General features: G+C 43.1%; 1 long non-coding RNA gene across 1 annotated transcript; it reads right to left on the bottom strand.

The window, feature by feature from the left end:
- Nucleotides 1-34737: 34737 nt before the first annotated feature.
- Nucleotides 34738-47271, bottom strand: LOC142452834 (uncharacterized). The gene is made up of 3 exons (XR_012785346.1): nucleotides 47225-47271; nucleotides 45988-46068; nucleotides 34738-34941 (listed from the first exon to the last, which is right to left on the bottom strand). It is a non-coding gene; the product is annotated as an uncharacterized LOC142452834 (long non-coding RNA).
- Between the last annotated feature and the right edge of the window lie 24818 nt (nucleotides 47272-72089).

Raw genomic sequence — 72089 nt, 5'->3', positions numbered from 1 at the left:
TTCACCTGACCTCATTCCATGTGATTTCTTTTTGTTTCTACGAATGCAGAGGGACATGAAATCCCAGATTTGACAAACGTATTATGTGTAATGGAAAGTACTTTGAATGTGATGAGATGGTTTTGTAAAACAATTTAAATACCTAGCTTCGAAGAAAAAACTTCCATTTTTTGGGTGGGTGGGTGGGGAATCCCTTGTGTACACACACACACACACACACACACACACACAGTACATGCTTTGGTCACTATGAAGAATTTCTAAAAGAGAGATGACTAATATAGATTGATTTGTGGGGTATACCATCTAATTGAGAAGCCATATCCTCAGGTAAGTAAAGATATATTGCTATAAAAATTACAGAAATTTATATGAAGCCAAAGTATCAAAATGTGATGCTATTGTTTGCTTCCCCTATATTGCATCTAAGTCAGTACATATCTGAAGGTGGTGTTTATACCTCTCTAACCTTTCCCTCAAAGAATTCTGCACCCTTCAATTTCTACCACACTGAAATGGCAGTTTTGGTATCCTTAAGGTACTCAAATTGTGTTCTTTTGAACTTGGGGAATGGATGATCTAGTTTGTGTCAATAAGACATGCCTGGATGAAGGAAGGGTGGAGCCCAACCGATCAATCAGGTGGAAGCCGGATACCTCCTTGGGGGTATGGCCTTTTGCATATGAGACAGATCCTAAGCACAGCAGAGCTATCTTCTGCCTCTTTTCCTTCTGCTGGATCTGGAGGCTCCTCCTCTCATTTGTCAATCTCGTGTGTCCCCTACTGATCCCAAGAGCCGTCAAGAGACTGCCAGCCTTGCATTTATTCAGCCAACCTCAGATTCTTGTACCTCAGCATCTACCCACCTGTGACCCTCTTGCTTCTTCATCCTGCTTCCTGTCTGTCAGTTTCCACAGTTAGATAAGTCAGTTTACATCTGACCTTCAAACTTGAACCAGACTCTGTACTTACTAACTTCTACAATTGTGTAAGTCATTTCTTGATATAAATATACATTGATGTATTTATAAAGGTATATTTATAAATACACACACACATACAAACTTATAAAGGTATATTTATAAATACACACACACATACAAACACTGATTACACTGCGCTTACCTACTTACTGATTACAGAGACATGTTTAAACCCTTACATTATGAACTGGAACCTTAGTGGCAAATACATTTTTACTTACCTTCATATATAAAAATAATAACCAGTAACTAGTAAGCATAGCAAATCAACCCTGAATGTGAGGGGTATAACATCTAATTGAGAAGCTATTGGTAACTATATGTATTTTGGAGAAGAGCTGTGCTCCATGGGGTTTATATATAAAATGCAAAGCATAAATTAACAAAAGGAGAGGAAGAAAAGCACTAATCACGAAGGAATATTTTAAAGCTCTCATCTCAGGAGTGGTGCAAGGTAGTCTGCAGTGGTCTGAAAATTTGATTTATGATGCAAATTATCAATAAGTTACCTTCCTTTGGAGGTCTGAGGGGCCAGCCCCAAGCCCAACTACTAAGGGGATAACTGCCCCACCCCTCAGACGAATTTATTTCAAAAGATGGCATTGAATCTGCAGCTCCGGGAGAGGGACATATCTGATCGGAGCATACGGATACTGATGAAGGGGGAGGAGGAGAGAGTGGAGCACATCCTGGCCCACCAGGCCTTGAGGACAATATTCCCAAATAGAGCAGCCAGTCCACAGAGAGGACCACATGACCAGTCCCACTATGAGACATGACGCCCCTCACTGACTCATAGCCCTACAGGGGACAGTACTGGAGACACAGTGTGGGAATTGCACCCGATCTGATCCCACCACACCGAGGCAAAACACTAAGGGGATGCAACAGAACAGCAAGGGAATGGAGTGGTGAGGTCCCCAGTGAATGCTGAAGGTGGACTTTGAGGTCAGGGCTTGGTGCCCCAACAGACTGGACTGGAAAACACTCCTAAAGGGCAACAAGCAATCCTTGAACTAACTACAAGCTTTTCTTTCTTGTTGTGTTTTTTTTGTCATTGGTTTGTTGTTTTGTTGTATATTGTTACTTGGTTTTTCTCTGTCATGTTTTTGTGCATGTTAGTTATTATCTCTGCAGGTCTGTCTAAATAAAATAGGTTGGATGAACAATCTGGAGGAGAAAACAATGGGACCAATAGTTCTGGGGGGACATGGGAGAGGGGGTGGCGGGGGGAAAAGAAAGTGTTGTTAGCAAACCCAGGGACAAGGGAACAACAAGCGATCCAAATTGGTGGTGAGGAGGTTGTGGGAGGCCTGGTAGGGCGTGATCAAGGGTAATGTAACCAAGAGGAATTGCTGAAACCCTGGTGGGGACTGAGCATGATAGAGGGACAGGAGGAAAGTCAAAGGAAATAGAGGAAAGTACTAGGAGGCAAAGGGCATTTATAGAGGTCTAAATAAAGACATGTATATATGCAAATGTATTTATATATGAGGATGGGGAAATAGATCTATGTGCATATATTTATAGGTTTAGTATTAAGGTAGCAGAAGGACATTGGGCCTCCACTCAAGTACTCCCTCAATGCAAAAATACTTTCTTCTATTAAATTGGCAATATATGATGCTCACCTTTCTGACACAACCATTGAAGACAAAGTGGGTGAATAAGCAAATGTGGTGAAGAAAGCTGATGGTGCCTGGCTATCAAAAGATATAGTGTCTGGGGTCTTAAGGGCTTGAAGGTAAACAAGCAGCCATCTAGTTCAGAAGCAACAAAGCCCACATGGAAGAAGCACACCAGCCGGTTCCATCAGGAGTTGTTGAAGGGTTCAGGTATCAGGCATCATCAGAACAAAAAAATCTAACCGTAGTGAATGAAGAGGGGAGTGTAGAGTGAGACCGAAAGCTCATTTGTAGGCCACTGGAGATCCCCTTGCAGAGGGGTCTCGGGGAGGAGACGAGTCAGTCAGGGTATGATGTAGCAATGACGAAAAACCCAACTTTCCACTGGTTCCTAAATGCTTCCTCCCCCACTCCCCCACACTATCATGGTCCGAATTCTACCTTGCAAGTCTGGCTAGACCAGAGGATGTACACTGGTACAGGTAGGAACCAGAAATACAGGGAATCCAAGGAGGATGATCCCTTCCGGACCAGTGGTGTGAGTGGCGATACTGAGTGGGTAGAAGGAAGGTGGGTTGGAAAGGGGGAACCGATTACAAGGATCTACATGTGACCTCCTCCCTGGGGAGGGACAATAGAAAAGTGGGTGAAGGGAGACATCAGACAGGGCAAGATATGACAAAACAATAATTTATAAATGATCAAGGGTTCATGAGGGAGCAGGGATCGGGGAGGGAGGGAAAAAATAAGGACCTGATGCCAGGGGCTTAAGTGGAGAGCAAATGTTTTGAGAATGATGAGGGCAATGAATATACAAATGTGCTTTACACAATTGATGTATGTATGGATTGTCATAAGAGTTGTCTGAACCCCTAATAAAATGATTGAAAAAAAAGAAAACTTAAAAATAAAATTACCTTCCTTTGGTCTGAAGGAACTTCCAGTCTAGTGAGAAAGATAGACAAGTACATAAATTCATTACAAGAAACAGGGCAAGAGCTGTCAGAGATAGAAATGAAATGTTGTGAAAACGGAGAGAGGAGCAAGACTAACTCTGTTCAGGAACATTAAGGAAGGCTTCACATATCCGCTGACATTTTGGGTTGACCTCCTTTCAAGAGGTGAAATTTCCTTCTCCCCTGAGTATAGGCTGGCTTTGCTCTTTCTCTCTGGTTGTTGTAGTCGCCGTTAGGTGTTGTTGAATCATCAAGTCAGTTCTGACTCATAGCAACGCTGTGTACAACAGAACAAAGCACTGTGCAGCCCTGCCTCATCCTCACCACCGTGGCTGTGTTTGAGCCCATTGAGGCAGACAGTGTGCTAATCCATCTCACTGGTCTGGTCCTTCAGTGATGCCAATCAAACATGGCAGAAGCAATGGTGTGCTACTTCCCGGAGTAGGATATCAGCGGCATTGTGGTTCCCTCCTTATGATCCCACCGGGGTCATTGACTCTAGGGAAAGCCAGATGCCGTACCATGAGGACACTGGATGCTCTATGGAGGGGCTCACATCAGGAGAAACTGAGCCTTCCTGTCAACAATCATGGAGGAAATGGGTCTGCCAGACAACAACCATGTGAATAAAGCGTCTTGGAAGTGGCTCCTTCTGACTAATCAAGCCTCTGCATGGCTGCAGCTGTAGCCAGTATAGGGACAGGCAGAGCATGAGAAGCGCCAAACCAGAACCACAGCATTAAATCACTCCTGAACTCCTGCTCCTCAGCAGCTGTGGAATCCTAAATGTCTCTTCTCGGTTTAAGCCACGCTATTCGGGGTGAATTTGTTCATGCAGTAATAACAATGCAGACAGATGAATATCAGTTGCCCAAACCCAAATGTGGGAGTTATCCAATGAGAAGTGAAAGAAGCGAGAGGTAGGGAGTGGCTGGCATGTAGGACATGTGGTTGTGACTCTTAAGTTTGCAGTGTATTAGTAATTTCCCTAACTAATCTTAGAAATAGGAACTCTGGTGGTGTAGTGAATTACAAGTTGGGTTGCTAACATCAAGGTTGGCAGTTCAAAACCAGCAGATGCTCTGGAGGAGAAAGACGAGGCTTTTAGCTCTGGTAAAGGTCAACAGACTCAGAAACCCAAAGGGACAGTTGAACTCAACGGCAGTGAGTTTTGTTTTTTCTTTTTCTTCCTATGTAGTAAAACCTTTGCATTAGGTAATTTCATTCTAGAATTTTTTTTGCCTGTGTTATTTCCACTTAAGGAAGAACAAGTGAAATGAGATTCTATCACAAATGTTAAAATATAATCTGTCGAATCTGTGTTACTTCATATTTTAGATTATTTAGATAATCTCATCTTCCATATCTTAGTACTACTTACACAAACAGCAAATCTGTATAGTCTATCAGAAGCAACAGAACAACCCACCCTGCTCCCATTGAAAGGATACCCTCCCTTGTCTGCATTCTATTCCCATAAAACTGTTCTTTAATGAGAAAGTACACGGAAACACAGGGCCATAAATACTAGTAAGTAAAAATATTCTCATATATATTTTTACCGATTCAAGCGCTGTAGCAAACAGCATAGCATTATGGTCTGGGAAATGGATAGCCAATGATTACGGAATAAATGGCATGAAACTATGGCCTTGGGAAACATGGGATTTAGCAAGAGCGTTTACATCAGTTAAGATTTATAGTACCCATGTATTGGCACATCAAAGACTAAACACACAAGAGGCTCACTACAGCGACTTAGCAGATAAGGTAGCCGGGGTAAACATAACTACTAGAGGGAAGAAATACAAATATTAAAAAAAACCAAATCAAATATTTAGATAAACAAAACTCCACTCTCATCACGACAGGACCAAGCCATTATGATCCTACCAATAAAGTAGGAGAGCACAGTGACAACACACCGTCCCCACCAGAGGGTAAGATGGGCACCTTAACTAAATCCCAGATTATTGACCTACGTGCCAACCTACGACATCCAGGGACACGTGCAGTGTATTCAGGGTTCAACAAATGACTCATAAAGGTCATCTGGCACCAGGCGAGACAGGCAATTTCTAGCTTCGAACTATGCAGCATACATATTTTAAACATAAGAACATAGGAAAAATTCAAGATGCCATGCTATTGAATGAAACATCACAGATAAATTATATAGGACCATATCACAGATAGTAAGCATGTACTGGAATAGAAAAAAATACCACACTCATGATGGCCTTAGCCACTAAAAACCCCACATTCGTGTTAGATAACTGGATCATGAGTTTTGGTCCTGAAATGATGATACAATCATATCACAGGTCACATTTTAAAAACTCTATGGTTAGACTATGGCTAATGATGGCGTCCAATGGACATTCCATGTCACAGCAGCCAGACTGATAGGAAGAGTTAACGGCCTAGAAAAAGCTGGGATTAATGCAAATGAGACGAATCACGGTGCTCCCGGGGAAGGAATTCCAATGAATGTTGTTGGAAGTACATAAAAAACTAAATAATAGACCTAGACCCAATCTGCCTTCGCTAAAGGACATGACTTTTGCCAAGCTTTGGGGCTTACAAAAGATCTCAGCAAAAATATTGAGCACTTGAAAAGCCAGGTCTGGGTAAAAACCAGAAAAGACAACAAGGAAACACCACAGGAAATATTAGCACAAAATGACAATGAAACTGTGTGGACTACAGGTGAGGGAGGCATATTGGAATTACATAATGTAGGACAAGTAACACTTAGAATGTAGTATACCCAGACTTTTTTTTCTTTAAATCATTTTATTGGGGGGCTCATACGGCTTTTATCACAATCCGTATATACATCCATTGTGTCGAGCACATTTGTACATATGTTGCCATCATCATTTTCAAAACATTTTTCTTTCTACTTGAACCATTGATATCAGCTCATTTTCTCCGCCCCCACCCTTCCTCCCTCATGAATCCTTGATAATTTATAATTTTCCCCCCATGTCTTACACTGACACTTGTCTCCCTTCACCCATTTGTCTGCTGTCTGTCTCCCTGGGAGGGGTTATACCCAGACTTTAAGGCTAGCACTAAGGCATAATTTTCTCTTCTCTTTCTTGTAGGCCATTAACATACCTCAACCTAATCCTAACATCAAATACACTACTTTTAACTATCTGGACCTTCTCAGCTTTTCTTTGGCTCAGTGTGACCCTATGGGGGCTCACTATAATAATGTGTTTGCTAAAATGCTTTTTGCACTTCCAGAAAGTACTCTCTGTGCTCCTCTTGGTCGTGCTGCTGAGCTCACACTTGACGGGGTGTCACACGAACCGGAACACCACCGACTGACAGCACCAACTTAGCCCACTTGATGTCCAAGTGCTTCATTAGCCTTACCATGTGTCACAGAGACACCACGCTAGACCCATCTGGGGGCATCTTCCCACCTCTGGATGAAGAAACCCTACAACTGGCAAGATCCTGGGTTGACTTCTGAGCAGACCCTTCGATATTACGTTCGTCCATGCAGAGTTACCCTCCAAGGGTGCCCATGCCAGTCACCATTCACCGAGGCGCCTGGAGAAAAGAGCCTCCTGTGTGAGCTTCTCATGGTGGTCCGCTCCATATAACACCTGCTGCTTCTTTTCGTTGGAATCATTACCTGGACCACCTGCAGCATGGCCTTGAAAACGAGGAAGCAAACTCCAACTCACAAACAGCAGAACTCCCGTACTTGAGGCCCTGATCCAGAACCAGACGAGGACCTGGAAGAATTATTTGATTCCTTGGAACCCGTCCTCACCTCCTCCAGCTCAAACAAAGACAATACATTGGCCAATATCCCTCCTCCTCCTAAGCGCCACGGTCATGACAGTCAACATACAGACATGTCACACAGGTGGGCTCTCCAGCTTGTGAAGCACAGAAAGAGTAGAGGCACCGAGATAAGAGCTGATGCAAGGGTTTATGGGGGAGGTAGGGGTGGAGGGTGGGAGACAGGGAGGGTGAGTGGGTTGGGGGAGCAAACAATGTATGTGGGAGGAGGGAGGGAGCACTAGAGCTGATTGTGATTACACATTTTAAAAGGGATTTAATGGAGAGAAAATGTTTTAAAATTTATTGTGGTATGATTGTGCTACTCTTCTTGATATGATTGAACTACTGATTTGAGTGATCTGTGGATTAAGTGCCAATAAAACTGTTTTTTAAAAAAAGGAAAGAAAAGTCTGGAGAGCTGTTTCTAAAAACTCAGCCGTTGGAAACCTCATGGATCATAGTCCTACTCTGACACACGGGGTGACCAGACATTAGAATCCACTCTTTCCCAGAGGAAAAAAACCAAAGCAAAACTCACAGTAACACCTTCATGCTTGTGACCTATAAGGCCAGAACTGCCTTGATACGACCAAAGTGTTGACAGTTACTAGACAGCTTCTCCGAAGGCTGCTCATTTAAGCTAACTGAGATAAAAACGTGGCAAGCTTGGCACCCAGATACCCTCAAACAATGGTGGTGGTTCTGAGGGTCATAAAGCTAATGTTGATGTCAGTTGGGTCACCTGTGATAAAATTCTGACAAATCTCTCCAGCGGGAGAGCAAATAAGTCCTGAAAGAGGAGTCAGAGAATCCCCATTTCACTTGGTGGCATTTATGTGGCTTGGACATATTTACAGGAACATGTCTTGTTTCTGTATCCCTCCAAATTTAATAGGAAAAGCTTGACTTCAAAAGCTGTTTGGAAGAGACATCTGTGCACCTTGTTCATTGTAACAGTGTTCACAATAGACAAAAGATGGAAACAATTCAAATGTCAATTAACCGTTGAATGAATAAGTAAAATATGGATGAAATGTCACTTAGCACTGAAGAGAAATGAAGTCCTCATACATGCTTCAAGACAGAGGAGTCTTTACAATATGCTGAGTGCAGTTTCATTAATGTGAAGTGTCCAGGAAGGAGCCCCCAAGAGCTCTGGTGGTCTAGTGGTTATGTGTTGGGTTGCCAACCACAAGGTCAGCTGTTCAAATCCTCCAGCAGATCAGATAAACCACAGGGGGTGGTTCTACTCTGCTGTCCAGGGCTGCTACGAATCAGAACAGACTTGGTGGCAATGAGAAAGGAGCCCTGGAGGTGAGGCCAGTTACCACTGGACTGCTAATGACAAAGGGCACCTTTGGGCCCAGCAGCCACTCAGGGAGAAAGGGGGGGGGCTGTCTGCTTTTGAAGGATTAATAGCCTCGGAAGGAGCCCCCCTTGCAAAGGTCACTATGAGAGGAATGCCCTGGGTGGCAGTGGGTTTGCTTTTGGTTACAAGAGCAATTATGGAAGAATCACAGCTGCCAGAAGTGGGAGGAAGGGAGAAAGGGGAAACAATTGTTTAGGGAGAACTTGGAAGCTTGGCCACGGATATTGGTGATGGTGGCACCACATGGCTGATATAGCTGGCGTCACTGAATTTTACACATAAAACATGTTGAATTGGAAAAATGTGCTATTTATATTTTCACAATAAAACATGAAAAAATATGTTTGAAAGGGGGTTATCCTAAGAACAAAAGGGGAGTGGGCTAAGTGGCCGTGGGGGAGAGGAGGGTATACCCCATTCTAGGAGAGGATCAAAGACAGGGTATTTATATCAGATGGCACATGACAGCACGAATTACTCTTTTCTTTGTTAAACAGAGTTCTTGAAACATGTTAGTGCTTTGTCTTATGAGTACTTGAAAGGGTGGAGGACAGGGAATAAAAACTGCAAATTGCTGGTTAGTTATCCAATAGTCAAGTTTTGACAAATCTGGAATTCGTGTTTCTGTCACACTTAATTTGAAATCTGGGAAATCTCAAATCTTAGTTGCAACAAGTTAAATGATACATGAATTTCAAGAAACAAATACAGAAAGATCGAGGGTTTAAAAAGAAAATCATTTCAGTCAGTACGTTCTCTCTCCTCTGAGCTACTCATTTCTAAGTCAACGGAGAATGTTTAGCCACGTGCCTTTGGTTAAAGCTCTGCCCCCACAGAGAAGCACAGAGTGGAGTTGGTTTCGCTGAGGCAAGAATGTCCAATGGTTCGGTTACTAGAAAATTGATATTTAATAACACACATTTCCAACAGGCTCCCATTTTATTTCAAGTTGAGACAAAACTGAACCTTGCTGAGGGAGGAAACAGTCTTAAATCTTTTTATTTTTTTTAAGCTTTCATCTCATTCACAGCGATTATTACTGGCACATTAACTTAGCTTGAACATATTACATGTAATTGTTTGGGAGGCACGAGCACCCTGAAATCCCTCTGCTAAGAAGCACTGCCTAATTCCACTAGCTTCCCTTCACCCGACCTGGAGCTAAGACTTACCAGACTCTGGACTGGACGCTGAGAGGAGATGCATTGTGTGCCAAGGGAAGGCAGCTGGGCTGTGCACCCAGGTGCTCAGCGCTAGCCCAGCTAAGGATGTGTCTCTATAAACTTAGTACAATGGCTCCGGTCACTAACGACCCAACACTAGGCCAGACTTCACAGGCCACGATTGTCTTTACGTTGACACCAGACCCAAGCAAGGGGCTACCCAGGCCATACTACCCTTCTCCAAATTCAGAGTTCTCACTGCTTCATTAGATGTGAGAGTTGCTAGAACGACTGATAAAACGAAACGAAGTTCTGGACTGATGACTGTTTTATTGGAGCCTGAATTCTGAGTACCCCATTTGCAGAAGGCGATGGATGACAGTGAAAATCGCAAATCCATTCGTAGAGTCTCCAGGGGATGCAACCTCCATTGAGTTCCTTCTGAGGGTTAACCAAGGACACAGACAGCGTTGCCCTGGGGCCGAGTGAGTGCATCACAAAGTAGATTACCTCCACTCCTTCCCCAGGCAGCCCAGGGAAGGACAGTCTCCCGTAGGGGCTTGCCCGAGTGTGTCCGTAGGGACATCGGTACTGGGGGTTGAATGGGCATGAGTTTTGCCACATCAGTCGTACCCTGACTGCATTGGTCTGGGATCAATCTTGTGCACTTTCCTGTCTAACATAATGTGTGTCTCCCAGTCATGGTTCTGCTCCTTCTTGTGTAGCCTCACATGCAACTCTGACAAGTGATTGGCCACCAATCAAGAATGTGTGACAATGTCCTTTGTTTCGTTCTCATTTAACTAGCTTCCTGACTGTAAGTCCTCGTCTTTGCCAGATCTTTGTCCCATTTAAGATATGATCAATGTTCTTGTTAAACTGTATTTGAGATTGAGAGCTCTAGGGCCCTAAAAGGCTGTAATTGACCACTCCCACTCAGATCACCTGTGTAAGGTGGAGCGGACTACCTTGGAGGGTTTCCTAGGCTGTAATCTGTCCAGAAGTTGGGCACTGGGGCTTTCTCCCTGGAAGCAAGGTTTGGGAGGGTTCCAAATGTGAAGCTATCATTCTCTGGGCCAGTAGTCATGTCATCTCCTAGGTCCATCTGGCAGGTAGCTAGATGGGGGATAAAGGGGCTTGTCTCCTAAATGCTGCCTGGTGAAAATGGTCAGGCAGGACCGCCATAAAGGGATTGCAGGGCAGTCAGGCACCCACCAGACACCAATGGGAAAGCAGCTAGGCAGCGGCAATGTGACATCACACAAGTACACTTGAACACAGCCAATACCCTCAACCAGGCCCCCTCCAGTAATACAGGAGAGGAATAAAGGCAGAGTCTGAGGGTCCCCTCACTCTCTTGGTCTCAGGGGATTTCCTGCTCTTGGTTTCTCACTCCTGGCTTCTCATTTCTGTTCCAGTCTTCTTTTCACATGGTTTTTCCACGCTCTCCTGAAGTGGCCATCTTTAGTCACAAGCTCCTGCATGGTCCCCACGAGGCCTTGTACTCTTTCCCAAAATAGTTTATACAAGTTGGCTAATGGCTGAGTTTGCCCGATGGACACCCTGCTCCCTGTTCTAACCCCCTAATGGTTTCATTACATAGGCGTGATGACTCCAGAGCTGGTCATGAGCGTTTACTCAGTGTCCTGCCCGACACTTTCCCCACAGATTGGGCTGATATCACGTAGCCCAAAGCTCCAAAGTTCTAATCACAAGACCGGTCTTTCTGACATAGCCAGCTCCCCCTACCCCCTTCTCCCCAAACACACACACTTCCTATCTTGCGTTATCTACTCCTATAAACCATCAGGTGTGGTCCTGTGGGTCCACCAGGAAGAACAACAGACACCAGTCATTCAGGAAATTCCAAGGGGTTAGCAGTTACCTCCCAGTAACTAGGAACAAACGCTAGCCAAATTCTTTATTACATAGGTCTAGAGGTTCGCTCCCAAGAACCTAGGACAAAGGCCAGATAGATTTTTTTATTTTTATTACACATCTGGGGTGAGGCCAATGCAGCACTCTGGGCCTCAATTTCTGCTTCTAGATCTTGAACGGGTAGAGTAAGATGGCTCATAGCATGTAGTTAGTATTTGATGAATCTTGTAGATCTGACGAGGAAAGGTGAAAATATCTTTTTCTTGCTTTTCCTTAAAACATCAACAAGTTTTGCTAAATATGGATCAGAAATTGGAAGTAACTTTCTTTCTTCCATGAGGTTGTTTTATATATTGTTGACTGGGAAAATCCCTTCAGATAGTTGTGTTTCTGCTTTCTTCAACAGTCAGAATTTGTATATATTTCTATCACCAGCTCCATTTTCAACATCACAGTAACTATCAGTTATGGTTCTCTCTGTGCTCAGTATGTTAAGGACTTGGCACCTACCTCTGGACTTGGCTACTATTGCTCCATCCAACCGCTGCTGAAAGAAAGACTCAGCAGGTTAGATAAAATTCCTAAAGTTGCGTAACCAGGAGATGTTATAGAGGGCTGAACTTGAGATTCCCTTTCTTGTAGACAAAACAGTATCCCATCATATCCTCATGCTCCCCTTCAACAACAAAAAATAGACTTCAAAAATTGTATGGAAAATTTAAACAGACAAAAACGGTCCTTATAATTTATTTTCAACAATTAAAGTAACATTTAAGATAAGAACAATTATGATATATTTTATTCTAACCTCATCCTAAGAGCCACAGTCCTACCACACACTTCTTATCATTAATTAGCCAAGAGGCCCAAGTGTTGGGCAAGGACTTTTTTTGGGGGGGGGGGTGGAACATAGGGTGTGGGGGAAGGTGAGCAAAGTCACGTGAGCTCTTGACGACTCTACACCGTACTCTCTCTTCCCTACAGAATGAAGAATGCCTCTGTTTGTTAGTTAAGACCCTTTGGGTCCCCCCCAACTACCGTGATCCTAATTCTACCTTGCAAGTCTGGATAGAGCAGAGGATGTACACTGGTGCAGATAGGAGCTGGAGGCACAGGGAATCCAGGGCGGATGATACCTCCAGGACCAGGCGTGTGAGAGGCGACACTGGGAGGATAGAGGGTAAGTGGGTTGGAAAGACAGAACCGATTACAAGGATCTACATGTGACCTCCTCCCTGGGGGACGGACAACAGAAAAGGGGGTGAAGGGAGATGCCGGATAGGGCAAGATATGACAAAATAATAATTTATAAATTATCAAGGGCTCATGAGGGAGCGGGGAGTGGGGAGGGAGGGGAAACAATGAGGACTTACATGTAAGCAAAGGGCTTACATGGAGAGCAAATGCTTTGAAATTGATGAGGGCAGAGAATGTACAGATGTGCTTTACACAATTGATGTATGTATGGATTGTGATCAGAGTTGTATGAGTCCCTAGTAAAATGTTTTTTTTTTTAAAAAAGACCCTTTATGGCTAGGACTGTGTATGTTTATGTGTGTGACTAATATGAGCTGGCCTAATAAGCAAGGGAAGCATGAGTTTACTTATTAATCTGTAGTGAACAATTTCACACTTTTTTAACCATATCAGAGATTCTGCTTCTAGATAATACTTCTTTCTATCTCTCCCTCCCTCCCTCTCTCTTTCAACCCCACAGCATTTTCCTACAAGAATCAAAGTCTCTTTTCAAATAGGAGTGGAGTACCCCAGGAGCCAGATAAAGTTGGGCTTACTTGTGTTTAGCAACTCAGCGTGGTGTAAGAGGGCAAGTTCTGAGACCATTTTGGTTGAGAGTGACTTTTAGGGGAGTGATCTCATTGCCTCATTACTTCATCTTCCGGGTTATGAAGTGGGGCTGATAGTAGGCTCCATCCACATCGAAGGGCTGGAGTGAGAGTTACTAATACACTTAAAGTTCTCAGGATAGAGCTTGGTGTAAACGTTAGTTGACAATTGGTTTAAAACAAAACACAAAGACTTCTCCTTCCAAGTGGATTTTCCTGAGTTTAATGTTTGCTTGGCCACACTGTTCGGTAACTAGGTTAGGGACAGGGGGTTGTCCCTCCCATGCCTTCAAAGGCCCCCATAGAGGAGGTTGGGAAAAAACCAGGCAACCATTAGACACCTATAAAGACCCCAAATTGAGCATGCTCATATTCAAGCTCCCACGCAAAGGGGGAGGTGCACCGGATGGGCCAAACTGGGCCCAGGCTCATGACATCACCCAGGTGGGCCTAACTCAGTCAATGGAGTCAAACAATACCATTAACAATGCCTTCCCCCAGCCACGGGGTGAGCGAGAATAAAGGCAGGGTGTGCGCTACCATTTCCCTGAAAGTAAGACATCCCCCAAAATAAGACCTATTTACAGTTTTGCCTCTCACTGAAATATAAGGCATCCCTGGATAATAAGAGCTCCTCAAAAATAAGCCCCCCTGAAGCTACCGTAATTCTGGACTCTGGACTGTAGCAGTGGGCGCCACTGTTGGACGCAGCACAGCCAGAGTAGACAGGAAGTGTAAGGTCTCTTTTAATAAAGCAATAAACAATAAATGTGTACCGTATTCTTCTTCATGGAAAAACAAGACATCCTCTGAAAATAAGACCGGACGCATCTTTGGGAGCAAAAATTCATATAAGACACTGTCTTATTTTCAGGGAAACGGTGTTGGACACTCTCTTACCCTGCTCCTGGTCAGAGGCAGGTTGAGGGCGGGTCTCCCTTCCATGTGGGGGCACACAGGTGCCTGTCCTGGGCCTACTCTAGGCCCATAGCCCCTGGGTCCACATGCACTCAGCCTCCGGGGTTCTTGGGCTTCTGGCCTCCCAGGACCTCCCTCAAGACCTGCAGGTGTGGGTGCTCTTTTCCACATGGTTGTTCAGACCCAGTGCAAACTCCTTTGAGAAGAGAAAGCCTGAAGCTTGTCCTGCCCTTCGTAAAAATCCACTTGGATTACAAAACGGGCTTCGTTGTGAATTCTTACATCGTGCAAAGCGAAGAACTGAGGTGCTACCGACTCCAGAAACCTAAGGACACTTCCTCCAGCTCTCTGGAGAGACCACATGCCCTCTGAATATTTTATGACTTTTTATTGCATGGACCTGTTTGATGGATGGTCCACATAGCTATTAGAACTCTAGTGTTCAAGTTGTGAAAAAGTGAAACTCGTTGAGGAAAAGCCTTAAGCTTTAAAATATGTCTAATATGTCAAGAGTCATAATTTAATGGAAGAGTGTATTGTGGCTCCTGCTTAATTACTCTGTGAAGTAAGACCCTTAAGATTAACTGTCAGCATTCCAAGGGAGTTATTGGAAACAATGATGACTCAAGGATACAAATCCTTAAAACTTTCCTAGCCCCCAATTCAACCATATACAAAAAGCTTTAATTGAGCATTTACTGTGTTAGTTTGTATAAAATAAATTATAATCCCTTTTGAAGTGCTCAGAGCATATATATTTGAACCATTTTCAAGAAAATTAGGCATCATAATGTTTTATACTTGAATATTTCCATATATATGCATACATTTTCAGAATATAAAGATACTCTCTTACATATTCAAATGGCATTATCATACCTAATATAATAATAATTTCCAGTACTCATTCCACATTTGTATTTTCTTGATTGTCCCCAAATCATTTTTAAGTGTTGTTTTTTTAAAACACAAGGCAAATATATATATTTTAAAAGGTGTAAGTTTTTAGACCTTTTTTTACATCTGTCAAATCTAATTTCTACTTGATGTATTTATTTATAACAGTTTTATTGGCATGCAATTCACACATCATATAATTCCATAGTTTTACAATCATCACTTCAATCAACTTTAGAACATTTTCTTCATTCTTTTACGCATCATTCCCTGCCAGGCCTCCAAGGAAGCATCAATCCAGATACTGTCTTTAGGGATTTACCTATCCTGGATTTTGTATACAGAAAAACATTACAAAAACAAAACAAAACAAAAAGCTAACAACAATATCTAAGTAAAACAGATAAAAAAAACCTCCATCAAAACCAATTTAAAATGAATCAAAATGGAGATCAAATGACATCGAGTCCTTCTAGTGTGCTTATGAAAGATGCTGAGCACCTTGAAAGAATAGAGTTCAGAACAGAGTTTAGTCCAAGTACTTTGTAGCACACAGACTAGATCACCAAGGGCTACATAGAAACCAGATCAACAAAACCCACATGGAAGAAGCACACCAGCCTATGTGATCATGAGTTGTTGATGGGATCAGGTGTCAGGCATCTAAGAACCAGAACAAAATCATACCCAATGTGAATGTTGGTGGGGGTGGGGGTGGCATGGAGTGGAGACCCAATGACCATCTATAGACAATTAGACGTCCCCTCACAGAGGGGTCACAGGGAAGAGATGAGCCAATCAGGGTGCAGTGTAGCAGTGATGAAACACACAACTTTCCTCTAGTTCTTTAATGCTTCCTTCCCCCCACGATCATGTCCCTTCAGTTTTACCTTGCAAATCAGATTAGACCAGAACATGCACACTGCCACAGATAAGAGCCCGCAACACAGGGAATCCAGGATAGATAAACCCCTCAGGGCCAAAAAGGAGAGTAGAGATACCAGGAGAACTAGGGGAGAGTGGGGGTAGAAAGGAGGAATCGATCACAAGGATCAATCTAGATTAGAACCCCCTCCCAGGGGGATGAAGAACAGAAAAGTGGGTGCGGGGTGATGGAGGCTGATGTAAGATATAAAAATAATCATCTCTAACTTATCAAGGGTTCATGAGGGAGGGCGTGTGCGGGAGGGCGGGGGAAGAAATGAAGAGTTGATATCAAAGGCTCAAGTGGGAAGAGAATGTTTTGAAAATGATGGCGGCATATGTGCAAATGTGCTTGACACACGGGATGAATGTATGGATTGTGATAAGAGATGTAGAGTCCCCAATAAAAGTATTTTTTAAAAAAGAAAAGAAAAAGAAAGAAACTAGATTGAAAGTATCCAATTAGGAACTTAGTATCAGGCATCGTCTCCTCTTGGGTTCTAGATAAGAATTATTAAGTGTTCTTTTCCCCTGATGGGAGGCTGCTCCTTCCCATTTCCTACCAGCAGAATTGTAATTGCCTTCTCTAAGACATGTATGCCCCTTGCCTTCATCTTGACTTGAATTTCCAGCAAGGTTTCCTCATCACTCTCTTGATAAGGCGTGTCTATTCATTTGGGGTGATGCTAGCACAATGTTGAATGGCAACCGAATGATCTTTTCCCTTGCTCCTCATCTGGAGAAATTTACCCCATCTCAGATGGGGTCATGGATGTGGAAGTGGTTTTTAAGATATACATGTAATGGGAGTGATATATGGTTCATGGTCACTAAGAAGTCTCTCTACATTGTTATTTGGAGGTCAGATCAGGTCATATTCCCTGAGAGCAGAAGCCTGCCTTCTTGTGTTTTTATCCTTGTAGGAGTGGGCTCATAAAATACTTGTTCTTCATGGGGCCTTTACTCAAGTACTCCCTCAGGGCAAGAACACTTTGTTCTAATAAACTGGCATTGCATGATGCTCACCTCCCCGACATGATTGCTGAAAACAAAGCAGGTGCATTAGCAAATGTGGTGAAGAAAGCTGATGGTGGCTGCCTATCAAAAGATATAGCACCTGGGGTCTTAAAGACTTGATGATAAACAAGCGGCCATCTAGCTCAGAAGCAAAAAAGCCCACATGGAAGAAGCGCACCGATCATGAGGTGTCGATAAATCAGTTATCAGGCATCAAAGATCCAGAACAAAAATTTATATCACTATGAATAAGGGCAAGTGTGGAGTTGAGACCCAAAACCCATCTGTAGGCAACTGGATATCCCTTTACAGAAAGGTCACAGTCAGGGTGCAGTATAGCACCGATGAAACATACAACTTTCCTCTAGTTCTTTAAGGCTTCCCACCCACTACCCCCCACTATCATGATCCCAATTCTATCTTACAAATCTGGCTAGACCAGAGATTGTACACTGGTACAGATAGGAACTGGAAACACAGGGAATCCAGGACAGATAAACCTTAGAATCAATAATGAGAGTAGCGATAGCAGGAGGGTAAGGGAAAGGTGGGGGGAGAAAGGGGGAACCAATCACAATGATCGACATATAACCTCCTTCCCTGGGGGATGAACAACAGAAAAGTGGGTGAAGTGAGACATCGGTTAGTATAAGACATGAAAAAATAATAATAATTTATGAATTAGCAAGGGTTCCTGAGGGAAGGAGGACTCAGGAGGGAGGGGAAATTTTAGAAGCTGATACCAAGGGTTCAGGTAGAAAGAAAATGTTTTGAAAATGATGATGACAACAAATGTACAAATGTGCTTGACACAATGGGTGGATGTATGGATTGTGACTGGAGTTGTAGGAGCCCCCAATAAAATGATTTTAAAAAATACTTGTCCTTCTGTGATTGACTAACCTCATTCAGCGTAATGGTTTCCGGATCCCTCCATGTCATGAGGTGTTTCGTGATTGCACCGCTGTTTTTTAGGGATGCATAGAATTCTCTCGTGTGTATGTACTAGAGTTTCTTTATCCCTTCTTCTACTGATTGGCATTAGGGCTGTTTCTACCTTCTTGCTTTTGTGAACTGTGCTGCAATGAACATAGAAGAACATATGTCCCTTTCTATCCCGTCTCTTATTTCTTTGGGATATATGCTCAGCACAGTTATTGCTGGGTCGTATGGTATTTCTGTTGTCCGTTATTTTAGATAACGCTATATCACTTGGCACAGTGGTTGTACTTGTTTACAAACCCACTAGCAGTGTATGAGAATTCAAATCTCTGTGCTCCCTCACCAGCATTGTTCTTCTCTGAGTTTTTTTTTTAATGGGTTTATCATTGTGGATCTAATTTCTACTTTAAACTATTTTCTCACTCTCCTGGGTTTCTTTGAAGCCTAATATATCAGCCAGTCACTTATAACTATAAGTAAATGTGCAAGTGAAATAAAAAACGACTAGCTCTTTTACAGTATTAATCTACTAAGAAGAGTTAGGGGAAAAAATAGCCGTTAGACAACAGTGGCATTCTGACCTTTTCTCTTTGGCCTGAGTCTAGGAGATTGGTCTGCTTTTTTCAACTAGAGATGTCTGAGAAAGTTAAATTGATCTTAAAACAAAAATGCTAACAGATGATACCCAACTTTCCCCCTTGACACTCGAGTACTTTGATCAGGTATTAGAAACCTTAAAAAGTGAAACAGGGACATTTCGTACTACTTTTCAAAATCATCTGCTCATAACTCTCCTCTGTTTTGAATTCAATTGGCACCTTGCCAAGCCTTGCCAGCAAGATGCCCCAGACTGAGGACATTCTCAGCTGAAGGGGAGCTGCCAGAAGATGCTCAGATGCCTGAAGCACTGAGAAATGGTCGTTTCTCCAGAAGAACTGACTCAAAAGCCAGAGGGAAGAGATTTAATGATCATATATGAAAAGTATTTAGGAACAAATAATACACATTTTAAATGTTTGAAATGAACTCCACTGTACAGAAAAGTTACAAGTACAATAAAAACAGGAGGAGACAAAAACCCAAACCAGCTGTCATCCAGTCAATTCCGACTCATGGAGGCTCCGTGTCTGTCAGAGCGGAATTGTGCATCACAGGCTTCTCAATGGCTGAAATTTTGGGAAAATATTTCCAGTACTTCTTTTGAGCTACCGCCAGGTGGGATGAAACCATCAACCTTCCTGTTAGTAGTTGCGCCCATAACTATTTATGCCTCTTAGGGATTCCACTAGTACAATATAAAGAACTTTTTCTCAGAAACATTTGAGAGTAATTTACCAACCTAATATCCTACTGTTTTCTAACACTTTATTATCCGACATAATTATAACACCATCATGAAATTGTCAATGGGACATTGATGCATTAATACCGTTCAGCACTCAGGCCTCATTTAAATTTTGACAAGTGTTCTAATAATTCCTTTATAGCAGAAAGATTCTATTCAGAATCAATGTTGCTTTTAGTGGTCATGTCTCTTTAATCATCTCCAATCTGAAAGAGTTCCTCAGTTTTCTTTCAACTTTTATGACCTTAACACATTTGAAGCATATGGTCAGTTGTTTTGTAGAATGTCCCTCAGTTTAGTCTTTTCTGATGTTTCCTCCTGATGAGATTAAGATTATGAATTATGGCAAGAATGAGTCAAGAATTAATGCTGTGTTCTCATGCACCCTATCAGATATTTGTTATTAAAAAAATCATTTTTGGGGGGCCCATACAATTATTTTAAAAATATTTTATTGGGAGCCCTTAAATATACTATAACATTCCATCAATCACATAAAACAGTATTGTACAATTGCTACCACAGTTGGTTTCAAAACATTTTCTTTCTTTTTTACATAGATGGCATATAATATTTTAAAAATACCATTAAACAATGTATTATTTAAGGTTAAGTATAATATGAGGGGATTTTTTTAAAAGTGTAGAAAAAAACGAATTAAAATATAATGGCATCTTCCCACTTTCCCCAAATTTATTTTCTTAAATCATTTTATTAGGGACTCATACACCACCCATCTCGATCCATACATACATCATTTGTGTAAAGCACATTTGTACATTCGTTGCCCTCATCATTCTCAAAACTTTTGTTCTCCACCCAAGCGCCTGGAATCAGGTCCTCATTTTTTGCCCTTCCTCCCCACTCCCCCCTCCCTCATGAACCCCAGATAACTTATAGATTGTTATTTTGCCATATCTGGCTCTGTCCCACGTCTCTCTTTCCCCACTTTTTTGTTGTATGTCCCCCAGGGAGGAGGTCAAATGCAGGTTCTTGAAATAGGTTCCCCCTTTCCAACCCACCCTCCCTATCCCCTCCCAGTATCGCCACTCACACCACTGGTCCTGAGGGAATCATCTGCCCTGGCCTCCCTGTGTTTCCAGTTCTCATCTATACAAGTGTACCTCCTCTGGTCTAGTCAGACTTGCAAGGTAGGATTCAGATCATGACAGTGGAGGGTGAGTGGGCGGAGAAGCATTTAGGAACTAGAGGAAAGTTGTATTTTTGATAGTTGCTACGTCGCACCCTGACTGTCTCGTCTCCTCCCCATGTCCCTTCTGTAAGGGGATGTCCAGTGGCTGACAAATGGGTTTTGGGTTTCCACACCACACTCCCCCACTCATTCACTATGGTAAAATTTTTGTTCTGATGATGCCTGATACCTGATCCCTTGACACTTTGTGATCGCACAGGCTGGTGTGCTTCTTCCATGTGGGCTTTGTTGCTTCTGAGCTAGATGGCCACTTGTTTACCTTCAAGCCTTTAAGACCCCAGACACTATATCTTTTGATAGCTAGGCACCATCAGCTTTCTTCACCACATTTGCTTATGCACCCATTTGTCTTCAGCGATCATATCAGGGAAGTGAGCACAAAATGATACGAGTTTTTTGTTCTTTGATGCCTGATAACTGATCACTTCAGCACCTCTTGGCCACACAGGCTGGTGTGCTTCTTCCATGTGGGCTTTATTGTTTCTGTGCTGCTTGTTTACCTTCAAGCCTTCAAGCCTTTAAGACCCCAGACGCTATCTCTTTTAATAGCTGGGCACCATCAGCTTTCTTCACCACATTTAGTTGTGCACCCATTTTGTTTTCATCAGTATGGTAAGATTTTTTTTTTCTGATGGAGATCACCAGTTTTACATTCAAAATTCAAACACATTTTATGTTTACTCATTGATTTCAATCCCCTCAATATATCATTACCTCTGGCACTTTCTCAACCACTTACCTGTCAGTTTGTTCTTCCATGATGGCTTGTGTGTTGCTGTGAACTGGAAGCTAAGTAACTGGCATTTCAAATACCATCAGGGCCACTCAAAGTGAAGTGGTTTTAGCAGAGCTTCCAGACTAAGAACAGACTTCAAAGAAGGAATAGGTTGTACACTTCTGAAGAATTGGCCACTGAAAACCTATGGATAGCATTGAAACCTTGTGAGAGACTGAAAACCTCATTACTAGAAGCAGAACATTGTCAGAGTCAGTTCCAGAAAATGAGCCCCTTCAGACCAGAAGACACTCAACATGTGACTCAGGAAGTCTGCCATAAAGACATGGATGGAATACAACCTTTGAGCCTTTCATCTGTTGGTGGAGCATGACTCAAAATGTGGGGAAAAAACCGTTGCAAAAATCTACTAGTAATTGGGATTTGGAATGTACAAAGTATAAATTTAGGAAAATTGGAAGTCATTAAAAAATAAATAGATTACCTTAAGGAGTGGAAATGGACTGGTATTGGCAATTATGAATCAGTGAATCATATGGTTTACTATGCTGAGAATGGCAGATTCAAGAGGCATGGCATTGCATTCGTTGTCAAAAAGGACCTTTCAAGATCTAGCTTGGAGTATTCTGCTGCCTGCTCTGTGCTAAGTCATCACCTATATACATATAAGGAAATCCAGTCAATACCAATGACATCCAACTGTGTACACCAGAAACTAAAACAAGTGATGTAGAAATTAAAGAATTCTAATAATGTCTTCAGTCTGAAATTGATTAAGCATGACATTAAGGTGCATTTATAATTATTGGAGGTTGGAATTCAAATGTTGGAAACAAAGAGAAAGGAAGAGTAGTTGGAAAACATGGTCTTGGTGATAGAAATGAAGTTGGAGATCACATTGTGGTGGTTACATCACCTTTTGTTAACTTGGGAAGGGGTGGAGTTTAGCCCATCAGTCACGTTGAAGCTTGATGACCTCATTTGGAGGTGTACCAGAGGTAATAGCTGCCTGGAGACCAGATAGCCATATTCTCTGCTTTGTCTTCTTGATGACAAGACCCATGGAGCTATGATAGAGCCCTGGAGCTGGAGGAGCCATGTGGAAACCCATGCCAGTGCTGAGATGCTTCCGCCACCACTAGACCCATGAGATTTTCCACCCACTGGCCTGTGACCATCCTGCAGTCAGCATCATTGCATGACTGCACAAGTCTAAAGAGGAATTTATGGACTAATATCAATATATGGGGTAATATTGGATTTATGGACTTGATCTGGCCTGGGCTGGGATGTTTTCTAAATGTGCAATTGCTCTTTGATATAAAGTTCCCTCTTACACACACATGAGTGTCTATGAATTTGTTTCTCTAGTCAACCTGGACTAACACACAGGAGATGGAATTTGGCTAGACCCAAGGCGTCTTCATTACTTCCCTGGAGACCTCTAATTCCAACTCAACAATTATGGAGTTCTTCTAGTTCTCTTTTCAAGAGTTGTGACCCTCTTCTCCCACAGTGACGGACCCCTGGAGACACAGTGGGTTCAGTGGTGGTTGCAACCAAAAGGTCAGCGGTTCAAACCCACCAACCCCTCCTCAGGAGAAAATGGTGCTTGCCTGCTCTTGTAAAGATTTAGTCTTGAAAACGCCAAGGAACAATTCTACATTGATGAGTCAGAATAGACCTGAAGGCAGTGGGTTTGGGATTTCCCCAACAGTGAGAAGCTGGCTCCCATTATCCTTAGTACTTCCTTGTTGGATCCAGCTCCTTCATCTAACCGGTCTCCCATCTCACTTCTGTCCTCTTGCTCATTTGGACTCCGCCACTCTGCCAGACTGTCCCTTCTCATCCTGCTCTGGGCCACCAGGGCCTTTCCCTGAGGCACAGATGCTATCTTGTCCTGCCCCACCTAGTAACTTCAGAGAGGGAAGAGGAAGAAGGCCCCAACTGACAGATCTGTAATAGGAGAATCGGTTCCAACACCTTGATCCAAGCAAAAGTGAGCCGTGTGAATGCTGGGACGGAGGGCTCGGTGGGGGTAGGGGGTGAGGGGAAGGTGGACGTGCTCAAGAGAGGACTTGAGCTTTGAAGAAATCCGTGAATTCCTGCTTATTGGAATTGGCCCCTGCTCTTGGGCTTGCTTGTGTGTGCGAGGCATCAACTCATATTTTTCTGGGCTGAGAATGCTGCCACCAGCCTGGAGCCTCATGAAACCACTTTTTATTAAAAAACCATCCTTTGACTCGGGATCTTTTTTCCTGCTGATTAAGACCATGGACTTGGCTAAATGAACAAGGCGGCTGATTGTTGCTCTGTCTCTTGAAGCGGGAGAGCCTTTTGATCAAGTCGAGTGGGAGTTTATGTTTGAGGTACTTTAAAAAATGAAATTTGGAGATAAGCTTATGAACTGAATTTGAACTTTGTTCCAAGCTCATTGAACGGAAATGTTTCAGACCCTTTTAATCTGGAAAAAGTCCATCACCCTTGCCCTTTTAGGACCTTGCTTTTCTTTACGATAGAACGCCTTTTCAAATTGCTTGTCATTTATCTACCTACTGAGAAGGGCAGTTCAAAAATAACCCCTGAAGTGCCAAGATGTTTGAATTGGTTTTCTTTCTGAGAACACGGGAGCCTTAGCTCAGCGCCTCTCCCTCTAGAGCCAGCGAGGAGGAGGAGCAGTTTTCCTGGTGGCAGGCTGGGCACCAGCTCAACTTCACAGCAGAGGAGGGAGGCCCTGCTGACCTCAAGGATGACTTGGACGAAAAGCAGAAGTGGGTGGAGCTTAATCCCAGTTCCTTCATTGGTTCTGAGTGACTCTAGGTGAGTCATTTAATTTCCACATGCGTGGTTTGCCTCATCCACCACACCAGCTAATGATAGTCCTCATCCACTTATCTCATAGGGATGCTTTCAAAGCTGATTAATGCACAAGGCAGTCAAACACCATGATGGGCTCAGAAAAGTGAGCCCGTGAGCCTGGAGACCTTGGCAAATTAAAGGTGACTTTATTTCTCAGGAATGAGCTGTGCTCATGGTGCTGGCCATTTGGGGCCATTTCCCTGGTTTTCTTTCTTGTTAATACAGCTTCAGTTACTACTCATTATATGCACAGTACTATGTTTAGTTCAACTTGGATGAAGTCAACCATTTCAAGGTCTTTTCTGTTTGCTCAGCACTCTCTAAATTAGAATTAAACACCTAAGGGAAGAAAAAAAATTATAGGTCACAAAAAGTGCAATATTTGTCAGCAAATTCAAGTTTCTACTTCTACTCTGGTCAGTTGCCATTGAAGGGTTCCGACGTATGGCGAGCCCCTGTGTGCAGAGTGGAACTGGTTCATCAGAAAAGGTCAAGATGCTTGTTTGAGAAGCAAATTGCCAGGCCTTTCTTCCAAGACACCTTGGGGAGGCAGGTATGAACCACCAACCTTTCAGTTAGTAGTGGAGCATTTAATTGTTTATACCACCGAGGACATCCTTCCAATGTTCATTCTGATGATTTATTTGTGTAAGCAGAGGCTTCTCTTTTTATTTATTATTTCTTTTTTGGTGGATTCTCTTACAAAAAAATATTTTTGGTGCCTTCTCTTTTTATCTGAGGGAAGCTGAGTTTCAGCTTGCTACAAATTTCTGAAAGCTGCAGTTCAGCTTTCCAAAGAAAGGGTTCCCGTTAGACAGCTTCTTATCAAATGGGCAGTCTTCCTGAAGACAGGGTGTTCCACTTAAAGAATTTCCATGTAGTTGTTCTCTGCTCAGAGGACATTAACCTGAATTAAGCCGGCTCCTTTGCAGTACAAAGCCCATGCCATTAACGTGGAGGAAAGTTAAGTCAGATTGCATGTGAACTGCAGGCCAAACTAAATGCGATCACTTCATACTCCTGTGAAATCCTCATGTTTGCAAACACGGAAAGAATGCCCCCCACATAGCATCTGTGTCCCCTGCCACACTCGGGTCACTGCTTTCAGTGCCGCAGAAGGAAAGCTTCATACTTTTCTATCAGCTGGGGCTGACATGTGAGTTCACAGTGCTAAAGGGGAACACACACACACACACGATACTATAACAGTGTGGGACATTGTCGTTTGACAACTTTGCTTCCAGTTGTCAACTTTGGCTCCGTTTGGGCTTCTGGTTGTCTGCCAGAGGAAACCTTTTGGACCTTTTTCGATAGACAGAGGAAGTTGGATGCAATTTCTATTATTATTTCAATCTTGGCTGCCTCTAGGTCACAGAAGGGAATGTTTGTCCCTTGCCCTGCAGTGCGTCATTTCTGAATGTGAAGCACTCAGCCTGATCCAGGGCCATTGCTTCTGGTGGGCGAGACCCTCCCATAGTAAGGTCTTCTCAGGGCCTTTGTGGGAGGGTGGTTCTGGAGGAGGGGCAAGAGCTACCTGATTTTTCTGTTCCCAAACTGAGTTGGAACAAGACCTAAGATACAACAAACCCTTAAGTAAGAAACCATTCTCTCACCACCCACCCACTACCACCACCACCACACACACACAAAAAAGAAAGAAACCGTTCTCTGATCCAGATCAAATTTTATAGCATTGCAACATTTAGGATTAGGATGTAAGCATTGCAAACGTGCTTTAGAAAATCTGAGAAAATGATATTTGCTGTCTAGACAACTGATAGTGAACTGGGTATGTGCTGGGCTGCAGTCTGTATGGTTGGCAGTTCGAAACCACCTGCAGCTCCACAGTAGAAAGACTGGACTAGTCTTGGAAACCCACAGTGGGGCCACAAGGAGTCAGCACTGACTCGATGGCAGTGAGGCAACTGTAGCTTAATTTTGCTCCCCAGACTCTATTTTCCTTCTTGGTTAACTAGGAAGAATGAGCACTTTAAAGCACCTCCTGGGGGTTTAAAAAGAAGCCAGGAAGGTTCAAGGTTTAAAAGCAATCTTTGAAAAAAAGAAATCTGCATCTGTTGTAACCTCAGGCACTGAGAAAACACCAGAGATTTATCAGCTGGCCTTTTGATGTCCCTGACCCCTGGCCCCCTGAGCAAGGGAAAAGACTCATCTGTTGATCTGGACTTTGAGCCACGGAGGGACGCCTCCCTGAGCCAGATGCCAGAGGCCCGGGCTGGGCCGAGTCTGTTTTCCTCAGGAATCCTGAGCTTTAGGAAAATAGAGTTTTATCCAAGGTGAAGCTTAGCTTTTAAAATGGATTTTTCTTTCTTTCCTGCCCAAATCCCATCTTGGGAACTAATAAAAATGAAAGAATAATAACAAGAGAAGAAATGTCTTCATCCACATTGGTTATTAGAAAACTTGAGCCAAGAAAGAGCCAGGATTCGAGAGCTTGAGCTCTGCCCTTGGTGCCGATTCACATGTTGAGCGACCTGAGACCACGTTCTTCATTGTTCCACAACTCAGTTTCTTTCTCTGGAGAGCTCTGGATGGAGGAGGTATTAAGGAGGTGATATTGCCAAAAGCTTGAGAACATGGATTCAGGAGACAGTCTGCTTGGTTTGAACTCGAACGCCATCACGTCCCTGTGACTTGGTCCAAGTTGCTTAACATCCCTCCCTGAGCCGCAGCTTCCTCATCTATAAAGTGAGGCTAACTATTTCCGCTTCCAGTTGCTGTCCTGGGGACCCCATGTGGACAGAGTAGAATGAATTGCTACTTCATAGGGCTTTCAAAGCTATGTGGGACCCGCTGGAAGCAGATGGCCAGGTCTTTCTGCTCAGGCCCTCCTGGGTGTATTCAAATTGCTGAGCTTTCTATTTGTAGTCCGACTCTTCACCCTTTGCCCCTCCTCGGATAATAACAGCACCCACTTTATGAGTACGCGGTGAGGATGAGATAGGTACAGTGCCCGCCAGATACGTAGCCCCACTTGCCGCCATGCTGTTTTTGTTCTCTGGGGTTAGTACTGGTATTATTGCTATCACCAGAGAACCTAAGGTCCAAAGTAGTAGATAAATGAGCACAAAGAATGATCCTTTGTCTTATCCCCTCCGCCCCAAGAAGCAGCGCGCACACAAACTTCAGCCATTTGATATCAGAGTCAAGATGAGCAACCCAGGGGTTCACAAACTGCTGCAAACGTTAATCACTGGCAGTAGTTCACAGCCATCCATGTGATGTCAGCAAACATTTGAAGAGGCAAGGTCAGGGAGCAGAGTGGGAAGTCCCTGGCCCCTGGCGCCACGCCCGGGGCTGGGCCAAGGCATTAGCAGGATGCCCGGCAACATCCTCCTAACAATTATTTTAGGTGGCATTTGCGTTTTATAAACATGAATTAGTGACTTGGATCAGGCACAGGCTGCATCCCTGCCAGGGCTGGGCTAATCAGGCTGCAACTAAACAAATGCTTAGAGATGATGCATTCTGACACACCCTGACGTATCCACTTAGAAGGGGAACTCCAAAGCAATGGAGATATGGTAGGAAGGCAGGGGGAACCCAGTGCTTTACTTTGGACTTTCTTGGGTTGGCCCTTCTCCACCTCCTCAGGCATATTTTTGCTTTTCCTGAATATCACCCCTTCACTCTCTTCTGTTCAATCTCCTCCTGGTATCACGGCTGTGCTGCACTGAGAAGTTCACTCATGTTGCCCCTTGCCGGAAGGGCCTCTTTCTCCTCCTGCTATCTATATTTTACCCACCATTGAGGTACAAGCTTTCCTGTCCATACATCTCTGCCCTGACCACGTCATGCTTGTGATGTCTCTTATGTCACCAGACACAGTCTTTCATTTCTTTGCTGCAGCCATGCCATGTTGCTTCCACAGGAAATTGACATTATTGAGTTCTTTCGAGATGTCTCTGGAAGCACATTTATTGAATGCCTACACTGTGGCAGTAGTCAAATGTTCTAATGTTGATAGTCCCATTTTATAGATGAAGGGCTAAGATTTAAGATCATCCAGTTGATTGATCAAGGTCCCATAGCTAGTAAGTGACAGGAATGGGAATTAAGTCTATTCTGTTCTCACCTTTCTATAGAGACCATCAGGTGTGGACTATGAGACAGCCACGTGGCGTAGGTGGAAAAGCTTCTTAGAATATCTGAGAGAGGAGCTCGAGAGGAAAGTTAGGCTTGGTTACTGGCCTCAGTGGATGGGCAGGTCTGGGGCAGGGAGAGGGTTCCACACTGAGGGCACGGAAGACTGAGATGCCAAAGAAAGTGCTCCTGGGAGACCTGATGGGAGGGGAACTCACAAGTGGGCAAGAGAAAGAGCTCTCTCCCCTCCTCTCTTAGGGGGTAACTTGTGCAACTTGCTGGTGCCAGGGGACAGGTTCTCCAAGAGCAAAGCTTTGCCCTTTGGAGGAGAGAAGGTCAAACCAGGACTGCTCATACAGTCCCTGCACCCGAGCGCTGAGAGTGGGGCCAGATCTGGGAGGAACTGCTGAGTGTCACAGCTAAGTGACCACTGGATTGGACAGAGACAAGAATATGTACAGGGACAGAACTTGGGCCCAAGGCCTTTTTGCTACACCAAGCTGGGGATAAGGGCAAATTGGACATCACTTAAAAAAAATCATTTTATTAGGGGCTCATACAACTCTTATCACAATCCATACATACATCATTGTGTAAAGCACATTTGTATAATCATTGCCTTCATCATTCTCAAAATATTTGCTCTCTACTTAAGCCCCTGGAATCAGCTCCTCACTTTTCCCCTCCCTTCCTGCTCCCCACTCCCTTATAAACCCTTGATAATTTATAAATTATTATTTTGTCATATCTTGCACTATCTGACATCTCCCTCCACCCACTTTTCTGTTGTCAGTCCCCAGGGAGGAGGTTCTATGTAGATCCTTGTAATCGGTTCCCTCTTTCCAACCCACCCTCCCTCCACCCTCCCGATATCACCACTCACACCACTGGTCCTGAAGGAATCATCTGCCCTGCATTTCCTGTGTTTCCAGTTCCTGTCTGTACCAGTGTACATGCTCTGATCTAGCCAGATTTGTAAGATAGAATTGGGACTATGATAGTGAGGGAGTGTTGCGGGGAGGAACTAGAGGAAAGTTTTATGTTTCATCATTGCTACATTGCACCCTGACTGGCTCATCTCCTCCCCGTGACCCTTCCTTAAGGGAATGTCCAATTGCCTACAGATTGGACATCACTTTAAGAGGTACACATAGACCAGTGTGGCTTATAGGCACGGGATTTGAAAAGAGAAGACAATGAAAAGGCCTTAGGTGACATAGTAAAGGAGGACCCTGCTGACCATTAACACTTTTGTGGAGGAGGAGGGAGAACAGGATTGTTGGTAACAAAATTAGGGGCATCAGCAGAGAGCTGATTAATGTTGAACAGTGGAGAGGTGGGTAAAATGCCTACTCCCCAAAAGCTCTCAGAATGGAGTGAAAAAGTGTCCAGGAGCATTCTCTCTCTGATTCCTTGGATGGCTCACCTGTACTTCTGAGGGCTGGAAGCTGAAGATGCATTGGTGGTTGTGGCTCCCTTTCTTCTCCAAACATTCACTTGAACTTGGTGCTAGGTACTGCTCTGGGCATGGAAACAGTGGGGCTCGAAACATCAAGGTCCCTGCATGCATGGAGATTTATAAGAGGAGGGAAATAGACATGGAACAAATAGAGAGTAAATTAAAGTTTAATGCAAAGTTGTAAAAGTGAGTACTATGCGATAGACGATAAACCAAATGAAACAAAGAAACAAACAAGAACAACCCACCATTGCCATCAAATCAATTCTGACTCATAGAAATCCTATAGGACCCAGTAGAAGCGTCCCATAGTGCTTCGAAGACTGGAAGCTTTATGGAATCAGACTGCTTCATCTTCTCCCACAGAGTGGCTACTGGGATGGATATTCTGTCTTTCAATTAGTAGCCAAGTTCTGAGACTGCTAGACTCCTGGGATGGATGAAAGAAGGGTCTAAATGACACAGGCAGGAATGAGGGAACCCTCTTCAAGGAATGGACATTTAAACTGAGATGTGAAGGAGGCGCTGGGGTTCGCCAGGGAAAGTGGGGGGTGAGGGAGGAAGAGAGCTCCAGGCTTGAGAATAATGTGTACAAAACCTTAAACCAAGAAGGAAAGGGTGACTTCCAGAGAACACAGAAACTCAGTGCATTGCAGTAATTCAATGAGCACCGGAGCTGGGGCTGCGGATGTAGTCCTGGATTGGTTGGACTTTATATTCTAGGTCAGGGATTTATCATATATTTCACAATTATCTTTTAAACCGGGAAATGATATCCAGGGATTGCATCTTTTGGCTGCTGTGTGGAGCGGGGCTGGAAGAGCTGAACTTGAGAAAGCTAATGCGTGGTCTCCTGGAGAAGCCCAGACAAGGTATGACCATAGGCACCAAGAGTGGTGCCGGTGACCGGAGGGACGGCAGCAGATTCCAGTTGCAGACCATGTTCAAGGTAGACTCTCCAGAACTTCTCGTTATACTGTGGTGGTGGTTGTTCATTGTCATCAGGTTTTTTAAGACTCCAGGGGCTCTGTGGGTGCAGAGTAGACTTGTGCTTCATAGGGTTTCCAAAGCGGTGGCTTTCTGGAGGCAGATCATCCATCACTCTATCATCTGGGTCTGAACCACCAACCTCTGGGGAATGTGTAACCCTTTGCTACCATTCAGGTGACCCCCAGCAGGTGATCCTGTGAGCCTTGAAAGTGGAACAGCCGCTCTGCAGAGTTAAGTGCAACGTAGAGAACCTATACCTGGGAAACGTGTTTTGATGCCAGGCCTCCAAGATGCTCATGGTCTTGTCAACATGTACCAAGAAAAGAAAGGAAATAATTGGTCTTCTCTTGAGGATCTCAGTGAGCGGGCGCATCAGGTTACACACAGTAAGATCCAGAAGAGTTACATGCTTTGCAATTTTGAAGCTAATACTCTCAGCTACAGTCACAAATCTCTTGTCCGCTACAGTTACATTTGTTTGTATAAAACTGGAGCCTGGGTGAATTCACCAGCTATGTGTCTCCCTGGTGAGCGAGTCGAGTCACCAAAGGACAGCGGGGATGCAGTTGCTATCAGGACAGTACATCCCGCACAGGACACTCAGAAGCTCGACTCGGGAAGACACGCCTGTTCTGCATGGATCTAGTTGTAGTTTGAGAAATAGACATTTTTGAGACTGTGGGAAAGGACCTGGAGCCAGGACAGCCACAAAGCCAAGCACAGCTGAATGATGAACCAGGCCCCAGGGAATCTTTAATGTCCCTCGAGAACAGAGGAGCCGGCTAGGGCTACACATACAAAGGAAGTTAGGACAGACAAGGAGGAAACTAGCCTCATGAGCTATCCTTCCCCACAGTCTTACGTAGAACACCCAGAAATCAAGATACTCATTATAATTACCAACACGTGATGGAATGCTTCTAACTAAGCCTACCTTAAAATACAATTCATTGTTAGTGTTACAGTCAGGGGCCTTTTACGTCATATTTAAGGAAAGCACTAGCACTTTCTTGTTCAGTGTGGTGGTGCCAGTAGGCCTTCTGGATAGAAGAATCATGGTTTGGGCTTTTCAGCTGTGTGAATTTGAGCAAGTAGGTTTCACAAGTCTGCTTCACAAATGTATACCATGGACCAGGGAAAGAGCAGGTGCCCATTGTGGACTTGCTAAAGGAATGAAGTCATTTCTACTTTCGGAGGTTTGGTTTCCTCTTATCAAAGAGAGAACAGTCATACCTCACAGGGTTGTTTTGAGGATAACGATGGTATACTGTAAAATATCTGGCCAGAGAAGACGGTGTGGTTAGAGAGAGTTTTGGAAAAACTTCTGTTGCACTGTTGCCTCCAGGCATGGTTTAGTTTCGTCTCTCTCTCAAGCCGTGTATTCTGTCTTGTTTTTACCAGTTGGCTTGTGAACCTTTTATCTCTTCAAGAGCCCACAAAACAGTGTCTCTCTATTCTACCACCTCCTGCAGAGAGATTTCAGTTATACTGAAGAATGCAGGCAAGTCTTTATTAAAACATATCAGCCAGAAGCAGAATCCCATCACATACCTTGCAATGAGTAACATCTTAATGATGTACTTTAAGAGTGTTTCAAGACACAGCGAGTCTTGTACTTTGGGAACTTTTAGTCATCTAAACAAATACTTTCAAACAAAGAAGATCCTCCAGCCAAGTAGGCAAGTCTTTTTATCTCCATGTCTGCCTCTCCCCATTAATTCCTGTTCTGTGGCTATCTTTTTAAAATCATTTTATTGGGGGGGTTTGTACAACTCTGTGGCTGTCTTAAGTTGCTCCCAGTTCTTGAATGTACCACGTTCTTTCTGGACCTCTAATTTTCACACGTGGTTTCTTCTGCCTAGACCTCCCTCTGCTCATCCTGGTCTGTTAGGTCTCATTTCAGTCATCATGTCCTCAAAGATGCCTTTGCCAACTTTTCAGACAACCTCTAGTCCCTTACCGTATGATCCCGTAACATCTGTGCTTTCTCTTTCCTCACCCAGGACCACGTTTTATGACTTCATGACTGTCTTCCTCACGTGAGCCACGTCCTTACAAGGTCTGCATTGTTCACCCTCAGATGGGCAATTTCTGGTATGAAGTACATGCTCTGAGACTGCGGAGAAGTGTACATTCTCCACGGAATTAACTAGAGCCCAAAGTGTCAAAAAGAATTTTCTGCTGGTGAATGGGAATAACCAACTCAGCTTTCCACAAATGCCATCCTCCTCAGGTGAGGGAGACTGAGAACTGGGGAGAGCGTGTATTCGGACACGTTGTTTATTTTCGTATTTAAGAAGCCTGGCAGGCCAGGGTTCTGGGTGGAGGGAGGCCTTCCAAAGTAAAAGCATTTTCCAAAGTAAAAGCTGTTCCCCACAATGCCCACCCCTAATAATGCTATTTTTAAGGTATTGCTTGCACTCAGTTGCTTAAAATACCCTTGAAAATTGTTGCTATTGAGAGTGATCAGACCTTATTGTCTGTCCCACCCTCTTCTGTTAAGGATCACAGATTGTCCTCTGAAGAACAGCTCAGAGACACCCAAGGTTGGGCCGCTTTCTTAACTCTGGAAACCACCCATCTTGTTATGTATGTACCTTCCTGCACATGTGTGCCTCTAGTACCTCCCCTTCCTGTTGCGTGTGTACCCCTAGCTTGTCCCCCTCCTATTACTTGTATGCTTCGACTACAAGCCCTTCCAGTTGTGCATGAGCTCACTGTGACTTGCATGTCCGAGATTATAGAAGTCTGTGAGAGAATATGGTTCCCCATCTCTCTGGTTCTGGTCTCCATTGAAAGAGGTGAGTCCTTGCATGCTTTGTCTGATGTCTCTTTAATTTGCCTCTCAATTATACAACAGCCCCTTAAGACCTATGTGGATGTGGTGTTGGATCCCGCACTCAGGTGTGTAGTACCTAGTTCCGCAGAGCCCTGGGCCCACGCTAATTAAGCACTGGGCTCTGTGGTGGTTAGATTTTAAGGCAAGGTCTAGTGGAAAAAAGTGCTGGAGTGGAGCCCAACTGACCAATCAGGTCACAGCCGATGACACCTCCTCAGGAGGGCAGCCTTTTTTATGATGAGAGACACTGGTAACCTCTCTCCTCCCGCTGTCCCTGCATCTTTCTGCTGGCTTGGATTTTGTGTCTGCCTTCAGGGATGGCCTCACATGGGCGGATGGCTCTGGGAGCTCTCAGTGCCCGTCGTGTTCCCACTGACCTTGGATCCATACAACTCAACCACCCCTCTCCACCCCCCAACCTGGATCTCCTTGATTCCTCTTGACCTCTGCTTCTTTGGTCTGCAAGCACGTGACCATGACCTCTCTGCTTCTTTGGTCTGCAAGCACGTGACCATGACCTCTCTGCTTCTTTGGTCTGCAAGCACGTGACCATGACCTCTCTGCTTCTTTGGTCTGCATGCACGTGACCATGACCTCTCTGCTTCTTTGATCTGCATGCACGTGACCATGAGGAGGGCTCTGGCTAGCACTGGAACTATGGACTCGAGTTGGACTGGACTGGCATGCCTCCTTGATAAAAAGTTACTTCTTGATATAAAATTCTTTCTTTTTTATGAAGTACAGCCAGAATAGAATGCCTCTTAGAAGCAAGGATGGCATGACTTTAGCTCACTTACTTTGAGGATTGTGTTAAGTTGGGTTCTAAAGAGAAGCAAACAAAACCAGTGACACTTGTATGCATTGTATGTAAAAAGAGATTTATATCAAGAAATGGCTTACATAAGTGTACAAATAGCTAAGTTCAGTCTGGCTCAAGTCAGGCTTCTCCTGTCTTGTGGAAGTTGATGAACAGTAGGTAGGATGAAAAGGCAGACACAGCAAGGGGCACAGGCGGGTGGATGTAGAGGTCCAAAGTCGGCTGAATGAATCCACGGTTAGTAGACTGCGGATGGCTCCTGGGATTGGCAGGTGACACAACAGGAGATTGAGGAAAAATAAAAGGAAGAGTTAACTTTTAAAAAGAAAAAAAAACAACAACAGGAGATTGAGGAACCAGATGCAAGATTGCTATGGGTTGGAACCAACTCGATACCATCTAACAACAAAAGTAGTAGAGATTGTATTAGAACCTGGGCTTCCTGGCTCTAAAACCAAGGTTGTAGGGCAACATGGAATAATGAAAGTGAAACATAACTCAGTGAAGATTTCAAAAATATTAACCCACTACACGGTGCTATTGTTAGGCAGTTTAGTTGGTTCTGCCTCATAGCAGCCCAATGCTCAACTGAATGAACTATTTCCTTGTCACCAGCTTAAGTGTTACTATTTAAGTTCATTGTTATGTCAATCTGATCATGGAGGGTCTTTCTGTTTTTCACTGACACTCTACCAAGCATGATGTCCTTCTCCAAGGACTGGTCCTTCCAAATACCTATGTGTGATGGTTAGCAATTATGTCAACTAGACCCTCTGGGTGGGGGAGGGCGGGTCAGGGAGCTCAATCTAGCTCTTGTTTCGAAGCCTGAAGAAACCTCCTTGGTGGCATAAGGGATTTTGTATAAGAGAGACCAGGCAGAGCGGTGCCAACCCATAGCGACACTCTGTCCTGGGCTGTCCTCACAATTATTCCTGCACTTGAGCCCATTGTTGCAGCTCCTGTGTCAACCATCTCATTGAAGGCCTTCCTCTCTGTTGCTGCCCCTCCACTTTACCAAGCGCGATGTCCTTCTCCAGGGGCTGGCCCCTCCTGACAACATGTCCGGAGTGTGTAAGGTGAACTCTCACCATCCTTGCAGCTAAGGAGCACTCTGGCTTCACTTCCAAGACAGATGTAGTTTTCATTATTTTGGCAGTCTCCTAAAGAGAGACTGTCAAACATGTACTTGGAATATTTTTTTAAAACTGAAGTTTAAGAGAGAAAAAAAGGTTGGTTTTTTTCTGTGAATTTATCATTTATTTATAATTGTTTTATTAGCGGCTCATACAACTCTTATCACAATCCATACGTACATCAATTGTGTAAAGCACATTTGTACATTCATTGCCCTCATCATTCTAAAAACATTTGCTCTCCACTTAAGCCCCTGGCATCAGGTCCTCATTTTTCCCCTCCCTCCATGCTGCCCCCTCCCTCATGAACCCTTGATAATTTATTATTTTGTCACACCTTGCCCTGTCCGATGTCTCCCGTAACCCACTTTTTCTGTTGTCCGTCCCCCAGGGAGGAGGTCACATGTAGATCCTTGTAATCGGTTCCCTCTTTCCAACACACTCTCCCTCTACCTTCCCAGTATCGCCACTCACACTACTGGTCCTGAAGGGATCATCTGTCCTGGATTTTCTGTGTTTCCCGTTCCTATCTATACCAGTGTACATCCTCTGGTCTAGCCAGACTTGCAAGGTAGACTTGGGATCATGATAGGGGGTGGGGGAGGAAGCATTTAGGAACTAGAGGAAAGTTGTATTTTTCATCGTTGCTACATCACACCCCGACTGACTTGCCTCCTCCCCAAGACCCCTCTGTAAGGGGATCTCCAGTGGCCTACAAATGGGATTTGGGTCTCCACTCTGCACTCCCCCCCACCCCCCTCATTCACTATGGCAAGATTTTTGTTTCTGATGATGTCTGATACCTGATCCCTTTGGCACATCATGATCGCACATCGTGGTGCTTCTTTCATGTGGGCTTTGTTGCTTCTAAGCTCGATGGTTGCTTGTTTACCTCAAGCCTTTAAGACCCCAGATGCTATTTCTTTTGCTAGTCAGGTACCATCAGCTTTCTTCACCACATTTGCTTATGCACCCATTTGTCTTCAGTGATTGTATCAGGGAGGTGAGCCCACAATGATATTCTTTTTTGTTCTTTGATGCCTAATAACTGATCCCTTCGACACCTTGTGATCACACAGGCTGGTGTGCTTCTTCTATTTGGGTTTTGTTGCTCCTGAGCTAGATGACCGCTTGTTTACCTTCAACCTTTAATACCCCAAACACTGCAGCTTTTGATAGGCGAGTACCATCAGCTTTCTTCACCACATTGCTTATTTACCTGCTTTATCTTCAGAGGTTGTGTCGGGAAGGTGAGTGTCATAGAGTGCCAATTTAATAGAAGCAAGTATTCTTGCATTGAGGGAGTACTTGAGTGGAAGCCCAAGGTCTATCTGCTACGTTAATACTAAATCTATAAATATATACACATAGATCTATTTCCCCATCCTCATATAAAAATATATTTGCATGTGTACATGTCTTTATCTAGACCTCTGTAAATGTGCTTTGCCTCCCAGCTAAAAAGAAGGTTTTAACAAAAATGATAACCTTAGAGTTAGAGCTTTTGGTTTGCAGGAATAACAGTTTCCACCCCCACCCCCAGGCGGGTGGCTACAGGGAGGAAGTCTCCTCTCGTAAAAAAATGGCTTCATGGTTTGCTTTAAGGCATATTATTTATACATGGTGTAAAGAAACATGTATCTTGATAGTAGATGTTTCCAGTCGCACAGAAAGGTGACAGAAATGCTTTCTGGATGGACAGGAGTTATAGTTGAGATAGTGTCACTGCCATCAAGTCAAATCTGACTCACAGTGACCCTGGAGGACAGGATAAAACTGCCCCTGTGAGCGTCTGAGAGTGTAACGTTGTGGCAGTAGAATGCTTCATCTTTCTGCAGAGTGGCTGGTGATTTCCAGCTTTGTGCTTAGCAGTCCACTATGTCCTCCTGGTACCACCAGGGCTCCTGTAGTTGACAGATTAGAGTGAGCCTTTTCACTCTGGACCCCTTTCCCAAGGTCAAAATTCTGATGAGTGCAAATAACTCTGGGAATTACTCAACCCATATGAAGGTCTGCAAAGGGTGCCTGAACCCAGGAGTTCATAATTGAGAAGAAGAAGCACAATGTGTGGGGTGGAAGAGATGGCAGAGCTCTCCTCCCTCAATTTTTCTCAGTCATACCCAGGTAAGAACATTGCCTGCTTTATGATGCCCAGGATAAGGTTCACAACTGAAGGTTGGTGTCTGTCAAAGGGTCCATGGTGGTGTGGAATAAGGTGACCCCAAAGTAAATGACATGGCCTACCACACTTCCAGGTGGACCTGGAGCAACAAAGAGGCAAAGACAGATCACCCTGACTTGACCTTGGCCAATTAGTGACAAGGCTGTTTCCCAAGGTTTGGTGACATAAGCCACACCTCAGGAAGGTAATGAGGACAGAAGATGACACGGGGATTGCCATCTTTCTCCTGATGCTGGGGCAATATGGAAGTCCCTTACTACTTCTTGAAGTTAGAACTTCTGGGAGTAAGAGGAGAAAGAGACAAATGAGTAAGTAGAAGAAGGCGGAGCAGAAAGAGGAGGAGAAGGAAGAGGAGGAGGTGGAGAAGAAGAAGGAGAAGAAGGAATTTAATGGACTGTATTTTAAGCTGGAAGTGACGTGAGTCACTACAGTTAGCACAGCTAAGCATTTGGCTATGGAAAATGGATTTGTTGAGAATGAAGATTCAGTCATAGGCAAAAGAAGCTCCCTGCATTTCTGGATTATTGGGCTTACCTAATTAAAGAAATCTTAATTTAATTCCAAATTAGGTTTTATTTTATTTGTTTTTAACATTGTATACACATTTAATTGTGATACATAAATACTATGTGGAAAAATAGAAACAATTTCTTTAAATAGTGAGTATTCCCCCACCATGTCACTAAGTGAGCATATATCCTTAAATGAATGAGCTGGGACATATAGGAACAGGTTCACATTCCTTAGCTCTACCAGTACTCAAGGCTTCTAATAGAGTGAAAATCTCATCAAACAGAGTATGAAACCGTTATTGAAGATACTTTTATATATTTTAACAACTCCAAATGCATCTCAGTTATTTTAACTGGTGCTCAACCCAAAAGACAAGACTCTGTTCCAACAGTCTCTGTGGAACTTTCTGAGAGTAAAAAGGTCTCCCACGTGGAATCTTCGTAAAGAGTTTTCAGGGACAGCTTTTCCTACATGTGCTTTTTCTCCTATATATACTAACATTTGAAGCTAACCCCAAGGTAAGATTGTACACTCAAATTTTTGACAGAGCAAATATTCAGTGAACAGCTCTAGACACACTTCCTTTAAAGAACTGGACAGTAGCTTTGTGTTTGTGAGTTGAATTTTCTTTAATGACTTCACAGATCAAATGAAGTTAATGTTTACCTTTACCAAAATGTTGGAATGATCACCCTAAATTAAGTTCACATGTGGTGATTTAATATATTCTTTTTTAACAAAGTATGAATGTTTAAGAGAAAGATTGCCTGGTGGATTTAGTTTCATCTCTACTGGCGTCTCTCAAAGATGAACAAACATTTAGAGCTGACTGGAATTCATCGCTGAGTTAAAGCGTTCAGCTAGCTGAGCTCGCTTGCCAAGGCCTTGGGCAGCAATCCTGAAATGGGAGCCTCGGCAGGTGGGACCATGTTTTTAAGTCTCAACTGACTCTAGGGTGTATCTTGGCACTTTCTCCTCGTCTTTGGTCAAAAGTTGAAAAAGGATAATTCAGTTTGAATATGTTTTGTTGTTGTTTTTGTTTGTAACTGAATTAATGTTTTTGAAAGTAACTCTATACATAGTTTTAAAAAAATCATTTCATTACAGCTCTTATCGCAATCTATACCTCCATTCATTGTGTCCAGCACATTTGTACATTTGTTGCCATCATCATGTTCAAAACATTTTCTTTGTACTTGAGCCCTTGATATCAGCTCCTCATTTTTCCTCCCTCACCTTCTCTACCACATGAACTCTTGATAATGAATAAATTACCATTTTTTCATGTTATACTGATCGCTGTATATATACTTAGTTTTGACGCACAATAATATTTCTGGACTTTAATCTCTCTTCTAAGAGTCATAAACTTTTGACATTTTCAAATACTTTCAAAATTAGGCTTAAAAAGTCAGCTATTTTCTAATATTTATTTGTATATTTCTAGATAATATTTGGATATTGTCTTTTCAAGGGGTCCAGTGGTACAAGTTGGTCTCCTCACAGTAAGGTCAGCAGTTCAAATCCCCCAGCCGCTCTGGAGGAGAAAGATGTGGCAGACTCCTTCCTCGGGAGCCCTGTGGAGCAGTTCAACTTTGTCCTATCAGGTATCTATGATTTTATATCTATTTGATTAGCATGGAGTGAGTACTGATTTCAGTTTTAGATCTTATCAATTTACCTCCTACTATTGGGGGGGGGGATTAAGATTTAACTTTCTTAGCATACATTGCATGCTAAGGCACATATTTCATTTCCCTTCCCATCCTCCTAATATGGCCATATCATCAAGTTTTAAATTAAATGACTATTTGAATTTTAGAAAATGATGACTATGAACTATAGTTGAGTCATTGGCATGCAATGATTATATATTTTACTTTTAGACACTATCAGTCAAGATCCTGGGAGCTAAAAAATCATTGAAACAAATTTAATAAGGTGATTGTCTATACAAGCATGATCAAGGGTAAATCCAGAGACCTGCTGGGCAGATTGGCAGGCCTGTCTTCTGTGGCTGAGGGAATGGCCTGGGAACGAACTTGAAGAGGAAAGAAAGAATGGGTTTGTTCCTGAGACCTATAGAACTGTGTCATGGAGATGAGTCACATACACAGAGCGGTGGTGGCAGAAGGTAGCTGCTGACAAAACGTCATGGCCCAGTGGCCAAGGTAGAGAGAGGGAGAGAATACATCATATCCCATCTCTCCTACCTTTTGATTTCTTCTCCTAAACACTGATGACAGTGCTCCCACTGGCTGAACCCAACTAGAAGTCAAAGGCAGAGAGACCTGAACCATGAAACTTACAGGGACCGGCTACCTAATGCAATCTTTTGTTTCCCCTGGAGCTAATCATTGCCTTACTTTTTCTTATTGGCTTGTTCAGTTTACTGTGTGCAAACTGACATGTTGCCCTGGTCACAGTATGACCCCAATTAGAACCAGACGCATAACAACCCTGTAGGACAGAGGGGAACTGCCCTGTAGCAGCGTTGTTAGTTGCTGTCAAGTCAATTCTGATTCTTGGTGACCTCTTATGTCCTGAGCAGATCTACTCCATAGGGTTTCCAAGGCTATGACGTATAGGAAGCAGATTGGCAGGCCTGTCGTCTGTGGTCCCTCTGTGTGGGTTGGAATGGTCAACCTTTAAAACAAGTAGTTGAATGTTACAGTTTGTGCCACCCCAGGATCCCCTCCGGACAGTACCACTGAGTAGTTCATCGTGGCCTTTGCTGTGAGAAGGAAACATTCCTCCTCGATCCTTTAGCATGCTGAGTGTTAAATCAATCTGCTCCTTCAAAATCTGCTTGATTCACTATTTCTAGAAAGTAAATAACACTCTTAGCTGGGGCAGGGAAAGAGTTGCTTTTAGCTTCCCAGGGAGGCAAAGGTGATGGAGGAAATGACATCAGGTGCTCCAAGTGTTCCTTACACATACTTCCAATCATCATCCGATTCGCAGCTCTCCCACCCGCATTTGTCTCGGAGTTTCTTGATGATTTCAGTTCTTGAGGGGGACAGGGACATTTATTATTGACCCTTTTCTCTGCCCTGGAGCTTAGTTTCTGTTTTCCCACGCTGTTAAACCAGCTACCACCTATCCAACTGTATTCTAGCTTCTGGAGTGTTTGTTGACCTCCTTTGTCTGTTCCATTTCCTCTGTCCTTTCCTCTGTCCCTGGGGGCCTTTCTACTCTTTTACTTTCGTTTCCTGGGGTTTTCACAAGGAGAGGAGTAAAAGACATGTTCAACTAATCAGTGTGGGAAACTGAGAAGCAGGAAGACAGTGTGTGTGGACAAAGTCTCTAAGCTCCCGATCAAGAGTCTGGGAGGCAGGCTCTGGTGGAGGGAGGTGTTCACATCTGTGAGTTGGAGATGAATCTCGGTCACATGCTCCTGACTATATTCCCTACAATGTCCCCCGTAATAATGGCAATTAAAAAAGCTGTTTGCTACTGTCTGCTTGAAGGGTAACTGCTTGAAAGCTATTTGCCTGAAGGTTGTCTGCCATCAAGAGCAATCAGACCCCCCCACCCTAAGTCCAGTCACTCCCTTCTGATAAGGATCATCCAGGGCTCCCTTTGAGAAGAGCTCAGGGACACCTAAGGTCAAGCCAACTCAGAGAAGACTGAGGTTAAGCCACCATCCTAATTCTAGAACTCGCCCACCCTGTTGCATATGTGTCTTTTTGTGACGTGCATATCCCTGGCAAGCCCCTTTTCTGTTGCTTGTGTGATGTGTGGGATGTGGCTTGCATTCCCCAAGCCTGTGAGAAAAGACATTCTCTCTCTCTGCTTCCAGATTCTGTGGAAGAGGTGAGCCCTTGCATGCCTTGTCTGATTCTTCCTGAATATACCCTTCAACTACGCAATGACCCCGTAGGACCCATTCAGTCGTGGAAGCTGGTCCCCCACAAACCAGATGCCGGACCTGCATTTTAGGGGGCACAAAAGTCTAACTTTCAGGATTAAGACTTCTTTTACTCAAAAATAAATAAATAAAATTAGCTAGGATTTATCAAATGTAAAAGTATTGAACACTAGCCCATCTGTAGGCAACTGGACATCCCCTTACAGAAGGGTCATGGGAGAGATAAACCAGTCAAGATGCACTATAGCACTGATGAAACAAACAACTTTCCTCTAATTCAGTGGTTTTCAACTTTCCTAATGCCACGACCCTTCAATTCAGTTCCGCGTGTTGTGGTGACCTCCAACCATAAAATTATTTTCGTTGCTACTTCATAACTATAATTTTACTACCGTTATAAATCGTAATGTAAATATCTGATACGTAGGATGTATTTTTATTGTTACAAATGGAACATACCGTGATTAAACATAATTAAAGCATAGTGATTAATCACAGAAAATATGTTGCTATATAGTGTGGAAAACTTAAGTGTTTTCCAAAGACCTTAGGTGACCCCTGCGAAAGGGTTGTTTGACCCTGAAAGGGGTCAAGACCCACAGGTTGAGAACAGCTGCTCTAGTTCTTTAATGCTTCCTCGCCCCACCCCTCCGCCAACTATCATGATCCAAATTCTACCTTACAAATTTGGCTAGGCCAGAGGATGTACTGGTACAGATAAGAACTGGAAACACAGGGAATCCAGGACAGATAAACCCCTCAGGACCAATAATGAGAATAGAGATACCCGGAAGGTAAGGGGAAGGTAGAGGAGAAAGAGGGAACCAATCTCAATGACCTACTTATAACTCCCCACCTGGGGGACGGACAACAGAAAAGTGGGTGAAGGGAAACATTGGACGCATTTAAGACATGGTAAAAAATTTATAAAATATCAAGTGTTCATGAGGGAGGGAGTGGGATGGGGAAAATGAGGTGCTGATACCAAGGGTTAAAGTAGAAAGAAAATGTTTTGAGACTGATGATGGCAGCAAATGTACAAATGGCCTTGACACAATGGATGTATGTGTGGATTCTGACAAGAGTAGTATGAATCAGGTATCATGCAAAAAAAACAACGATATAAGTGTGTGTATATATGTGTATATGTATATGTATATATATACCATATTAAATGAAGGGGGAAGTGCAGAGTGGAGACCCAAGGCCCAAGTGTCGACCAATGGAGATCCCCTCATAGAGGGGTTTAGGAGAGGAGATGGGTTAATTAGGGTGCGAGGTAGTACCGATGAAGAACACAGCTTTCCCCCAGATCCTGGATGCTTCCTCCCCCCAACTACCATGATCTGAATTCTACCTTGCAGGGCTGGATAGGGCAGAGGCTGTACACTGGTACATATGAGGGCTGGAGGTACAGGGAGTCCAGGGTGGATGATACCTTCAGGACCAAGGGTGTGAGGGGCGATGCTGGGAGAGTGGAAGGTGAGTGGGTTGGAAGGGGAGAACTGATTACAAGGATCCACATGTGACCTCTTCCCTGGGAGAGGGACAGCAGAGAAGGGGGGAAGGGAGACTCCGGATAGGGCAAGATATGACAAAATAACAAGGTATAAATTACCAAGGGCACATGAGGGAGGGGGGAAAGGGGAGGGAGGGGAAAAAAAAAAGAGGACCTGATGCAAAGGGCTTAAGTGGAGAGCAAATGCTTTGAGAATGATTGGGGCAGGGAATGTATGGATGTGCTTTATACAATTGATGTATGTATATGTATGGATGGTGATAAGAGTTGTATGGGTCCCTAATAAAATGTAAAAAAAGAAAAGAGGAGAAAAAAATGATTAGGGCAGGGACTGTACAGATGTGCTCTATACAATTGATGTATGTATATGTATGAACTGTGATAAGAATTGTATGAGTCCCTAATAAATTGTTAAAATTAAAAAAAAAGAGTAGTATGAATCTACAATTTCAACCCTGTGCCCCAAGGTGTGAATGCAACATTCCAGTGTGGAGTAGGAAACCAGTGGAGAGGTCTGGGGGGTTGGGCCCAGTACCAAATACTAAGTGGATGCCTGCCCCTACCCCCAGAAGAATTTATTTCAAAGGACGGCATTGAATCAGCAACTCCCGGAGAGGGACATATCTGATCAGAGCACACGGGAGCAGATGAAGGGGGGGAGGAGAAGAAGAGAGTGGATCACATCTTGGCCCACCAGGCCAAAGATGACCACATGGCCAGCCCCACTATGAGACATAATGCCTTTCACTGATCCACGGCCCTGCGGGGGACAGCACCGGAGACACAGTTTGGGAATTGCACCCTACCTGATCCCACCACACGGAGGCAAAGCACTGGGGGTGTGCAGTGGAACAGCAAGGGAATGGAGCGGCAAGGTCCCCAGGGAATGCTGAAGGTGGATTTTGGGGCCAGGGCGTGGTGCCCCAACAGACTGGACTAGAAAACACTCCTAACGGCCAACAAACGATCCTTGAACTAACTACAAGCTTTTCTTTCTTGCTGTGTTTTGTTCTTTGTCAGTGGTTCGTTGTTGTTTTGTTGTATATTGTTACTTGGTTTTGCTCTATTTTGTTTTTGTGCATGTTATTATCTCCACAGGTCTGTCTAAATAAGATAGGCTGGATGAAAAATCTGGAGGAAAAACAATAGGAAAACAATAGGACCGACAGTTCCAGGGGGGAAATGTGATAGGGGAAGGTGGGGGGGTGTGGTAAGGAAGTGGGATTAACAAACCCAGGGAAAGGGAAGAGCAAGTGATCGAAATTGGTGGTGAGGTGGTGTGGGAGGCCTGGTAGGGCGTGATCAAGGGCAATGCAATGAAGAGGTATTGCTGAAACCCAGGTGGGGATAGAGCATGATAGTGGGACAGGAGGAAAGTCAAGGGAAATAAAGGAAAGAGCTGAGAGGCAAAGGGCATTTATAGAGGTCTAGATAAAGACATGTCCGTATGCAAATATATATATATGAGGATGGAGAAATAGATCTATGTGCCTATATTTATAGGTTTAATATTAAGGTGGTGGAAGGACATTGGGCCTCCACTCAAGTACTCCCTCAATGAAAGAATATTTTCTTCTATTAAATTGGCACTCTATGATGCTCACCCTCCCAACACAACTGCTGAAACCAAAGCGGGTGAACAAGCAAATGTGGTGAAGAAAGCTGATGGTGCCCGGCTATCAAAAGAGATAGCGTCTGGGGTCTTAAAGGCTTGAAGATAAACAAGCAGCCATCTAGCTGAGAAGCAACAAAGCCCACATGGAAGAACACGCCAGCCTGTATGATCACAAGGTTCCGAAAGGATCAGTTATCAGGCATCAAAGAACAAAAAATCATATCATTGGGTGCATACCGCCATGATTCGATCACTGAGGACACACGGGTGCATAAACAAATGTGGCGAAGGAAGCTGATGATGCCCGGTTATCAAAAGGTATAGCGTCTGGGGTCTTAAAGCTTGAAGGTAAACAAGCGGCCATCTAGCTCAGAAGCAACAAAGCCCACATGGAAGAAGCACACCAGTCTGTGTGATCATGAGGTGTCGAAGGGCTCAGGTATAAGGCATCATCAGAACAAAAAAATCTTACCATAGTGAATGAAGGGGGAAGTGCAGAGTGGAGATCCAAAACCCATTTTGTTGGCCATTGGAGATCCCCTTGCAGAGGAGTCTAGGGGAGGAGAAGAGTCAGTCAGGATGTGATGTAGCACAGATGAAGAATACAGCTTTCCTCTAGTTCCTAAATGCTACCCCCTGCCCCCGCCACCTCCACTACCTAGATCTGAATTCTACCTTGCAAGTCTGGCTAGACCAGAGGATGTACACTGGTGCAGATAGGAGCTCGAGGCACAGGGAATCCAGGGTGGATGATCCCTTCAGGACCAGTGGTGTAAGTGCTGATACTGGGATGGTAAAGGGAAAGAGGTTGGAAAGAGGGAACCGATTACAAGGATCTACATGTGACCTCCTCCCTGGGGATGGACAACAGAAAAGGGGGTGAAGGGAGATGTCAGACAGGGCAAGATATGACAAAAAAATAATTCATAAATTATCAAGGGCTCATGAGGGAGGGGAAGTGGGGAGGGAGAGGGAAAAAAAAAGAGGACCTGATGCCAAGGGCTTAATTGGAGAGCAAATGATATGAAAATGATGAGGGTAAGGAAAAAAATGATGAGGGCAATTAATGTATAGATGTGCTTTACACAATTAATGTATGTATGGATTGTGATCAGAGTTGTATGAGCCCCTAATAAAACGTTAAAAAACCCTTCAATCTGAAAAAAAAGGTTGTATGAGTCCCACTAAAATGATTTATTAAAATAGAGTATTGAATACTTCTTATGCACATCTTACATCGTCTTGGCCTCATCTACGACTCTAGTCAACTCTGTGGTTGCTAGTGCCATGCACGTTGAGATGAGCTGCATGCAGTCTTATTCTGATAGTGCCTTATCTCAGCCCTGATTCCTGCACTAGGGTTGTTTGCTATGGAAGGATGACTCCCACAGGATCTCTGAATACTCATGCATGGACAGAATAGCTTTCCAGAGGAATTAAGTCCATAAAGTTCACCTTAACCATTTAATTTGGAAGCCGGGAGGTCCCAACAGGATTGGCCATCACTTTGCCTGTGGTGGCCAACTCAGCAATGTATCCTGACATTAGATTTTCTTTCTTCTTTGTTTACTCCTCCTGATACTCAATTCTCCTGGCTTGGATCACTTCTGAGTTACTCATGGCACACATGATTTGTTCTAGGTTCAATATTCAGGAGAATCAAAGAAAAGATGATTGGTACCAGAAATAACCAGAAGAAGCAAACTTACCATGTGAGATGTTAAGCAGGGTCACTCACTGCTCCGATGACTTTAAGAAGCCCAGTTTTGGTAATAAGTGGAATGGGGATAAGCTTTGGAATGTGATCCATGATTACTAAGCATCATGGTTACTGACTCACTTGTGGGGAATTGGGAAGAGGTACCAGTGGCAAGGGGAAGCACTGGCTTCGTCAGTGGTCGCGGCACTTGAGAGGCATGAGGGTAATGATAACTGTAAGTACTGTGGAGTGAGTGGTATGGCTTTTAGGGACAGCTCTGCAAGCCTTGAAAGAAGAAAAGGATAGGCGTGGGTCAGCCAACTATTAACTCCAGGTAGAAAGCCCCTTGTGATATAATTCAAGGAGACTCATATTTCCTGTAGCTTCAGGGCAGGCAGTATAAAAAATTAGACCTAAAATTTATTTTTAAAGGAGGCAGAATTACAAAGGAGACTACGTGCTAAGAGACTTCCTCTGTCGGAGTCAGGTTCCTGGTAGGAAACAAGTGGGTTCCTGAGTGTAGAATAGGGATGAAGTTCCTGCCTGACACATGTTCAGCAGTTAACCAAAAGGTTGGAAGATCACCCTTAGGTGCCTTGGAAAGAAGACCTGGTGATATACTTCGGAAAAATCAACCATGGACTACAGTTGTACTCAGATACACAGGTATTGCCATGAATTGAAATAAAGTTGATATCAGCTTGTTAAAATAGGAATATTTAGATAAACAAATCAGAGAATTTGAATCTTCCAAATCCTTTAAAAGTTCTAGCTTGGTGGTGGTGGTGTTGGTGAGGAATACTGAAATTATCACAGACCGCCGAAGAACAAACAGATCTGTCTTTGAAGAACTATGGCCGGAATGTTCCTTAGGCAAGGACGGTGGGACTTCATTGTGGGAACCAGAACTCAGAAAAGGCAATCCCCAGGTTGTCTCCCATTATTTATGCCAAACCTAAGGTGATGGTTGCTAACACATGGTCACTGACTACACACATGGAGGTCAACTGCTTAAAGGTTAACTGCCTGAAGATTGTCCGCCATCTAAGGCAATCAGACCCTATAGTCTGTCCCACCCTAAGTAGAGCCCACTTCCTTCAGATAAGGGTAGCCCAAAGGAGACTCCAAAGACACCTAAGGGCAAGCCAACTCAGGGACAACTAAGGTTAGGCTACTATCTTGACTCTAGAACCCGCCTATCTTGTTACCTGTATTTCTTCCTGTAGCACATATGCCTATTGTACAACCCCTTCCTGTTACACATGTGGTTACCTGTAACTCAGGGACTGGCATGCCCCTAACGTATAGATAAGCATTGGTTGGAAATATATTCGCTCTCTCTGCATGGCTCCTGAGGTCATGATGATCCCCGAGGAGGTGATCACCTACATGCTTTATCTTGTCTGTCTCTTTAATTTTACCCCTCAAGTACACAACCACTCCTTGGACCCGTTAGACTATGGAAGCTGGTATCCCACACTTCATCTTATGTACTTTGAACATGGCACCAGGAGAGGTCCACCCTGGAGAAGGACATCATGCTTAGTAAAGTGGAGGGGCAGCCAAGAAGAGAAAGGCCCTGGATGAGACGGACGGACACAGTGGCTGCAACAATGGGCTCAAAAATGAGAACAATTGTGAGGATGGCGCAGGACTGGGCTGTGTTTCATACTGGTGTACAGAGTTGCTATGAGTCAGAACTGACTCGATGGCACCTAACAGCAATGATAAAACATGTATTTCTTGAACACTATGTTCTTTTAAGAAGTGTCAATTTGGGATCAACCTGAAAACCAACAGCTTGAAAGATTATATGGGACTTTGAGGGGACGATGAGTTTATGTTAATGAGGGAAGACAATTTTGAAGAATTATGTATTGTTTTCTTTACATCATGACAAAACATGACTGACCCTATAGGACAGAGCAGAACTGCCCCGGTGGGTTTCTGAGGTTGCAGATCTGTATGGGAGCGGGACGTCTCATCTTTCTCCTGAGGAGTGGGTGACAGATCCAAACTGCTGACCTAGGGCTTAGCAGTCCAACAAGTAGCCCATTGGACCTCCAGGGCTTCTCCTACGAAACTCACTGCCATTGGGTCAGTTTTTACTTCTAGCCATTCTACAGGACAGGGTAAAATTTTACCAAGTGAATCTTTACCAGAGTAGAAAGCGTCATCATTCTCCCAAAGAGCAGCTGGTGGATTTGCACTGCTGACTTTGAAATTAGCAGCCCGATTATGTAACCTACCACAACAGCAAGGGTCTTAAAAACAAACAAATAAAAGAACACACACACAAACAAATCGAAGTTACTGCCATTGAGTAGATACTGACCCACGGTGACCCTATAGAGGAGGCCTTCTGTGTTTCTGAGATAAGACACATGGAGCTACACTACTGTCCTGAGCTGGAGAAGCCACCTTGCCAGTGGTGAGATGCTTCCACTGCACTGGATCCACAAGACTTTCCACCTACTGACCTGTGATCTTCCTGTAGTCAGCGTCATTTCATGTGTTTCGTGAGTCTGAAGAGGCCTTTATAGATTGGTATTGGACAGATGGGCTAGTATAGTACTTATGGACTAGATCTGGACCGGGCTATGATGTTTAATCAATATTCAGTTGCTCTCGTATATAAAGCTCTTTCTTATAAACATACGAGTGTCTGTATGAATTTGTTTCTCTAGTCTACCTAGACTAACACATTATGGTACCTTGGGAGTGGGGTACTAGAGAAACAAATCATAAAGATGGAGAACAGATGCTTGTTAGATCTCTCCCTCATGGTACTTTTTCTTCTTTGACTAGCCAGAAGTCAGAAATGGCCATGCAGTTTACTGGATTGTTTTCTGGAAAGAATATGGGAAGTTAAAGTTTTGATTATTTTGTTTGGTTGTAGTCTTTGGTTATTCCTGTGTGAAATGGTGAAAATGAAAATGTGATTAATGTATATTTTGAATTCAGGGGACAAAATTGCCCCTTGAATTTCTCAGACCTGCTTAGTGAAAATGGCTGACAGAGGTCAAAGTGGCTGACAGAGGTCAAAGTGGCTGACAGAGCTCAAAGTGGCTGACAGAAAGCCTGGCTCTGGCTTGATGCGGTCAGAGGCCTAATCAGACAACAGAAAAATGGGTGAAGGGAGACATCGGACAGTGCAAGATATGACAAAGTAATAATTTATAAATTATCAAGGGTTCATGAGGGAGGGTGGAAAAGGGAGGGAAGGGGAAAAATGAGGACGCCAGGGACTTAAGTGGAGATCCAATGTTTTGAGAATGATGAGGGCATTGAATGTACAAATGTGCTTTACACAATTGATGTATGTATGGATTGTGATAAGAGTTGTATGAGCCCTTAATGCTCTTTCCTATACACCTATGAGTGTCTATGAATTTGTTTCTCTAGTCTACCCAGACTAACACAATCCTGTTAACAATTATCAGATCACCACATGACACCATGATAATTGGACTTAGGGTGCAGGAGGATGCCCTGTTAGAAGCATGTGTGTCAGAAAATGAGAGCTGAATGCCATAAAAATTCAGGGACTTGCCACATTGATCTAGTGGTGGTCAACAGCATTCAAGTGGTTGCCCCTCATACTGCTGACAATACAAATGACATACACACACAAAATGACACACAGCCTTATCTCCTCAGAAAGTCTGCAGGACTTCAGAGTTTTCATAAAAGTTGTTTTAAAGGCACCCTGGTGTTCAAAGCATAGTTTGAAGTGGCAGTTGGTTAGCCTGTGCCTATCATTTTCTTTTTCAAGATCTCCAATTCTATTAATAGAGGTAAGGCCATGCCACAATATTTTTGTTTTTATGTCACAATTTTTATGTACCCATTGCACTTATACCATCCAACCGTAAAGCCACTGCTTATCCCATCGCCTCACTGTCTATTTCTCCCTAGTATCAATTACATGTAGGTCAAATCTTAACAGTAGTGTTGCTATCTCAAGCCAGGGATTTCAACCACATTTATTTCAGAATCCCATTATAATCCCAACCCCATTACATTCGGATCAATAATCTAACATCAAAACCTCATCCTGAGAGTCTACTTTGTATGGACGCTTTTGCTCCAAGTATTTGTGGGATAAGTGTGTTAAGCAGAATTTTAAGATGATCTCCAATGCTTTTTCATGAGAAAATACCCCCATAACTATATTGTATAATATGGCAAAAGGAATTTTATAGATTTAGCCTTGCTTGAATCCATAATCGATGCTTATGGAAGCAGAAGTCAAGAGATCAAATGACACATTGTGTTGGGTAAATCTGCTGTAGAAGATCTCTTTAAAGTGTTGAAAAGCAATGGAGTTATTTTGAGGACTAAGTTGTGACTGGCCCAAGCCATAATATTTTAAGTTGCTTCATATGCATGTGAAAGTTGGACATTGAATAAGGAATACCCAAGAAGGATTGATGTTTTGAATTATGGTGCTAGTGAAAAGTATTGAAAGTACCATGGACTGCCAAAGGAATAAACAAATCTATCTTGGAAGAAGTACAGCCAGAATGCTCCTTAGAGAAGCAAGGATTGCAAGGCTTCATTTCATGTATCTTGTTTTATTTTTATTTTACATACATATTTTTAGGTTGTTTTGTTTGGGGTCTCATTGGCTGTATTTCTGATGTTTGGGGTTGAAGGGCATGCAAGGGCTGGCTCTTTGACCACTTTGCTGCCATCTGCTGGGTACATCCTCAGAAATTCAGAAATTGACTTAGTTTGTGTTTAGACCAGGTTGACTAGAGAAACAAATTCATTGTCATTCCTATATATGTAAGAAAGGACTTTACATTAAAGAATAATTGTATATTTTAAAAATCCCTTTAAACAACAAAAACATCCCAGACCAGTCCAGATCAAGTCCACATGTCTGATATTAGCCCATATATCTGATACTAGTCCATAAATTACTCTTCAGACTCATGAAGCACATGCAATGATACCAAATACAGGAAGATCACTGGCCAGTGAGTGCAAAATCTTGTGGCTCTACTGGTGACAAAAGCATCTTGGCACTTGACTGCCATCAGCGTGGCTCCATGTAACTTGTCCACAGGAAGCTGAAGCGGAGAGAGGGTGTGACCCCCCTCCAGGGAGAAAGAAAAGAAGGTCTCAGAAATCCTCATGAGAAGATCATGCCCACAAGGAGGCATCATCAGGCTGTAACCTGATTGACAGGCTAGGCTCCACTCCTTCACTCTTAATATCCTCAAGTAGACACAAGATTATGTAACTACCACAGCTCAGTATTCACAGCCAAGGGAAGACAAGAGCTCTGTCTGGATCTCCAGCCTGCTCCAGATCTCCGGCCTGCTCTGGAGCTCCAAGTTTTGTTTTTGTTGATTTCTGGACCACACAATGGGAGTTCTAGGCAGGAGATTGTACATCGGCACCATCTTCCAGAACTGTCACATTTCTCTTTTGTCCTTGTCTCATGCACTTTGGACATGTCAGAAGAGACCAGTTCCTGGAGAAGGACATCATGCTTGGTAAAGTAGGGAGGCCATGAAAAAGAGGGAGGCCTTTGCAAAGATGAATTGACACAGTCTGCATCGATAGGCTCAAACATAAGAACAATACAAGACCGGGAACTATTTAGTTTTGTTATACGTACGATCGATCTGGGTAGGAATCCACTTGATGGCACCTAACAACAACAATTGAATTTCAAGTAATTTCACTTTCCGATTGGACGATTATCTTGATTTAGCCACACAGACCCTTTAGATATGGGTCTAGAAGTTGGAGACAGAGAGCTCCGAGAAATGCATAGCATAAAAACTTTGGATATTCCACTGCGGCATTTGAAGCGAGAGGAGGGCACATGAGAAGAGACACCCCCCACCAGCTGACATTAACAAAATGAAACAAGAACCTGTTCTTCAACTCTTACAAACCGAATTCTGCCACATTAGGGGATCTCTAGAACGTTTTGAAAAACATTTCCCCAAACCTAGAAGGTCTTGGTAGTATGACTGGGTCTTTAGGAGGCCGGTCTTCTATTAGGCCTGTTGTTTCAAGATGCTGGGACTATGGTAGGATCAGTGAATTCTGTGAGCATGGCCTGTTGAGGAATCTCATTTGCTCTGTTCTGAGGAGGTCCTGCATGAGATGCTATGGTGAAAGGCAATCGTTTTCTCTGACTCTTTGATCCATTGTCTTTTTAACTCCCATGCAGTGACTTGATGATGGTAATTAGGTGCCGTCGAGTCAGTTTTGAATCACAGCAAACCTATGTACAATAGAGTGCAACACTACTCCGTCTTACGCCAACTCTTAATTCTTGTTATATCTGAGTCCATCAATGCAGCCATTGTGTCAATTCATCTTGTCAAAGGTCTTACTCTTTTTTACTGCTTCTCTACTTTACTAAGCATGATGTCTTTCCTGGTAACCGGTCTCTCCTGACAACATGTTGACAACATATATAAGATGAAGTCTTACCATTCTTGCTTCTAACGAGAATTCTGGCTATGCTTCTTCCAAGACAGATTTGTCTGTTCTTTTGGCAGTCCGTGGTACTTTTAATACTCTTTACCAGCACCAAGTTCAAATGCATCCATTCTTCTTTGGTCTTGCTTCTTTGATGTTCATCTTCCCCAAGCATGTGAGGTGATTGAAAATACCATGGCTTGGGCTAGGCATACCAAAGAGGTAATGCACTGCAGATTTACCTAGTGTAATGGGTTATTTGATCTTTTTACTGCTGCCTCCATGAACAGTGACTGTGGATCTTGACAATATCAACTTTCCTCTGTTTATCATTATGTTTATCACTATTGGTCCACCTGTGAGATTGGGTTGTTGTTGTTTTTACATTGAGTTGTAATCTATTGAAGGCTTCAATCCTTGATATTCATCTGTAAGTGCTTCAAGTATTCCTCATTTTCAGCAAGCAAATTTCATGAATTAGTAGTCACTGCATAATTTATAGTTCAGTGAAACAACCCAATAAACAATAAGATCCTTTCTTAACCTCTTAGACTGAAACATTGAATAAAAAAATCTGTGCTTAGTGGACCCAAATCAGTAACTCACACTGATCCAACTTCATATTCCTTGCACCATTATTCCACCCCGTTGGCAGTCATTCTCATACATGTCCTCCAAGTTTCTGTTCATACATATTAGACACATGAAGCAATTCTCCTGGAGCATAGTACACCTCTCCTGGGTCCACTTTGTACTTTGCCCTTTGGGCCTTAAGTGTAGTTAAAGGTCTAAAGACAAAAACAGATGGTGGATTTAGGACTTTAGTAGCCTCATCTTGCTGATTATCTGCCTATATGTGCCCATCCCAAGTTTTAGGATCCTATCTCTTTCCAGTCAATGCCCTTGCTTTAACTTCAGGCACTATTTGAAGTTAGAATTTAATTGATGTTGTAATTCAGTCATTTTCTATCATAGGACTCTGGGTTTGGGTTTTGGCAATATCAACTCTGTTGCTACAAGAAATAAGGCTTTCTGTCAGAGTGTAAGTGCCAACATTGAAGGTTTTTATGTGGCACTTGAGTCATGACTAACTAATGAGCTGGTTTTTCTTTTTCTCACCATGATATCTCCCGTAAGTGGGACCAACAAATTTCCCTGTGCCTACACCTCTCAATCTCATAAAATTGTAGAAATGTATCAAACGTGATTACCTAGAGCCTTGTTTCTCATCAATACTTGATCTATTGGTAGTGATATGTTACAGACCAGATTTCCACCACACACTATGGCAGCACCCTCTTTACCAATGGAGGCAGATTAGTCAGATTTCAGAACCAATTCAGAAAAAAATTATCGTTTTGATTTGTTTCTCTACAACTACTTGGTAACAAATGTAGGAAGGATTCTCTAGAGAAGTCAATCAGTCAAACTTACCCATTTACATTTTTTTAAAGTAAAAAAATCACTTTATTGGGGGTTCTATACCTCTTCTCCCCCCCCCCCCAGTGGTTAATTTTTAAAAATATAATATTATAACTTTAATAGTATATATATATATTTTTTTGAATAAATCTTTTTATTGGGGCTCATACAACTCTTATCACAATCCATACATACATCAATTGAGCAAAGCATCCTTATACATTCGTTGCACTCGTCATTCTCAAAATTCGCTTTCCACTTGGGTTCCTAGAATCAGCTCGGTTTCCTTTTTGTTTTCCCTGCCCCTCCCTCCCTGCTCCCCACCTCCCCCTGCTCCCTTAATAGTTTATAAATAATTATTTTATCTTATCTTACACTGCCCAGTGTCTCCCCTCACTCACCTTCCCATTGCCCATCTCCCAGAGAGGAGGTTACACATAGATCTCCAAGATCGGTTCACCCTTTCATTTACATTTTTATAGAAGGAATTTTCACAAGCAAATGACTTACAGAATTGTAGAGGCTGGCAATTCCTACGTCCGTGGGTCAGCCATCAGGCTGGAGGCTTCTTCTAACCCACAGAGCTGCAGAAGGTGATGAACCCAAGACCACAGGTCAGATGGCAGATGACTGGCATGTAGCCTGGAAAGGCTAAAGGATACTAAGATTAGTTGGTAAGATGGCAGACTGATGGCTCACAGTCTTCAAGGGTGATGAATCCCAAGATTGGTGGACAATATCACAGGCCACTGGCTCAAGTACTAAGAAACGGAATCAGATGATGATGAACTGGATGCACAATGAAGGGGAAAAAAAGACAACAAACTTTGGCTGATTAGTCATGTATATTGGGTGGAAGTCACACCCCCAAGCAAATTCCCCACAACTGATTGATAACATCAGATCATATGGAGGTAATCATATCATAACCACAAATGGAGGATAACTAGATAATTGCATAACTGTCCAACTACATCAGTACATAAGCTGCCAAACTACTGAGAATCCTGGCCTAAGCAAGTTGATACATAACGTTAGCCATTACATTTACCAAGAGCAACTGGTTCTTTGTGGACGTGTTTGTTGAGATACTTGTAAATTATTGCTTCTCAGACAACCTTCCCAGACAAGTAACGAAGAAGAATCATTTGTTTCTCAGGTCTGCCACTAGTCAAACATGTTCCCTACTGGATGTTAATGGCCCTGCATTTCCTGATGGGGCATAACTGGATGCCAAGTCTGTCCATGGAAGTGCTTCATACTTCAGTATCAACAGGAATGTCACAGTACAGGAGGTAAAATGTATGCATGAAGTGAGATGCACTTGGCTTATGCCCAAGTGAAGTTGATTGGAATTCCTACAGAGTTGGCTGCCACAGTGATGGCTGTGCTGGACAAAGGTCAAAGGTCGCCAAGAGAGTTAAGACCGAGAGAACTGGAAGGGGCATATAAGAGGTGACTGATACAGCAAACAGTCTCCTGGTGGTCTTCTGATATGGAGAAAGCTAAAGAAGTGATTGCAATTTTACTATATGATAACTAACTGAAGTTGCTATACCCATCACATTATTTTCTGAAAACATGATATATAATCCTGTTGAAGAAACTCCCTAAGCAATAAAGCCTCTTCTCGGGCTCCCTGGGTAATTTTGATGTCCCAGAGCAACCTATTCACCATCAACTCTTTTCTGAGTGGGCACGGCAGTTTTCTCAGAATTTTAATCTTTCTTCAAAATGCTTTCCTGGTTTCTTATTTCCTATAGTGTTTGGTGAATGTCTAAAGAGATAGACGCAGCACTTTGATCTGTGAGGCTCTCTCTCAGAGTAAACACAGATCTGGCGCATCTACCCTTCTGAAGTTTAAATTAGGCCTGTACTCGCTTTGAAGAGCCTCCAGTTTTCTCTTCAGTCCTGGTGCCCAAGGAACAAATAAACTTTACTTCTTGTGGTTATTATTATTTTTATTATCACAGAATTCCTTTCCCCCCAGAACTCTCAGAAGATCTTCCCTGATATCTTCTTGGTTAGAACAACAACATCAAACCCACTGCCATCTAGTTAGTTCTGACTCAGCGGCCCCTGAGTTTCTGAGACTCGAAATCCTTAGAGAAGTAGGCAGCCTCAGCCTTCTTCTGAGGGGTGGCTGGTGGGTTTAAACAGCTGACCTTGTAGTTCACAGCTCACTCTGCCACCAGAGCTCCTTTTAATTAGCATTGTATTGTCTTTTTACCCTTAGGTGCAAGGGAATCAGGGAAGGTCATTTCTGGCATTTTCACAGAAGTCCTGGGAAGTAGATTCTGGCAACCATGAAAGAATACGAAAGAAAGGACAGGTGGAAAGGCAACCCAACAATTATGTTTCCTGTTTACTTAATTTCAATCAGTCCCACCTGCCTGACACTAACAAGCACACATTTACCGACCAATCGCCAGACAGGTGATTTGTATTGAAGGTTCATCTCAGCATAGTGATGATTCTTAGTGGAAACACTCTCAGAGGTGACCGTACTTTTAGTGGAGTGGATCACCTTTCCTTCTCACAAACTTTAATTAAGATAGTGGTCACAACTTTTGCCTGTTGCTAGAAGCTGTCAAGTTGACTCGGAGCCTTAGAAGCCTACGTTCAAGAGAAGAAACACTGTCAGGTCCTGCACTGTCTTCACAAACGTTGCTATGCTGGAAACACCTGCTGTAGCCACTGTGTCAGTCCATCTTGCTAAGGACCTTTTCCGTTTTTGCTGACTCTACTATTCCAAGCTTGAGCTCCTTTCCCAGAGACTGGTCTCTCCTGATAACATTTCCGAAGTACATGAGTACTTATACTCACTTAAAAAAATTAAATACTTTTATTGGGGCCTGGTACAACTCTTATCACAATCCATACATTCATCCATTGCCGCCATTATTTGCAAAGCATTTTATTTCTCTATACTCATATTTAAGTAACATTATAATTGAACTTCTTCTAAGACAGATTCTTTTAAAAAATTTTTTTTCCAGGAGGCCTGATAGGGCTTGATCAAGGGCAATGTAACCGAGAGGAATTACTGCAACCTAAATGAAGGCTGAACATGTTAGTGGGACAAGAGGAAAGTAAAAGGAAATAGAGGAAGGAACTAGGAGGCAAGGGGCATTTATAGAGGTCTAAATATAGGCATGTACATATGTAAATATTTTTATATGTGATGATGGGAAAATAGATCTATGTGCATATATTTTTGGTTTAGTATTAAGGTAACAGCTGGACATTAGGTCTCTACTCAAGTACTCCCTCAATTCAAGAACAGTTTGTTCTATTAAACTGGCATTCCATGATGCTCATCTTCCTGACACAAACACTGAAGACAAAGACAAAGAGGGTTCATAAGCAAATGTAGTGAAGAAAGCTGATGGTGCTCAGCTATGAAAAGATATAGCATCTTGTGTATTAAAGACTTGAAGGTGAGAAGCAACAAAGCCCACATGGTAGAAGCACACCAGTCTGTGTTATTATGAGGTATCAAATGGATCAGGTATCAGGCATCAATGAACAAAAAATCATATCATTGTGAATGAGACGGAGTGTGGAGTGGAGACCAAAAATCCATCTGTAGGAAACTGGACATCCCCTTAGAGAAGGTTGGAGGGGAGGAGGTGAGTCAGTAGGGTGTAGTGTAGCAGTGATGAAACATACAACTTTTACTCTAGTTCTTCAATGCCCCCCCCCCATTTATCATGATCCCAATTCTACCTTACAAATCTGGCTAGACCAGAGGATGTACACTGGTACAGATCAGAGCTGGAAACACAGGGAATCCAGGACAGATAAGCCCCTCAGGACCGATAATGAGAGTAGAGATACCAGGAGGGGAAGGTGGGGGAGAAAGGGGGAACCAATCACAACGATCTACATATAAGCCCCTCCCTGGGAGAAGACCACAGAAAAGTGAGTGAAGGGAGACATCAGCCAGTGTAAGACATGAAAAAATAATAATTTATAAATTATCATGGGTTTATGAGGGAAGAAGGGTGGAGGGAGGGAGAGGAAAATGAGAAACTGATACCAAGGACTCAAGTAGAAAGAAAATGTTTTGAGAATGACGATAACAACAAATGTAAAAATGTGCTTGACACAATGGATGCATGTATGGATTGTGATAAGAGTTGTACCAGCCCCCAATAAAATGATTGGGAAAAAAAAGCCGGTGACACTTTATATGTGAAAGAGAGAGCTTTGTATCAGGAACTAATTAAGAATTGAGAAAATACCCCAATCCAGGTCAACTCAAGCCCATAATTCTGATAATAGCCTATAAATCCCTCTTCAGACTCATGTAGTCACAAGCAACGATGCAGAATACAGGGCTATCACAGGTTGGTGGGTACCAAGTTGTGTGGATTCAATGGTGGTGGAAACATCAGGTCTCAGAACGGCCAGAAGCAGGAAGGTGAAGGCAGAGAGAAGTGGAGGTTCCTAGGACACTTAAAAAAAAATCATTTTATTAGGGGCTCATACAACTCATCACAATCCATACATACATCCATTGTGCAAAGCACAGTTGTACATTCATTGCCCTCATCATTCTCAAAACATTTGCTCTCCACATAAGCCGCTGGCATCAGCTCCTCATTTTTTCTCCTCCCTCCCCGCTCCTCCCTCACTCATAAACCCTTGATAATTTATAATTATTTTGTCATACCTTGCACTGTCCGATGTCTCCCTTCACCCCCTTTTCTGTTGTCCATCCCCCACAGAGGAGGTTATATGTAGATCCTTGTACTCGGTTCCCCCTTTCCAACCCACCCTCCCTCTACCCTCCCAGTACAGCCACTCATACCACTGGTCCTGAAGGGATCATCTGCCCTGGATTCCCTGTGTTTCCAGTTCCTATCTGTACCAGTGTTCATCCTCTGGTCTAGCCAGACTTGCAAGGTAGAATTGGGATCATGATAATCAGAGGGGAGGAAGCATTTAGGAACTAGAGGAAAGTTTTATATATATGTATACATATGTTTATGTATATATATACACACACATATATACATTTTATTAGGGACTCATACAAGAAAGTTATATTTTTCATCGTTGCTATATCGCACCCCGACTGGCTAGTCTCCTCCCTGAGACCCTTCTGTAAGGGGATGTCCAGTGGCCTACACATTGGCTTTGGGTCTCCACTTCGCACTCCCCCACTCATTCACAGTGATATGATTCTTTGTTCTGATGATGCCTGATACCTGATCCCTTCGACACCTCATGATCACACAGGCTGGTGTGCTTCTTCCATGTGGGCTTTGTTGCTTCTGAGCTAGATGGCCGCTTGTTTATCTTCAAGCCTTTAAGACCCCAGATGCTATATCTTTTGATAGCCGGGCACCATTAGCTTCCTTCACCACATTTGCTTATTCACCTGCTTTGTCTTCAGCGGTTGTGTCGGGAAGGTGAGCATCATAGAATGCCAATGTAATAGAACAAAGTCATCTTGCATTGAGGGAGTACTTGAGTGGAGGCCCAATGTCCTTGGACACTTCTTATGAGAATGTCATGCCCACAAGGAGTCACATAAAAGCTGTGACTGGTTGACAGACTAAACTCAACCCCCACACTTTTATATGAGTATATCTTCAAGTTGACATGAAATTGTGTAATTACCACAACACCAAATGCATCTAATTTTAATTCTTTTGAATGGAGCTATTTCTAACATATGTACCATAAAGCCCATTGAGCAGAACTTAAACGTAGTATCCCTGTAAGTATATTTATCTCGTTTCCCCTCTATTACAGGAAGCATAATGACCTTTTGCTTCCCCTCTATGGCAGGGAAGGTCTCAGGAATATTTGAATAATGTCAATCCACTATAGTCTCATTTTTTGTAGCTGTGCTCCGTGGCTTTCTTCTCCCATTGTTCCTTCACATTTATGTTGGCTTTTCAATAAGCATCATGGTGCTAGAAGGATTGTGTCAAAAATAAAAATAATTGGTATCTTATTTGTAGATACCCTGCTATGGCAGTTACATAATCTCCTGTCAACTTGAGTGAAGGAGTGAAGTCTAGCCTGTCAGTCAGGTCATAGCCAATGGTGCTTCTGTGTGGGCATGACTTTCTCCTGAGGATTCCGGGAACTCCTGTCTTCCTCCCTGGAGGTGGGACACGCACACTCTCTGCTTCACATTTCTGATAAGCAGATGGAGCTATGCTGATACAGCCAGAGCCCTGGAGCTGGAGGAGACACATGGAGAGCCACACCAGCGCTGAGATGCTTCCAGCGCCACTGGATCCAAAGACTTTCCACCCACTGGCCCGTGATCTTCCTGCATTCAGCATCATTGTATGCGTTGCATGAGTCTGAGGAGGAATTTATAGACTGGTATTAGACATATGGGCTAATATCAGACTTATGAGGAACAAAGGACTGTGACCATGATGGTTTTTGAAAAAGAAAGCCTTTTCATTTTCTTAGTATGAAGTGTCAGCATAGACCTGGAAATGAATTCAGAGCCCCATACCCTAGGAAAGAGGCAAGGTATCATGGAGGGAGATGGGGGATGAGGAGTTTTTATAGAGCAACCCAATTGAGAACATAGTTTCTCGTACAGGGAGGGTGGAGTGGGAACTTTACCCTACTCCTTACATTTTCATGTGAAAGAACTTCAGCTTTACTGAGAATACTAGCCTCTCCTCATCCCTGAGAGGAAGAATAGAACAAGATTGAGGTAGTCTTTCTCCTAAAAAGAAAAAAAATAGACACAGGTTTATTTTTTTAGTCATTTTAGGTTTACAGAGAACTGATTCCAAAAGAACTTCCTTATGCCTCCTCTCCCTTTCACAGTTTCCCTGATTCCTTTCTTATTTAAAGCTTGCCCCACCTAGTCTGTTCTTTGCTATGAGTTTAGGGTTCTGCCCATGATGGTGAGGTCTGTAATTGCCCATCTGTGCTTCCCTAAGCCAGAGGTGAAGCCTTGCAGTCTATTGTGGCCATAAATCAGAGCCAGGCTGTATATCCTTGCTATTCTAGTCACCAAATGGATGTTCTGATCTCCAGCTGTCTGACCCCCGTGACCATATCGCTGTTCCTTATAAACTTGGGAGAGAATAAAAGGCTATTATATATTGATTCTTAAAACTTCTCAATAGTGGATTTTAGCTGTTGATTCCCCTCCCCCAAAGGGGCTTGACTTTCTTGCTTTACAACAGATTTGTAGTCATTATTTTGTTGAGAACTTTCTGAGAATTATACTGAGGACTGTCACATTGTTGAAGTCTCTAAGAAATAGATAGATCCCTTTATCCTCTTATTTGATGGATGAAGAGGCAGTTTCGGAAGGTTCAACGTTTGCCCCCAGTCAATATGGCTTCATAAGTTTTTGAACTCTTTTTTTTTAACTGTTAGGTGAGCTATTGCCTCACGTACTTTGGACATGTTATCAGAAGAGTCCAGTCCCTACCTTCGGTGGGAAAGAGGAAGGCTTTCAATGCGATGGATTGACCCAGTGACTGTGGGCAAGCATGGCAACAATTGTCCAGGATAACCCAGGCCTGGGCAGTGGTTTGTTGTACTTAGAGTTATTGTCCACAGAGTTTGTTTGGCTGTCCTTAGAGTTGCGACAACGTGTGACCAATGCATCAGCATCTAATAACAGTCCTGCTCTCAGCCAACCGGTTACCATGTCTGTGGAGCGATTCAGGTAAAGAAATGTAAGGTGAAGAAGGAGAAATAGAAAGTGTTTTTCCAGCCTCAGCAAAGAAGACCCCAGGTGAAGCCCCTGCGTGAAAGGCACTGCCAGCTAATAGGTAGCATTCTGAGTTAGAAAGGTGAACCACTTTTAACTTGACCCATTTATATAGCTACATTATGTGCATGTTTCAAGGGTGAATAGCCTATGAAAAAAAACCCCAAACCATCAGCCTTAGAATGATATTCATTTCCAGAAAGTGTTTGAGATTCTTGGTCTTTTACTTATTGATTCATTTTCAACTGCTTACACAGTCCACCGTTTGGTGTGGCTCTCTTATAAGCAACACCGTCTAATTCAGGATGGTTCTATGTGCTTTTGGACACTTTGTCCAACTATGCTGTGACTAAGTTTCCACATTAAAAATATGGGAGGGTTCTGACGACTGCCTTCTCTTTCTGGGCGTGCGTTAAAATGAATGAAATGAAATTTGTAACATGCTTTGGTAGTGACTTGATATAACATGCTTTGAGAGTGATAGCTATGTGTTAAACTTAGTGCCTTACAGAATCAAGTATTTTTAGACTGGACACATATTTACACCACAAGTTCAGGTTTTGTGTGTGTGTGTGTGTGTGTGTGTGTGTGTGTGTTTTCCAGTGACTTCCTTCCTCGCTATCGTTGAGTCAGTTGTACTGTATTGAAGAGTCAGATCTTCCTAGGGAGCGCCGCCTCTCCTTTCTCTTTCCCACGATTGATGCGTGGAGTCTTTGCTCAGACCGTTGCTGAGTCAGCCTCCTGGAGGGAGGGGTCCGGTTCATCATTTCAAAACATTCTCACAAAACGCCAGCTCATTCACAAGTGGTAACTTGCAAAATAGGGTCGCTCCCAGGCACAGACAGGAAGGCAAAGTTAGGACCCAAAGAAGACAAAACCGGGGGGAGGGACCACAACAAGTCCGCACACCTGGAGTAAACCCAGGAACCCGGTGGCGAAATGGTTAAGTGCTGGGCTGCTAATCCAAGTCTCAGGTGTGGCTCCACCTAAGGGTTCCCGTGACCGTCGCTCAGTGAAGACCAGAGCCTTGGAAGCCCTCTGGAGCTGTCCGACTCTGTCCTGTAAGGTCACCGTGGGTCAGAACCGACTCCGGGACATCAGGTTTGTTGTGAGTAAATCCTGCAGACACCAGGAAAGAAGAACAAGCAAGGACCGAGTGTCCCCGGGAGAGCGGGCGAAAACAACGCGGGTGGGGGGATTGGATTTTTAAAAGATTTTCACTCCGGCCTGGATTTTTGTTTTCCTGCACACTGCTGCACTGCTTGATTCAATACAGTATTTCAATCGCTGAGCTAGGCCTCGCGGGTCTTCCAGGAGAGCAGGAATCAATGGGAGGGGAGGTGGAGTCGGAGAAGTCACACCTCTCTGCGGGATTTGATGGGCTACCTGCTGTCTTCTGTATAACTTGTTTAACAAGCCTCTGATTAGTGTCGAGAGAGCCAATGGAAAGCAATGAATGACTCCTCCTAGCTCCGGTGAAGTTCATCTTTGTGGAAGCGGGGAACCTGGGAAATGCAACATCACGATCCTGCAGAGAATTGCGGCCAGTTCTCAGGGGCCATCATGAGATTTTGGAGACCCATTCCCAAACTTTTGTCTTTCTACTGTTCCGCTCTGTATTCCTGCTGAAGTTGACAGATAAGTGGCCTCAACCTTTATAAACCTTTATCCTAACCTCCAAGGCTGCTGCAGGTTCTGGGGCAGGAAAGATTTGTGAAATCTGAGAGGTAGCGCTGGTGCTGTAGTGGGTTACCTGTTGGTCTGCTAACTGCGAGGTCAGCAGTTCTAAACCACCAACCTGCTCTGCAAGAGAAAGGTGAGGCTTTCTGCTCTTATAAAGATTTATGGTCTCTTCTCCCTGGGGGACGGACAACAGAAAAGGGGGTGAAAGGAGACATCAGACAGGGAAAGATATGACAAAATAATAATTTATAAATTATCAAGGGCTCATGAGGGAGGGGGAGCAGAGAGGGGGGGAATAGGACCTGATGCCAAGGGCTTAAGTGGAGAGCAAATGCTTTGAAAATGATGAGGGCAATGAATGTACCGATGTGCTTTACACAATTGATGTATGTATGGATTGTGATAAGAGTTGTATGAGCCCCTAATAAAACGTTTAAAAAAACTGAAAAAAAAAATGAAATGGACCCCAAAAGATTGATATCCTAGGCATTGGTGTGTTGAAATGGATTGGCATTGGTCATTTTGAATAATATAGTTTATTCTGCCCCAGTGAAAATTTCATATTCACAATCCATAAGGAAATTTCAAAATCTATCTTGAAGTACATTGTCTGTGATAGAATAATATCCCTATAACACCTGAATTTTTAATTTCAGGAAAAGAATTTGTTTTTATTCTTTACTTTCATAGTTATCAATATATATAACAACCAAAATATATTTTAAAATATAACATTTTCAATGTTTTTTAAATGTAACCAAATTGTCACATTCGTCCATGGATTTATAATAAATGTTAAAAAAAACTGAAATAAAAAAAAAAGATTTATGGTCTCAGAAACCAACAGGGGTGGTTCTAGTCTGCTCTTAGAGGGTCATTATGGGTCGAAATGGACACAACGGTAGAGTTTTGTTGTTGTTCGTAAAGAGGCAAAAAGCAAAGTCATGGTCATTGAATCAATGCTGACTCGTAGCGACTTTAGTTTTTTATGGGAGTAGAAAGCCGTCTTTCTCCTGAGGTGGTTTCAAACCGTTGGCAATGCAGATTGCAGCTCAACCTGTACCAAGTCCACCAGCAGGGGCAGAGACACAAGATCTGCTAGATGCCTCAGACATTACGTCTCTAAAATTGTAAAAGGTGACTAAGCAGCCCTGCTACAGCTCGCTGCAGAATGCTCTCCACAGCAACCCTCCCTCTACCTCCTCCCTCTCTCCCCTTTCGGCCCTCATGGGCTCACATTTATTCCACAAATAGTAATATTTAACCAGTCACTTGTTCCCGCTCTGTAAGCATCTGTGAATAGGTGATGGGTGACCTCAAATTCAATGGACTAATTTCCAGTGAAGGTCAAATAGTAACTAATTGGTCCTCATTACATTCCTCATTCTCTTTTCTCTAGAAGAGACATCCATTAGTCAAGTAGAGTACATTCCACCCTTTAGTAAGAAAGGGAATAGATAACCAGAAGTTTTAAAAGTTACATATTACAATCTGTCTCTCTATATGTATATAGAAGGGTCCTGGTGGCATGGTCAGGTAAGCATTGGGCTGCTGATGTCAAACTTGGTGGTTCAACCTATTAGCTGCTCAGCAGGAGAGAGATGAGGCTGTCTGCTTCCATAAAGGTTTGTAATTTTGATTACAAATCTTCCATAAAGATTTGTAAAACCCATAGAGCAGTGGTTCTCAACCTGCCTAATGCTGCAACCCTTTAATAGAGTTCATGTTGTGGTGACCCCCCAACCATAAAATGATTTTTGTTGGTACTTCATAATTTTGTTGCTATTATGAATTGGGTGACCCCTTGAAAGGGTTGTTCAATCCCCAAAGGGGTCGCGCCCCTCAGGTTGAAAACTGCTGCGTAGGTCAGCGCTGTGAGTTGGAATTGATGCAATGGTGTTGGGTCTGGTTTTGTATTCTTAACAAATCAGGAAATGTTGTATTTTAATTCCTTTCCCTCTTCTCATGTCCTACCACCAAAACTTGCCTAATCAAAATTCAATGAGTTGTCTTTTAAAATCATTATTTATAGCTGGGATAGGAGACCTGGTACCCTATTGGGCTGCTTGTTGGGCTTCCAACCTCACAACCGGCCGTTCTGTCCCATCAGGAGAAAGATTAGGCTATATCTTCCTGTAAATATTTATAACCTTAGCAACTCCAGGGAGCAGTTCTATAGGGCTATCTTGGGTCAGAATTGACTCAATATCAGTTTTTTAAATCACTGGAATGTGACAAGGAATTAAAAAAAATTAAAGACAGAAAGAACAGACATGGTTTAGAACAAAAATGAGGAGGAGTCCCAAGCCATAGAATAAGCAGTCCCTTTGGAATTGAGCCCTTGAGGCAAATGCTGTCAATAGAAATAGAATGTGAGCTACAGATCTAATTAAAATGTTTCTTAGCAGCTATATTTAAAAAGTACAAAGAAGCAGGTGAAATTTATTTGAGTAATATAGATTTTAACTCAATATAACCAAAGCATTAGAATTGCAACATATTATTAATATACATTTTAACTGATATATTTTGCACTATTATATCTTGTATTGTCTTCAAAATTCAGTATACATCTTACTAAGAATTAAAATCAGTTCTCCTTAAATACATTCCCTGCAACAACAAAAAAAAAAAAAAGAAAAGAAAAAAGGGCCACATATATGGGGTGTTTTGCTGTTACTGTTCTGTTGAGATGGGCTGTACAATGTGTTTTGTATGTTGTGTGTGTGCATGTGCATTATAGGAGCATGGAAAGAGAGAGAGAGAGAGAGAGAGAGAGAGAGAGAGAGAGAGAGAGAGAGAGAGAGAGAGAGAAAGCTGATCAGAGTACTTACAAAAGGAGGAAACATTTTGTAAATGAAGATGGCAACTTATGTACAAATGTGCTTGACAGCATGGATGGATAGATGGATTGTGATCAGAGCTGTATGAGTCCCCAGTAAATGGATTTTTTTAAAAGGAGGAAAAGTAATATTGAAACAGACTTCAATGGCTTTGTGGCACATGGGTTAGTTCTTTTTTTTTTATGTCTATTCTGGTTCATGGCAATGCCATGTGTGTCCGTGTGTCAGCGCAGACTTGTGCTCCATCGGAGTTTCACTGGCTGCAGTTTCTACAGTAGGTCACCAAGCCTTTCTTTCAGGTGCCTCTGGGTGAACTTGCAGTTCCAACCATTCGGTTAGCCGCTGCATGCGTTCACTGTTTACATAACTTAGAGACTCTTAGGTATCTTATATGTACAGTATATCTTAAATTGGACTTGTCACATTTCAACTTTCAAAATCCATAAGTGGTTAATGTCTACCATATTGGATATCACAACTCTAGGCTGTTCAGTTCCCCACTGTGGTCACATTTCATCTAGCTCTGTTTCAGACATCCAAGGCTCAATCTTATGGAAAACCAACCTTTGTGTATGTTAAAAGCACGTGACTGGTTTTCCTTTTTAGCTTTAATCTTCATTTCCTCTTGGCTCAGTCCACAGGGAATAATATCTTATAAGCTGATGCTGGTAAAAATCTGTCAGGATAAGAAGATCAAAGGCAAGCTCCCTAAATTGATGCCTCTCTGTTTAAACACAGTTTCTCTCTTATGTGGGAAGGCCTTCAACTGCCCCCTGGGAGAAAAAAATTGTTTATAATACAATAATGTCTATACTTTAATTCCTTGTCTGAACATAAGAATTCACATCAGACAGTCATAATACACACTTTCCACTTTATCCTTCAAAAGCAATGTTCTTTTCCCACAGAGAGAAGCATTTTCTGCTCAGTGGCCATAGTGTGAAAGGCACTCAGCCTCTTGAGAGTTTCGAAGATTCAATGGAGAAGTTAGGCCAGCGCATCTTCCCCGAACCAACTTTCCGGAATTCATGAAAAGGTGAACTCTTTGGCTCCATTTACTTAAAAAAAAATTCTAAGACCCATTTTCAGAGCCTTAGCCACACTCGTGGGCACAGCTTGCTCTTTACTTAGAATTAATTCTTATGTTAGGTGGTGTGCTATAGGTGAACGACTTCTTCCCTTAACATGCTAGGTTGTGGTAATCCTTTTTTTTTTTTAAGATCATTTTTATTGGGAGCTCTTACAGTTCTTCTAACAATCCATATATATCACATATCAATAGTATCAAGCACATTTGTACTTATGTTGCCATCATTTTATAAATATTTACTTCCTATTTGAGCCCTTGGTTTTAGCTCCTCTTTTCCCCTCCCTCCTTCCCTCCCACCCTTGATAAATTAAAAATTTATATCTTGATAAATTATAAATTACTATCATTTTCAGATCTAACACTGACCACTACCTCCCTCCCCCCACAGTTTCTTTTGTTCCTCTTCCTGGGGTGTATATGTGGTTCTGTGTCCATCATTGTGACTGGTTCCCCCTTCTTCCCTCCTCTCTCTACCTTCCCCCTACCCTCCTGGTATCTCTACTCCCATTTCTGTTCCTGAGGGTTTATCTGATTTGGATTCCATGTGTCATGAACTCTTATCTGTACCTGTGTACATGCTCTTGTCTAGCCCGAAGTGAAAGGCAGGACTGGGGTCATGACTGTGGGGAGTGAAGAAACCTCAAGGAGGCAGAGGACTAATATGTGTTTCATCTGAGTTATCCTAAACCCTGGTTGACTCATCCCTTCCTTGTGACACGTCTGTGAGGGGATGTCCCATTGTCTACAGATGGGTTTTGTGTCTCTGCTCTGACTCTTCTTGTTCTCAACCATATGTTTTTGTTTGTTTTGGGTCTTCTGATGCCTGTTACCTGATCCCGTCGATACCTCATGGTCACACAGGCTGGTGTGCTTCTTCCATGTGGACTTGTTGCCTCTTTTCTAGATGGCCTCTGTTTAACTTCAAACCTTTAAGATCCCAGACACTATATCTTTTGATAGCCGGGCACCATCAGCTTTCTTTACCACATTTGCTTATGCACCCATTTGTCTTCAACAATCATGCTGGGAGGGTGAGTACAACAGAATGCCAGGTTGTTAGAACAAAGTGTTCTTGTATTGAGGGAGGGCTTGAGCAGAGACCCAAGTCTGTCCACTACCTCAGTGTATGGCCATATAAATACATTGTATCTAGACAAATACTCTATTTGTATGAGTTAATATATTTATATATGTACATACCTCTATCCATAGTTTTGCTTCCTAGATCTTTCCTTTGTTTCCTTTTACCTTCTTCCTGTCCCACCTTAGTATTTCCTCTCAGCTAGATGGCTGTTGCTCTAACACCACCAGGATCTCTATGTCCTCCTTGTTGTTGATTTTAATTCCCTAGTTATTTCCCTGTCTATGGAGTTTATTGCTCACTTCTCCCTTCCCCTTGCCTCCTCCTCCCCCCACGTCCCTCCCAAACCTTTGGTACCATTGCTTTCTCCTCGGGCTTGCTTCCCGTGCCTATTTTATATAGGTAGGCAAACCAAAAATAATGGAGACAAAACAAAAAGAAAGCAGAAGATTGAATAAAAATGGGGGGTACGGGGAAACTAGTAAAAAACCCTCAAAAAAGCATACACAGTTCTAGATCTGTCTGCTGACCTTTATGACTATCTGCCCATCAATCCTGGGGGGTTCTGGGAACTGCCCCTCCTAGCCTTAAGTCTATTTTAGGGGCTTCTCAGGGGCTTTGTGACTTGGCTTTGCTCTCATTGCACAACTGTTATGTTCCCTTCTTGGTTTGCCCCACTGTGGTGGATTCAGACTGCACTAACTCTCCACCATGTGTCCCCAGTATTGTCCTCTGTGCAGTATCCTCTAGTGAGCTTTATTGCTAACCAAGGCTTATATCTACTTAGGGGGCATGATTACAGGTAACCACACACGTCACAGGAAGGGGTTGTACAATAGGCATAAGCATAACAGGAAGGGGATGAGCTAGGGGTGTGTACATCATAGGAAGGGGAGGGACTAAGGGTATATATGTGACAAGAAGGACTGAGCCTAGATTCAATATGGCGGCCAACCTTGGTCACCCTTGAGTGGGCTTGACCTCTCTGGGCTCTCTTCAGGAAAACAATTTACTACTATCCCTATCAGAAGGGAGTGGGCCCAACTTATTGTGGGATAAACAATGGGGTCTGCTTACTCTAGATGGCTGATAACCCATAACTCTTAGGGAGAATAACCCCTGACCTACTTCTGTTGACCTCCAAGTGTATAGTCATTTGCCATGTGTAGCAAGCAGTTAAGTTCGGCATATATTTGGAGGAGACAATTTAGGAAAACTCTTTCTGGTTCCCACAATCTTATAGGCAGGTAAGGAGCCCTGGTGATACAGTGGTTGCGAGCTGGGCTGCTGACTGCAGTCAGCAGTCTGAAATCACCAGCGTTCTCATGGGAGAAGAGGTTTTCTACTCCCATAATGAGTTACAGCTTCAGAAACGCACAGGGGCAGCTCTGCTCTCTCCAATGGGGTCAGAATCTCCTTGATAGCAGTGAATGAGTTTTTTACTGCAAGTAAACTTTAAGAAACTATTGCTTGTTGAATTTTGGTGTAGTATCAGAGAAGTTTATTCACAGTCATCTGAGAAGCCTCTTAAATACTCTGTTCCTTTTCAGCTGTATGTCTTTGTGAGACTGGACTTTTCTCATTTGCTTCATCCAAAATAGCTTACAGATGGAACAGATACAGGACTTTCACTGTCTTCTATTTAAGAAAGCCAATAATGGGATTTTCAAAAATGTAAACTAATGCACTCTTGTCACTAAAAGTTTTCGGAAAAAGAAATCAGGTCTGGAATTTTTTCTTTCTGTTTCTTTGTTTTTGTTGTTCTTATGGGTTTTTGTTTTTGTCATAGTACAACAGCCAATGTAAACCAAAGTTGTTCATAACCTGTGGACAAGCAGATGGATTCTGGGCTTCCACTTAACTCTAGCCCCAATCCAAAAGCAGTCAGTTCTTGTAACATGGCCCTGCTTGATACTCTTCTTCATGATGTGTGGTAGAGAAGGCAGATGGTGTTCGGCTATCAACTGGAATAGTGTCTGGGGTCTTAAAAACTTGTATTCAAACAAGCAGCCATCTAAGAGAGGCATCAACTAAATCCACATCGAGAAGCATAGCAGCCTGTGTAATCCAAAGATGACAATCATAAAATCCAAATAGAATGAAGGGAAAAGTAGAAGTGCTGAACACCCAATTTGTAGGAGGTTATGGAGGACAGTGGGAGCCCAAAATCTATCTGCAGACCATCTAGACAGATTAAGCCACTGGCAGATCCTCTGTAGTCACAGACAAAGGACCCAAACAGCTTTATTATAGACAGATTATTGTAAACTTGACTATGGTGGATCGAAACATGGCATAATATGATACTTGGTGAGTTGACTTCCCTCTTGACCCAACCTGAATTTGCTCTAGGCTGAAGTATTGCTCACTCATTCCAGTAAAGAAATTTCTTCTCTAGCCTTTTAAATATTGATGGTGGTCTTTTCCTTATTATGCTTTATTTATATTTTTATCTTTGTATTATTATTTTCTTCTTGCCATTTTGTTTTGTTTTTTACTGTTGTTGAGTTTCCCAGTTTGTAAAGCACAGAAGGAGTGGATGCACAGAGACAATAACTAATGTAATGTTTTATAGGGAATGTGAAAGGTGAG

Source organism: Tenrec ecaudatus, chromosome 7, assembly GCF_050624435.1.
Source record: "Tenrec ecaudatus isolate mTenEca1 chromosome 7, mTenEca1.hap1, whole genome shotgun sequence".
Taxonomy (NCBI): Eukaryota; Metazoa; Chordata; class Mammalia; order Afrosoricida; family Tenrecidae; genus Tenrec; species Tenrec ecaudatus.
Note: the sequence above shows the minus strand (reverse complement) of the source record. Positions and strands in the feature narration are given on the sequence as shown.